Source organism: Hyaena hyaena, unplaced genomic scaffold (genome assembly GCF_003009895.1).
Source record: "Hyaena hyaena isolate Hyena2069 unplaced genomic scaffold, ASM300989v1 scaffold_392, whole genome shotgun sequence".
Classification (NCBI taxonomy): Eukaryota; Metazoa; Chordata; class Mammalia; order Carnivora; family Hyaenidae; genus Hyaena; species Hyaena hyaena.
The window spans coordinates 524,102-593,215 of record NW_024081017.1 but is presented as its reverse complement, the minus strand read 5'-3'; the positions used below and the strand labels follow the sequence as shown (position 1 = coordinate 593,215).

The following is a 69,114-nucleotide window of genomic DNA, read 5'->3' as shown; positions in this document are numbered from 1 at the left end:
TCCAGTGACCTTGAAACTGAAACCTGAAAGACGAGGAGACAGTCATTCAAGGATTTGCAGGGAGGGCATGCCGGGTGGAAGACGAGCAAAGTCTCTGACGTAGGGACGGGGATGGCACCCAGGAGGCCGCTGTGGTTGGAGTTGCGTGGCCCTGCGGGACAGTGGGAGGTGGCTGGATGGGCAGGGGCCAGGCCATTTTGGGCAATGGGGAGCCATGGAAGAATATGGAAGTTGGAGTGCCGGGCTGTACTGGAGTTGTAGATTAGATGGCTCCCCCTGGCTGCGGCGTGGAGAATGACAGTGTGGGGTGGGCCTGCCTGCAGAAGGGAAACCAAAAGAAAGGTGGGGGCACTGGCCTAGGGCAAGTGGCATGGGATCTGTAAGTGACAGTTGAACTGTAAACTGCCTCAGTGGAACTTGGAGGAGGGGCTCTTGGAAGCCGCTGTCTTTCCTCTCTTCTAATCTCCCCTGAACAGTCTGGGTCTATCTCCAAACCCTGTGGCTTGTCCCTCTCATTCCATTTCAGGCCTGGCCATTCCCAGTTCTGAGCCCAGTGATCCCCTACGAGCCTCGGGGAGGAAGTTAGGGCTGCTACGGAGGAGCCAAGCAGGAGACAGGGCCTGTATTTAGCCAGGTCTGGGCGCCAGACAGGGAGGGGAACAGCCAAGGCCTGCGTCTGCCTGGGGCCAGCTCTCCTGTCAGTCCCAACCTCCAGGCCTTGCTTCCTCTTTCTGGAAAGCATGGACCTGCCTTAAAGCTCTGTCTTCAGCAAAGTGGGGGAGGAGTGGGGAAGAGAAGAGGGAGGCGGTGTGAACCTCAGTTTCCCCTTCTCTGACTAGAGGAGCTACCCCTCCTTCTGAGGACCCCCTGAGAGCCTCCTGGGGCTGCGGAAAGTGAGGGTGCAGGCTGCTAGTATCCCCCTCCCCGAGCCCCACCCCCAGGGAAGAAGACTGACTTTTTGGTCAGTCTCCGGGATGTGAGGAGTGAACCCAGTTCTTATTTCTCCAGGAAGCATCCATAAATCTTCCTCTTGGCTGCCAGACCAGAGGGTTGGTGGCCCCATGTGAGGGAGGGGTGAAGGGGGTGGCCATGGGACACACCCTGGGCTTCTCGCCCACCCGCAAGGGTGTTTCCCAGGCCTGCAGGGGCCCATGATTCTCAGTCATGAACCTCAGAAAAGGCCCAGGGGGCCAGGGCAGCCTGGGGGCGTCTGGTTGTCGTGACCCGGCGGTCAGGCCGCGCGGTTCACACTCTCCCCAGAGACATCTCCGCAGCTTTGACCGCCTTCTGAAAGGAGCAGTTGACCAGCGAGGGACGGCTCCCTCGCGCTTCCCTTAGAGCGCCCCCAACCGGGCCAATCAAATGCCGAGGACGGGAGGCTCTGGCCAATTGGCGAATCGCTCAACGCCCTGGGATTGAAAATAAGCCAATCAGGGCGCGGGCTGTTTCTGCCCCCGAAGGTCGGTCCGGTAAGGCCAGGGCCAAGCTCGCTCCCGGCCGGCTTCAGCCTACATCGGGCAGAGGGCATCGGGGCGCCCGGTCCGGCAGGGGAACAAGGGGCCTCTGTGTGGCGATCTGGGCGGGGCGACAGTCTCCGGGGATGCGCACAAGCCCTTCTCTGTTCCCAAACTAGGACGGATGCCCCTTCACCCAGGGGGAGCAGCTGCCTCTGTCAGGCCCGGGGCCAGGATGCCCCTTTGAGGGGGCGTCCGGGGCCTGAGGTGGCCGGGTGACCCCGGAAGCCCCCCATAGTTCCCAGGCTCACTAGGAACCGGCCTAACCAGCCTTTTTCTGGAACGGTACCCCTGGAGCGCACGTGGTCCTTGCGCGGCATGCTTCCAGGGACCTCAGGAGGGCTCTTGCCGCGCCCTCCCCCACCAGCTGAAGGCTGGAGCTTCCTCCTGGCCCCCCTCGTGAAAGACACACTCAGCACCAGCTCCTCTGCGACCCCCCCCACCCCCACCCCCACCCCCGCCGCCCAACCAGCAAGCTGGGAGGAGGCCATGATGTTGGCTTCTTGTCCTCTCTGCCCACGCTTCTTCCCGCCCCCTCCCCCCACGGCTCAGTTTTCCCTGAGAAGGGGGTGACTCAGGCTTTGATGGAAACAAATGCTGGTCCCCCCTCCTCCCCTCAGCCCCCTCCCCGCAGGGCTGCACGCCCCCTCCTCGGCTCACATGACTTGAGGCTGCAGCAGCTGCCTGGTCCTCCCAGCCAGGACCTCCCAGACTGGTCTCCTGTGGCTCCCCCATCCCATCACCCCCTCCTCGCAGCCTTTCCCACACCGGATGTGACTGAGGGGTGAGGACTCCACCCTGTTTGTTCCAGGGCCTCACATCTGGATTTCATCCTGGCTGGGGGGGTGGGGGGGTGCCAGTGCCTTGCCCACCCCGCTGGGACCCTGCGTCCCAGGGCAGTGCTAGATGGTGCCGATGAGAACAGGATGTGGGGAGTCGAGCCTGGCTAGCTCAGTCTACATCTCCTCCTATAAGACTGGATGGAGGGCACCTAAGGGAGCTAATATATCGGCTAATATTTACTGAGTGCTTGCTCTGTGCCAAGGGTGCTTCATGTAGCATTCAACAGGATTTTCCCATAACCCCTAGGAACTGGGCTTTCTTCTCCCCATTGCACAGATGAGGACGTTGAGAGGCCAGACATTCAGTGACTTGCCCAAGGTCCCACAGCATGTCGGGTGGAGTGGGGTTCAACCCTGGATTTGCCATGACCTCTGAGATGCGTAAACCTCAGGGCCGCCCTGGTGTCTCCCCAAGCACCCATGGGGAGCACCCATGGCCTCAAGGCTCAGACCCAGCCTGAAGCCGAGGGCAGTGGGTGGTAATGAGCAGGGGATGGTGCTATCAGCAGCGAGCATCTTGCTGACCCAGGTTGGCAGGCAGCATGAAGCCCCAGGCTCTCGTGTATTCTGGAATACAAGGAGACAGGCCCTCCCGGCCCTGCCCAAGGCTCAGTCTCTGTGTAGGTGAGTAGAGTTCTGGAAGTCCACTTGTATTTGGGGGAGTTTCTGTTCTTTTTTGGAAGACAGCGTAGCCTAGAGGCTATGGAGGCTTTAGAGCAAGTCTCTGCCACGTTGAGACTTACTGGCTTTGAGACTTACAGGAAGTGAATTGGCCTCTCTGGGTTTCCCATTGGTAAATGGAGGGCGCTGGCAGTTCTGACTTCATACGGCCTCTCAGTGAGAAGTGAGGAAGCTGGGGCTCACACCACAGCCAGCCGAAGTCAGAGCCCAGGCAGCAGCCATGAACTGACCTGTCTGTTGGTCTTTTCCCTCTGCAGCTCTGACAGCCCCATGGCCCTGGCCGGCCACTGAGCCCCACCATGGGCAGCCTGTACTCAGAGTACCTAAGCCCCAGCAAGGTCCTGGAACACTATAATTACACCAAGGAGACGTTGGACACTCAGGAGACGACCTCCCGCCAGGTGGCGTCGGCCTTCATCATCATCCTCTGCTTTGCCATCGTGGTGGAGAACCTGCTGGTGCTCATCGCCGTCGCTCGCAACAGCAAGTTCCACTCCGCCATGTACTTGTTCCTGGGCAACCTCGCCGCCTCAGACCTGCTGGCAGGTGTGGCCTTCGTAGCCAACACCTTGCTCTCGGGCCCTGTCACGCTGGGGCTGACCCCTCTGGAGTGGTTTGCCCGGGAGGGCTCCGCCTTCATCACGCTCTCCGCCTCTGTCTTCAGCCTCCTGGCCATTGCCATTGAGCGGCACGTGGCCATCGCCAAGGTCAAGCTCTACGGCAGCGACAAGAGCTGCCGCATGCTGCTGCTTATCGTGGCCTCATGGCTCATCTCCCTCGCTCTCGGAGGCCTGCCCATCCTCGGCTGGAACTGCCTGGGCCACCTCGAGGCCTGTTCCACCGTGCTGCCGCTTTACACTAAGCGCTATGTGCTCTGCGTGGTGACCATCTTCTCTGTCATCTTGCTGGCCATCGTCGCTCTGTACATCCGCATCTACTGCGTGGTCCGCTCCAGCCACGCCGACGTGGCCGGCCCACAGACGCTGGCCCTGCTCAAGACGGTCACCATCGTGCTGGGTGTCTTCATCGTGTGCTGGCTGCCTGCCTTCAGCATCCTGCTCCTGGACTATGCCTGTCCCATCCGGTCCTGCCCAATCCTCTACAAAGCCCACTACTTCTTTGCCTTCGCCACCTTGAACTCACTGCTCAACCCCGTCATCTACACGTGGCGCAGCCGGGACCTACGGCGGGAGGTACTGAGGCCGCTGCAGTGCTGCCGGCGGGCGACGGGGGTTCAAGGGCGGCGGGGCGGGACCCCGGGGCATCGCCTCCTGCCCCTCCGCAGCTCCAGCTCTCTAGAGAGGGGCACACACATGCCCACGTCGCCCACGTTCCTGGAGGGCAACACGATGGTCTGAGTGGGCCACCAGGCCATGACAGAGGGCTCCGTGGAGACACACCGGGTGACCTTGGACAGAGATGTGGGGCTGCCAAGCAGGACGCCCCTACGCCGCAGACCTGGGTGATATTGAAAATACTTCACGCCAGGGGTGGCCGGCTGAGACGGTGGCCAGTCGGACGGCAGAGCTGAAGGGTCAGAGGCTAGTGCAGTAACTGGTGCGAGCCCTTCAGAACTGGATCATGGGGAGGCCTGGGGGACCTGGAAAGGGCCTGGCGACAATAGGCAAGCACTCGGGAGCTCAGGGCAGGAACAACTTACAACCCCTTACAAGGGATTTCACCGTTTCACGACTGACACTCTGCCCTGTACAGGGCTCCCCTCTCTGAATCTAGCCCCTTGTCCCCTCTGGCAACCTTAGGCCACTTTCGCCAGCACTACTGCCCCAAGGGGCCGGAGGCTTCCTCCCTGACTGTCCTCGGCGGCCCTGGCTGACGGTTGCAAAGCCCAAATCCACAGCTTCCCCAAATTTCACCAGCTGCCACTTCGGCCTCTTCCCTTTCCTCTCTCTCTCCATGAGATGCTGGGAAGCCATGGGGTGGAGAGGGGGGCTGGATGCCGTTCTCAGACCTCATCGGCCAATTGCACCTTTTGGGGCACAGAGGAACACCAAGGGCTGGAAAAACTGGTCTGGGGGAGCTGAGGAGGGCTCTGGGCCTCCTGGTGAGAGAGGGTGGAACTTGAGAAGGTTCAAGGGCAGCTGTTTGCACAGGACACCTCCCCCCCCCATAGAAACAACCACCCCAGAGCTACTCCCACCTACGGCCCAGGGGAGGTACCAGATCTCCCCGGGGCAGGGCAGCCTTGAGCCAACGTACCTCCTTTCAAGTTGTATTGTATGGAGGGGCATGGGGGTAGGCATGCCAAGGACATTTGCGGGGTGCTGTCCCTTCACCTGCCCCAGAAGGACTTTCCTAAATTCCATGGATAGATGGAAGGGACATTGCGGTACAAATGTATATTTATGTGTGTTTGTGTGCGCGCGTGTGTGGTATCTGTGACCCACTCTCCCCACCGTGTTCCCCCTGAGTGGATGCTCTTGGCGTCTCCTGTCTGTATTGAAGCTGCCAAAGAGGGGTCTGGCCCCCCGCACAGACCCCTTTGTAATTGCTGGCTCGCCTCCCCGCTTGAGAGCTGGGGTACAGCTCTCCTTGGGGAAGGAAACCTCATGCCTCAAAGGGATTTCTCGTGAATGCAAAGGCTGGGGGAGGGGGTCTTGGGGGGCAAGGAGCCAGTTGGGGGCTTGTCTCCCTTCGTACAGCTCCCCAAATGCCCCCCATGCCCGAGACCCAGGCCCAGGCCAATAAACGGTTCAATCTCTCATTCTGGTGGTGGTTGTCTTTTTAGGGTTAAGGCGGCACCCTGCTAGCACCCCGTGACTGGAGGGGGGATGGGACGGGGAGGGTGGCTGCTACCATGGCTTTCCTATTCTGTGCCCCAACCCTGAACCCCACCCAAGCCAGCATCACAGCTGGTTTCGGAGGAGGAGGAGAAGAAAGGGGTAAATATTGACCTTTGCCTAGGGCATCTGTCTGGTCCCTCCCAGTGATTGATTAGATTTCAGGCCTCTTTGCTTCCCTTCAAAGGTAGCCTGGGGGGGTATGGGGAGGTTCCCCCTACTTCATCGCAAGTACACGTTCCTCCCTGAGAGATGGTCTTGGGGGCACGGGCCCAGATAACCTTCCCGGGCTCACTGTTCCCCAAAGGAATGGGTAACTTTCATCAGGCACTTTCCAAGACGTGAATCCTCAGGAGGTGGGAGTTACTAGGAACTATCGTGGAGATGTGGGCTCAGAGAAGGTAAGTGAGCTGCTCAGGGTCACACAGCTAGTCAGGGCAGTGCCCATCTGGATACGATCCTGCCAGCTCCACCCTGGGCCCCAGAGAGTATCCTCAACCCCCTCTTGGCCACCGAGGGAGTGGGGAGTGTAGGTTGCCAGCCGTACCCAGAACCGAGAGAAACCCAGATGGGACACAGCTGGGAGGTGGCTTCCTAGCTCTCTTCCTAGCTCAGCTCCAGGGTGAGGCTCCCCTCTGCCCAGAGGCCCAGGGCCCAGGGCCCCTTTGAAGATAGGTTTGGAACTTCGATGGGGGAACCCAGTCCCTAAGCTATGGCCCCACCTAGCGCGCACCAGCGCCAGCGCAAACACGGGGGCACCCAGGAGCCGGAGGCTGAGTCTGCACTCCCTCTCAGGATTCCCTTCCTCTAGCAATTCAGAGACAATCTCTGTTTGGAAACCCGAGCCCCAGCTGAAACTGAGAGGAGAAAGAGGCACAGGCCAGGCCAGAGTCCATAGATTCCCCCCCCCACCCCACCCCCCGATATATACGTGCTTTCTCTACCCTCTCCTGGCCTCTGCCCAAACACCACGTCCTCAGGCCTGTCCTGGCCATCATCTCCTCTGTTGAGTCCTCCTGCTTATGTCCTGGGAGGATGAAATAGATCAGTTTATCTGTCTCCCCAGTAAAGTGTGAGCCTTTGAAGATAAGACTGCATCTGTCTTATTACTGTGTCTCTGGAACCTTTTTTTTTTTTTTTTAAGTTTATCTATTTTTGAGAGAGAATGAGCAGAGGAGGGACAGAGAGAGGGACAGAGGATCTGATGCAGGACTCAAAACGCACAAGCTGGGAGATCAGGACCCGAGCCGAAGTCAGAAGGTTAATGGACTGAGCCACCCAGGCGCCCCCGTGTCTCTCACATCTTAAGCAGTTCTTGGCACGTTCCCACTGCCGGGCCTTTGCATCTGCTGTTCCCTCGGGCTAGAATGATCTTCCCCCACATATGCCCGTGACTCCTCCCTGCTCCTTCTGGTCTATCGTAAAACAGCACCCTGGGTGAGGCCTCTGACCGCGCGTACGTTTCTTGTCCTACCTACTTCCCTTGCTACTCTAACATACGACACATTTTGCTTTTTTGTCCTGTTAATTTTCTCCCTCCTCTTTAGGATGCCAGTTTGTGACAGCAGGGGCTTCTATCTGTCTTGTTCACTGCTTGGCCCCAGTGCTCAGAACAGTGGTGAGGACACAGCAGGTGCTCAAGAAATGTTCGTTGGGGGCCTGGGCGGCTCAGTCGGTTGGGCGTCCAACTTCGGCTCAGGTCATGATCTCACGGTTTGTGGGTTCGAGCCCCGCGTCCAGCTCTGTGCTGACAGCTCAGAGCCTGGAGCCTGTTTCGGATTCTGTGTCTCCTCCTCTCTCTCTGCTCCTCCCCCGTTTGTGCTCTGTCTTTGTCTCTGTCTCTCTCTCAAAAATAAATATTAAGGGGCGACTGGGTGGCTCAGTCAGTTGAGCGCCCGACTTCAGCTCAGGTCATGATCTCACGGTTCATGGGTTCGAGCCCTGTGTCGGGCTCTGTGCTGACAGCTAGCTCAGAGCCTGGAGTCTGTCTTTGGATTCTGTGTCTCCCTCTCTCTCTGACCTGCCCCTAGTCATGCTGTCTCTATCTCTCTCTCAAAAATAAATAAAACATTAAAAAATTTATTAAAAATATTTTTAAAAAAAGAAATGTTTGTCAAATGCATTAAAGCCAAAGCAAATGCTGGCCATTTCAGTGAGCGCGAAGTTTATTTTCTGTGAAGAAAATAAAATATGGGAAGCAACGGTTTCAGGTAACCCTGTAGAGCAAACTAGTATTGGCGCCCTGACAAGTGAAAAAGCCTAAGGCACCATAGAGGTCAAGTAATCTGACCAGGGTCACTTGGCATGTGAGTAGAGGGGCAGGGATTTGAACCCACGAAGTCCTTGATTGAAAAATGTAGTCACATCTCATCCTCTTGATCTGAAGTTCTAATTTGCTGATATCTCTCAAATCTTGGAGGCTAGAACAGAACAGACTAACTCACAGGGTTGCAAGATGACTTTCGCCTCCTTTCTCCTTACAGAGGCTGTTGGATGTTATAGAGTATCAGAATGACCTGGAATAACCTGGTAAAATGCAGGTCCTTAATTTAACTTCTAGCACATGTAACTTGGTTAGTGTGGTGCAGGAGCTGAATTTTAACTTTAAAATTTTTTAATTTTTAATTTTTTTATTTTAGAGAGAGAGCATGTATGTGCTCACACGAGCGAGGGAAAGTGAGAGAGAATCTTCAGCAGGCTTCATGCTCAGTGTGGAGTGCAACATGGGGCTCGATCCCATGAATCATGAGATCATGACGTGAGCAGAACTCGGGAATGGGGCACTGGATGCTTAGCTGACTGAGCCACCCAGGCGCCCCTGGAATATTTCTTTTAATTATGATACTAAGATTATTAGGCTCAGGGGCACCTGGGTGGCTCAGTTGGTTAAGCATCCAACTTTGGCTCAGGTCATGATCTCACAGTTCGTGGGTTCAAGCCCTGCGTCGGGCTCTGTGCTGACGGCTTGGAGTTTGGAGCCTGCTTCGGATCCTGTGTCTCCCTCTCTCTTTCTGCCCCTCCCCCGCTAATGCTCTGTCTTCCTCTTTCTCAAAAATAAAACATTAAAAAAAAATTAAAGATTATAGGCTCAGCTGCAAATGACGGAAAACAGAGAATGTTAGTAACTTAAATTGAGAGAAAGAAATTGATTTCTCTCATATAAAAGGATTTGGAAATTGGTCCTGGATAAGGACAGATGCCCACTTATCAGGAGTTCAGTCTCCTCCTATCACCCTCCCTCCCTCTCTCTCTTCATCCATCCATGCAGCCATGAACCTACCTAAATACCTCACTGTGTTTCCTATGAACAAAGGATTCTCTTATATAACCTTAGTAAAGTGATCAAAACCAGGAACCTATAAACGTTGATCAGATTTCACCAGTTGTCCTATTACTGACCTTTAAAGCAGAAGAAAATCCCAGATCACTGTTGCATTCAGTTGTCCTTTCAGTTTCCTTTAAATGGAACCATTTCTGAACCTCTCTTTGTCTTTTGTGACCTTGACATTTTTGAAAAATATAGGTCGATTATCTCATGAGCCGAAGTTGGATGCTTAACTGACTGAGCCACCCAGGTGCACCATCACTGAACATTTTTAAGAATATCAGAGGACATCGCATCATTTTCTTTGTATATACGCCACTTTTCATCTTAGAAGAAAGCAACACTTATTTTTTTTAAACTTAACCGCAATACCATGGTTGTGCTTATCAAAACTATCAATCAGCGCTAAAATTTCCTCGTCTGTCACAGCTTTCCTTTTCTTTCTTCTTTTAATTTGTTTACTTCTGAGAGAGAGAGAGACAGCATGAACAGAGGAGGGTCAGAGAGAGAGGGAGACACAGAATGTGAAACAGGCTCCAGGCTCTGAGCTGGCTGTCAGCGCCCAGCCCGTCGTGGGGCTTGAACCCACGAACCACAAGATCATGACCTGAGCCGAAGTTGGCCGCTTAACCGACTGAGCCACCCAGGTACCCCTCAGCTTTCTTTTTTTTTCCTTTTTTTAAAAATTTTAAAAAATGTTTTATTCATTTCTGAGAGAGAGAGTGAGAGAGGCAGCATGAGCAGGGGAGGGTCAGAGAGAGAGGGAGATACAGAATCTGAAACAGGCTCCAGGCTCTGAGCTGTCAGCACAAAGCCCGATGCGGGACTCGAGCCCTCGAACCATGCGATCATGACCTGAGCTGAAGCCGGATGTTTAACCGACTGAGCCACCCAGGCGCCCCCAGCTTTCTTTTTAAACATTTTACTTGTTTGAATCAGAATCCATACAAGGTCCTCTCATGGCATTTAGGTAATGAATCTCCTAAATACTGTTAACAAGCTTCCTTTGTGAAACTGATTTAACCTTGTTTAACCAGGTTTAACAAAATTTCCTTTTTTCCCTACTTCCTTCCTTCCTTCTTTCCTCTATCCCTCCTTCCATCTTTCCATCTTTCTTTCTCTTCTCCCCCCTCCCTTCTTCAACTCATTTGTTGAAGAAGCCAGATTGTTGGTCCTGGACCCCTGGAGAGTTTCCCGTAGTTTGCTATGGGTTAATGACAGCCCCTTATGTCATTTATTATGTTTCCTTGTCAGATTCAAGATTGGTATGTTGGCTTCCATTCTGATAGGTAGCTGGAAACTTCCATCAGAAGGACATGATGTCTAGCTGTGTGTCTCTTTTGCTGGTAACTAAGGCTGACCAGGGCGTTCAGATGCCATCAGCCTGATCCCACCTTTATAAATTTCCCCATCCAGGGGCACCTGGGTGGCTCAGTTGGTTGAGTTCCCACTCTTTTTTTTTTTTTTAACTTTTTTTTTTTTTTTGAGAGACAGAAAGAGCGAGCATGAGTGGGGAGGGGCAGAGAGAGACAGAGATAGAATCTGAAGCATGCTCCAGGCTCTGAGCTGTCAGCACAGAGCCCGACGCGGGGCTCAAACTCAGAGACCGTGAGATCGTGACCTGAGCCAAAGTCGGATGCGCAACTGACTGAGTCACCCAGGCGCCCGAGTTCCCACTCTTGATGTCCCTCAGGTCGTCATGGTCTTGTGGCCCTGAGATCAAGTCCTGCATCCGGCTCTGCACTGAGTGTGGAGCCTGCTTGAAATGTTCTCCCTCTCTCAAAATAAATACATAAAAACTTAAAAAAAATAAATTCCCCATCCAGCTATTCCTAGTTATTTGGTCACCCATGGACAACTATTGCCTGGATCTGTTGTTTCTGAAGGATCTCTAATCCCCACATTCTGGCTCTTTTCTTCATTTGTCTACAAAGCAATGCACTTTCCCCAAATTCAAACATCTGACGTCACCACCTTTCCCTGAACATCTTGTCTGGAATAGTAAAATCTACCAAAAAAGGGGAAATGAAAGTGGGTGGATGTGTTTCACTTTTAGTGGTAATTGTGGCATAGGTATTAAGGGTGCAAACTATAAAATCAGAAACACCAGATTTGAGGTTTAAATGCAACAATAGACGATCCAAGTGGACTTTGAAATTTTTTTCTTAATGTTTTATTTATTTCTGAGAGAGACAGCGTGAGTAGGGGAGGCTCAGAGAGAGAAGGAGACACAGAATCGGAAGCAGGCTCCAAGCTCTGAGCTAGCTGTCAGCACAGAGCCCGATGAGGGGCTCGAACCCACGAACTGTGAGATCATGACCTGAGCCGAAGTCGAACACCCAACCGACTGAGCTATGCAGGCGCTCCAATCCAAGTAGACTTTGGACCAATCACCTGACAAGCCTCCGCTGGTTTCTTCATTTGTAAAAATGGATATGTTCATACTTCCAACTGCAAATGTAAAATGGTACTGCCACTTTAGAAAACAGTTTGGGGGTGCCTGGGTGCCTCAGTTGGTTAAGTCTCTGGCTTCAGCTCAGGCCATGATCTCACAGTTTGTGAGTTGGAGCCACGAGTCAGGCTCAAAGCTTGGAGCCTGGATTCTGTGTCTCCCTCTCTCGTTGCCCCTCCCTCACTCGCGTTCTGTCTCTTTGTCTCTGTCTCTCTCTCAAAAATAAAATAAGCATTTAAAAAAAAAGAAAGAAACCCAACTTCACAAAATAAAAATTGAGCGTTCTTTTTTATTCCTACCTTCAGAAAGCTTACATTCTAGTAGGGGAGACAGGCTGTAAAAGTAAATATATAATACAATGTTAGAAAGTTTCCGTTATGGAAAAGAATATGCAGGTTCCTTATAAGATTAAAAACAGAATGACCATGTGATCTAACAATCCCAGTTCTGGGTAGATATCCAGTGAACTGAAATCATTATTTTGAAGAGATATCTGCACGCCCATGTTTATTGTAGCATAATTTACAGTAGCCAAGATATGGAAACAACCTAAGTGTTTGTCAAAGGATGAATGAACAAAGAAAATGTGAGATATATACATATGTTTGTGTGTGTATTAAATATGTATTATATATACTTATAATATAAATTACATATCTAATATAGAATTTGAGAAATACATTCACACATACATAATCACAATGGAATATTATTCAGCCATAAGGAAGGGAATCCTGGGGTGCCTGGGTGGCTCAATTGGGCTGGAAGAATCTGATGCCAGTGCCCAGGACTCTGCATTTTTACTCTGTGCTGCTCCTGATATGACCCATCCATGACTTACAATTTTCAAAATGCTTGTTTTGAGGCTGGAAGATATCTCCCGGAGGAAATATGGCTGAGGCAAGGCCACTGCTTTGTCATTTCCACGTGGAAACCGTTCTCATGTAGGGGCGATTCCACACCCTCAGGGGATGTATGACAAAGTCTGGAGACATTTTTGGTTACCCCTCACTTGATGGTGGAGACACTACTGGCGTCCAGTGGGTAGAGGTCAGGGATGTTGCTAATCATCCCGCAATGGGCAGCACAGTCTCCCATAACGAAGGATCATTCGGCTGCAAATTGAGGCACGGCAAGTGCCTTCCCTGGCTCCTTCCACTTGATGAGCTGGTTCAAGACTCCTAGGCGAGAGCTAGGAATGTGAGGAAACTTTTCTTTTTAATCTTTTATTTATTTTTGAGGCAGAGACACACACAGAATCAGAAGCAGGCTCCAGGCCCTGAGCTGTCCGCACAGAGCCCCACGCGGGGCTCGAACTCATGAACTGTGAGATCAAGGACCTGAGCCGAAGTTGGACGCTTAACCAACTGAGCCATCCTGGCGCCCCAGTGTGAGGAAGCTTCTAGAGGCATCCCCAGTGCCCTAATTGGAGACCGTCTGATCACGTCTCTTTGTCAGATGGTTTCAATAGCTTAGTGATTGCCTTTGGAAAGGCAGTTGTGGTTAATTAGTGGTTATTTCCGGGAAGGAGGTGTTTCACGTGACGTCCCTCTGATTTAATGGCCAGGGCAGGCCCAGTTCTCATCCCTGCTCAGTGTGGTGAGGAAGATTTTCTTTGCAGTTCTAGAGCGGACACTGTGTGCTTTCACTTTGTGCGCCAGGAGGTGGGTCATTCCCCAGGGTCTGTCCAGTGTTTTTCTTTAGGGTCCGGTGACTATAATGGGTGGTAGCCATCGGACTCAGGCAGGCCAGAGAAGGCTGCAGTGGGCTGAAGGAGGCAAGGCAGGATTTAAGTGTTTTAGAAGGAAGGAAGGAAGGAAGGAAGGAGGCCTGAGCTTGAAGTGGGTTAGAGAAGTGGGGAGAAGTACTCTAGTGATTTACATAAATAGAATCATGCGTTACCTCCCCCACTATGCCTGGTTTCTCTCACATGTTTTTGAAACTTGTCTGTGTTTTTTCATGGAGTTATAGAGTACTTATTCTCAATACTGAATAGCAGGGTTCTATAAACTATAGTTCACAGGCCAAATCTACCTCCCCCCAGTCTGTTTTCATAGGAACTATATAAGCTAAGAATGGTTCTTACAATTTTTGATTGTTGAGTAGAAAAAGAACAATATTTTGGGACATGTGAAAATAGTAGGAGATTATTCCAATTTCAAAGTGTCCATAAATAAAGTTTTATTGGAACATAGCGGTGCCCACCCAGTTACATAATTGCCTATGGCTGTTCTCACTCTGCAATGGAAGAATTGAGGTGTTGGGACAGAGAATGACCCACCTGTCCTAAAATATTTACTATCTGACCCTTCTCAGAAAAAACTTGTGACCCCTAGGTTTAGTGTTCCATCGTATAATACGTAACTGTTTTATTTTTGTCAGATGTTGATGCAGTCTTCAGGTTTTGGCTAATGTGAATAAAGCTGCTATGGATATGTTTGTACATGTCATTTGGGGGATAGAGGGATTCCTTTCAGGAGTGGAGTTACTGGGTCACAGGGCAGGAGTACATTTAGCTTTACAAGACACTGCAAAATCGTTTTCAAAAGTAGCCATACCATTTTCGACTTCTCCAGTAGAGAGTTCTGGTCTTGCTAACACTTGCAACTTTTTTTTTTTTTTTTAATTTAGTCATCCTGGTATGTGTAAGCTGATATTGCATTGAGGTTTCATTCTGCATTTCCTTGATGACTAATGTTGAGCAACTTTTCATGGGAGTCTTGGCCATTTGGATATCCTCTTTTGTGAAGTGCCTATTCAGCTCTCGTCCACTTAAAGCTCCAGACCATTCTTTTTTTTTATTAATTTGAAGGCATTCTGTGTGTATTGTAGATAGGAGTCCTTAGTCGGTGAACAGAGATCCATGGCTTGTCTTCTAGTGAGATCTTTTGATGAACAACAACAACAAAAAATCATCTTAATCCACCCTAAAATTTTCTTTGGTGATTAGTGTACTTTATATCCTGGTAAACAATTGCCTATCCTCAAGTCCCAAAGATGTTGTATGTTTTAGTTTAAAAACTTTCTTGACGTTGCTTTCCTATTTAGACCTGGAAGTCCTCTGGAATTGAGCTGTGTATGTGGTGTGAGGTAGGGATCAAGCTTTACCCTCTTTCATTTAACCATCCAATGGACCCTGCATCGTTTACTGAAAAGATGAGCCTTTCCTGCTTGCTTTGACAGTTGTTTTAATTTGACATAAATAACCACATGCTCCAGCATTCCAGAAAACCAAAAAACAGCAAGAAACAACAACAACAACAACAATAAAAACACCAAAAAAGAAAAAAACCCAAAACCACAAAACTTCAGAAAAACTCCTTTTCCTGCCCAAAGCTCCTACCCTGCTAGTTAACATTCCTTATCCCCAGGAAGTTAACCATTTCTTGTTTCTTCCCTGAGGTTTAATGTATAAACAAGGAAGTACACCAAATTCTCCCCCCCCTTTTTCACATAAGCCATATCACACCATGCATTCTGTTCTACATATTTTTTTGTTTCCTAGTAGCAATTAAACAGAAAACTCTCCAGTATTGAATGGGAAACTAACCTTTTGTTTTTTGTTACTGTGAGATCTGTCACTGTGTGAATGGAATACAATGTCTTTAGCTCAATTTCACTGATGGAGAACTAGGTTTTTTCCAGTCTTCTGCTACAGACAAAGCTTAATGAATAGCTGTGTTCACTTCTCATTTTGAACACGTGAGTGAATCTTGTGAGAGAAATTCCTGGAATTAGAATAGCTGAATAAAAGGGTGTATACATTTATCATTTTGCGGAATGTTTGCAGACTAAACATTTAATGCTTGGGGGAGGGAGGGAGGGGGGAGAGGCATCACACCCTCACCTTTGCAGGGTTCTATGAGCCCCCCATTTTTTTTTAAAGTTTATTTATTTTGAGAGCGAGCACAAGCAGGGGAGGGGCAGAGAGAGAGAGAAGGAAAGAGAGAATTCCAGGCAGGCTCTGTGCTGAGCCTGACATGGGGCTTGATCTCCAGACCGTGAGATCATGACCTGAGACAAAATCAACAGTTGGACATTCAACTGACTGAGCCACCCCAGTGCTCCCTTTCTTAAAAATATTTATTAATTTTAGAGAGAGCAAGAGCGAGCATGCACACAGTAGTGGGAGAGGAGCAGAGAGGGGGATGGAGGATCCAGAGCAGGCTCTACGTGAACAGCAGGGAGCCTGACTTGGGGCTTGAACTTCTGAGCTGTGAGATCATGATCTGAGCTGAAGTTAGATGCTTAACTAACTAATTCACCCAGGTATACCCCACCACCCCTTTTTAAAGTAATCTTTATGCCCAATGTGGGGCTTGAACTCACCCTGAGATTGAGTAGCATTCTCTACTGGCTGAGCCAGCCAGGTGCCCCTCCATGAGTTTCTATTGTGTGCCAACTATATCCTGGGCACTTTGCTAGGTGTTAGGCATAGAGGGGTATGACTGACCTAAACCATCACCCCCAAAATATGTGATCACCAGATGAGGTAAGGGCTCTAAAAGAGCCATGGTTCTAAGAGCCTACCAGATATCTGTTGGGCTGGGGGAGATCAGGAAAGGCCCCTTGAAGGAGGTGATGGCTGAGCCAGAGTAGAAACAATGGATTAAGGATTTTCCAAGCAGGAGAAGTGGGTGTGTGGAGTGGCAGGGTTTTCCAGGCTAAGAGAACAACAAATGCAGAAACCTTGCAACAATGACCTCTGGTTGTATAACAAAAGCCTCACAGTCTAGTGGCTTAGAACAACATGCATGTATTATCCCTCCCAACCCAACTGTGAGTTGGGAACTGAGCGGCAAAGTGAGTCATTGCAGCTTGAGGTCTCTCTTGTGTTATAGTCAGGTATTGGCTGGGGCTGGAAGAGCCGCTTCCAAAATGGCGCACTCACATGGCTGGCAGACTGGTTCCTCTTGCCCTGTCTCCCTCCTCAGGGTTATTGGCTTCCCCCACAAGAGCAAGGTGGTGCTGCAATGCCTTTTATGACCTAGCCTCCGAGATCCTGCACTTTCAGTTCTATATTCCTTTGGCCCTGGCTTCAAGTGGGTGAGGACCCCCACAAGGGGATGAATACGGAAAAGGCAAAGGATGTTGGGGACCCTCTTGGAGGCTGGCTACCAATGGCCTTAGGTGGGAAAGGGCTGGGAGTGACAAGATGTGGCTCAGCTGGGGTGAGCCAAGGAGCTAGTATAGCAACGCTGATGTGGGTGGGGCTAAGTGCCTGGGGGCTAGGTTGACCCTAAGAGCACAGAGATGGCCATTCAGGTCCATTCAATGGGGTAGGGAGGAGGTGACCTGATCAGACAGATTCTGAGAAGAGTTCTCCCATTGCCATGGGATGCGAGAGCTGAATGTGTGGTGGAAGGCTCAGTGGCAGCCTGGGAAGGAAGCTGGGCAGGCATCCAGGAGAGCAGAGTGGTGAGGATGACCTAGGTTGGGGGTGGTGGCCTCAGAGGGGCAGATGGGCACACAGACTCAAGGGCTGTTGGAAAGACAGACCTGCTGGGCTTGGTGGGAGGCCTCTAGTGATCCCAAACAGAAAGCTGTCTGCCTGGGGGTGCTTGGGTGGCTCAGTTGGTTAAGCGTCCGACTTCAGCTCAGGTCATGATCTCACGGTTCGTGGGTTTGAGCTCCACATCAGGTTCTGTGCTGACAGCTCAGAGCCTGGAGGCTGTTTCAGATTCTGTGTCTCCCTCTCTCTCTGACTCTCCTCTGCTCTCTGTCTCTGTCTCTCTCTCAGAAATAAATAAAAGGTTAAAAAGAAAAATTAAAAAAAGAAAAGAAAAGAAAGCTGTCTGCCTGTTCAAGGGCCCCGCAAGGAGCAAGTGGGTCTGCCCCGCACACTCCCGAATTGGTTTCCCCAGATTGGATTCCTGGCCGCTTGAGCCCAGAGAGAGTGTTCGAGAGCCCTACCCTGTGGGTGTCTTCCTGCCTGGCCCCGGTCTGGGGTGAGTGGCAGAGTGTTCCTTTTGAAACCTGGAGCGATGGTGGCACCGCCTGAAGCTCTTGCTGCCACAAGCGAGAGCTCAGCAGCCGTGACGGATTCCCCAGCGTGTGGGGTGACTCAGCTCTGGCCTTCTGGCTCAGGAGAGGCATGTGGCTCAAGGCATGTGGCGGTCCCTCCAGCAGCCCGGGCGCTTTGGGTTGCCCTGACCTTGGTTGGGCCGACACCTAGCGTCTTGTGGCTTCTGGAGTGTGGCCCTCCAGCTGAAGGCTGGAATGTGGCTCGAAGGCGGGGAGCTCAGGCCTGTTAAGTCTTTCTCTTGAGGTGTTTATAAATGCTCCTCTGGAGGTTGAGAGGCAGAGGTGGAGTGAACGCCAGCGAGAGCTGAACCTCGCTCCTTCTGGAAGTTCCATTTGCTTCTCTCAAGGAATGAGCCCACTTTTAGGTGGGGGAGGGGTCTCCGGGGGTCTAACAGGTCACGCTGGAGGTGCTCAGAGCCCTAAGTGAGGCTTGGGCAAATCCTGATGTCCCTGAGGCCGTACCGGGTCTGTGAGACCAGTTGAATCATCTCTTGGCAGAGGGATTATGAAGAGCATCATCTGAGAGGGGGCCTTCATTAAATGCAGCTGTTCTCCTGTGAACTGAAGTCTCTGAGAAAGACTCGTAGCCTATCTTTCCTCTCTCCCCTGTCCTGTGAGCACCCCGTTTCCTGGGGTGTGTTAGGGGCCCAGGGGCTGGCTTCCGGCCGGATTACATGGCCTGATTCACCTTTTGGTGAGATGATCTTCTAACTACCACACCTTTCTGCTCTTCCTCCTTAATTTATTTCCCCCCAGTGTTGTCCCGGGCCTCCTGGGGGGGGGGGGGCCTGGCACTGCTGGGGGTCAGTTGTTTGCATCCAGGTTCTGGAACTAAAGACTTTTTGGTCCTGCTGCTTACGGAGCCTGTGATCTTGGATAAGCAGCCTCTGAGCCAGACTCCTTTGTGACCAGTATCCCAGGCCATGGGAAATGTGGTCCTGGGGTACCTGGGTGGCTCAGTCAGTTGAGCGTCCGAATTTGGCTCAGGTCATGAACTTCCAGTTCAGGAGTTTGAGCCCCACATCGGGCTCTCTCTGTGTGCTGAGAGCAGAGAGTCTGCTTGGGATCCTCTGTCTCACTCACCCCCCCCGCCCCTCCCCCAATCATTCTCTCTCTCTCTCTCTCTCTCTCAAAATAATGATAAATAAACTTTAAAAGAAAAAGAAAATAATTCCTCTAAAGGCCATAGTATACTGTATAAGTGCTGATTAAATATTACATTAATAGGGGCGCCTGGGTGGCTTAGTCGGTTAAGCGTCCGACTTTCGCTTAGGTCATGATCTCGCGGTTCGTGGGTTCGAGCCCCGCATCGGGCTCTGTGTTGACTGCCAGCTCGGAGTCTGGAGCCTGTTTCAGTCTGTGACTCCCTCTCTCTCTGACCCTCCCCTGCTCATGCTGTCTCTCTCTCTCTCTCCTAGAAATAAAACATTAAAAAATTAAAAAAAAAAAAGATATAATTAATATACCTTAAGATTCACCTATTTAAATTCTTCAGTCTAATGAGTTGGTATATTCTTAGGATTGTGCAATCATCACCATAATCTAATTTCACAATTTGCATTACCCCCTATAAGAAACTCATTAAGCTTTTTTTTGTATTCNTCTCTCTCTCTCTCTCTCTCTCTCTCCTAGAAATAAATAAAACATTTAAAAAAAAAAGAAAAAAATAAATATTAAATTAATAGCTATTAGTTTTAGTCTTATTAATATTTCAGTCCTCCTGGAACCTGCCATGCGTGAGTCACCCATAGCAACCGGAGAGTCTGAGGTCCACGTCTGGCCAGGCCGACCTCTCCCCACCAGCTATTGGGAGAATCTAGTTTACGGGTAACTAGTAAACCTAGTTTATGTGTGTGTTTGCAAATAAATTCACTTGCAAATTCTCTAACACAAAAATGTAAAAATGTACCATTATTTGTACCATAGTTTGTAATTTTGTTCTGGTGCTTTTTCCTTGCTGTGGAAGATACATTTTTATTTCTTGAACCCGGCCCTATATTATTAACGGCTTATTTTTATTGTGGTAAAAAAAAACAGATAGCATTTACCATCTTTTTTTTAATAATATTGTCCTTTTTTTATTATTAATGTTTACTTTTGAGAGAGAGAGCGAGTGGGGAAGGGGCAGAGAGAGGGAGACACAGAATCTGAAGCAGGCTCCGGGCTCTGAGCTGTCAGCACAGAACCCAAACTGGGGCTTGAACCCACAAGGGGTGAGATCATGACCTGATCTGAAGTCGGACGCTTAACCGACTGAGCCACCCAGGGACCCAGGATTTCCTTTTTGAGGCTGAATAATCCATACTATGTACATACCAAACTTTCTTCATCCATACATCTTTCTAAGGGTATTTGGTTACTTTTACCCCTTGGCTACTATGAATAATTATGCAACGAAGATGGGTGTGCAAATATCTCTTCAAGATAATGCTTTCAAGTCCTTTGAATATATACTCAGAAGTGGGACTGCTGGGTCATATGGTAATTCTATATTTTTAAATGTTTATTTTGAGAGAGCGAGCACAAGCAGGGAAGGAGCAGAGAGAGAGAGAGATAGAGAGCACTGTCAGTGCAGAGCCCAATGTAGGGCTCAAACTCCTGAACCCGGAGATCATGACCTGAGTCGAAATCAAGAATTGGACACTTAACTGATTGAACCACCCAGGCACCGCTTCCTCATAATTCTATTTTTAATCTTTTGTGGAACCTCCATTCTTTTCCATGGTGGCTGCACTATTTTACGTCCCCACCAATAGTGCACATGGGTCCTAATTTCTACATTCCTGCCACACTTGTTTTTGTTTATATGTGTATATATATAACATTTTTTATAGTGGTCATTCTGATGGGAATGAAGTGACATATCACTGTGGTTTTGATTTGCATTTCCCTGATCAGTGAAGTTGGGTGTCTTTTCACATGCCTGTTGGCCACTTGTATTTTTAGGGAATGGTTTATTTACATCTTTTGCCCATTAAAAAAAAATGTTTGAGAGCGAGGCAGAGAGAGAATCCCAAGCAGGCTCCATGCTGTGGGTACAGAGCCCGATGTGGGGCTCCATCCTGTGAACCCTGAGATCATGACCAAAACTAAATTCAAGAGCTGGATACTCAACAAACTGAGCCATCTAGGCAGCCTTTGCCCATTTGTTAAATTTTTAAAAATGTTTTTATTTTATTTTTGAGAGAGAGAGCATGAGCAGGGAAGGGGCAGAGAGAGGGAGAGAGAGAGACAGACAGACAGACAGTGGGAGGGAAAAACAGAATCCCAAGCAGGTTCCAGGCTCTGAGCTGTTGGCTTACAGCCTCAAGCAGGGCTTGAACTCACAGACAGTGGGATCATGACCTGAGCTGAAGTTGATGCTTAACGGACTAAGCTTCCCAGGTGTCCCTCCCCTTGCACATTAAACTTTTTGAAAATTTTAATGTTTTTGTTTTTTTTAATTTTTGAGAGAGAGCATGGAGGAGGGGCAGAGAGAGAGGGAGACAGAAGATCTGAAGCAGGCTCCCAGCTGTCAGCGCAGAGTGCAGTGCTGGGCTCTAACCCGTAGACTGAGATCATGACCTGAGCTGAAGTCGGATGCCTAACGTTTTTTTATTAGAGACAGAGAGAGAGAGACAGAGAGAGAGACAGAGAGACAGAGACAGAGAGAGAGGATCTTTAGGCAGGCTCCACACGACCCTAAGATAATGACCTGAGCTGAAATCCAGAGTTGGACGCTCAACCAACTGAGCCACCCAAAGTGCCCCTCTTCTGCCATTTTGAAAATCAGTTTATCTTTCTTGTTGAGTTGTAGAGCTCTTTGTTCTGGATATTAACACCTTAGCAGATACATGGTCTGCAAATGTTTTGCTATTCTGTAGGTTGCCTTTTCACTTTGACTCCCTTATTGTGCATAAATGAAATCTGATGCAGTCTCTTCTATTTCAGCTTTTGTTGCCTGTGCTTTGATGGCCTACCTAATAAATCCTTGCTAAATCCAGTGTTGTGAAGCTGTCCCCTTACCTTTTTGTCCCTCGCCCTTTGCTTCTAAGAGTTTTGTGGTTTCAAGTCTACATTTAGATCTTTAATCCGTTTTGAGTTAATTTTTACATGGTGTAAGGTAAAGATCCAACTTGTTTGCATATTGACATCCAATTTTCCCAAAACCATTCGTTGAAGAGACTATCCCAAACTTCTGGTGCTTTTTTAAACACACAGGCTGTGAAAGTGGCCTGGGCCTCCCCACACTGGGAGATCCTGTTTACTTTGTGCATCCTCCAGATTTTCTGCGATTAGCACCTTCTTGAAAATGAGGAAATGGGAGACTTGGTTCAAATGACCTGTCTAAGGTCGTTATAGTGAGCACATAGATGGAGTTGAGTTCAAGTCCTCAGTTACAATCCCAAGAGCGCACATGTTGAAACCCTGTGGGGATGCTCCCTGTTTTATCCCCAGCATGCTAGGAAGGATGAATGAATGAACCTCTCAAGCAAGGCTCCCAGCAAACAGCGGAGCTTGGACGAGCCCACTGCTCCACATGGGGGTGCGCGCCGGTCTCGCGCATGCGCGGCCCCTCTGCACCACCGGCTCCACTCCGTCTGCCGGCACATGGTACGGCCTCTATCCCTATGGTACGTCCCGCCTTCCCCCACGCCCGGGCCGAGATGGTACGCGCCGCCTCTGCTCGCCGCCCCTCCCCGTTGGTTTCCGCGCGAAAAGCCAGGGCTGCCTCTGCCGCCTTGGTCTCTGCTGCAGTTTCCAAGATGCCTGCCCGCACCGCCCCGGCCCGGGTGCCCACGCTGGCTTCCCGGGCCATCTCACTGCCCGATGATGTCCGTAGGCGGTAGGTGTTGTGGCGGGGGTCCCCGAACTTGGATGGGGGGTGGGGGGGAAGTGGCACGGCGTTGGGGGTGGGGGGGGTTGCTTCCCCTCTAGGTAGCCCTTGGCCGCCGCTGACAGACGGGCGCGCATGCGCGGGACGGCTCGGCGGCGGTTGGCGCGGGCAGGGTGGCACTTCCGGTCGCGCGCACCCCTGGCCGTTTGGCGCCAAAATGGGCCCTTCACAGTTCCCTGGTGACTAGAAACTTGGGGTCCCTTCTGATTTCAAAGTAGAGCGAGCTTTGGGTTCTCCTCGGGGATCGCTTGCTCAGAGGAGCCACGGGCCTGGCCCCTGCCGCCAGCCTGGTCGCGCAGGAAGTGGGCAGCCCGCGGCTTCAGGACACCCCTCGGCCCGGGCACTTCGGCCTCCACTTCCGGTGCCCGGCCCGCTTGGGGGGTCGAGCTGGTCCGGTCCCCGGGGGGGGGGGCGTTTCAGGCCCCCCCCCTTGGCACCCCGCGCAGCGCATCCCGATGGCGGCCTCCAGAGACCGACGTCGCCGCTCGGGGCCCGGGCGCGGCCGGCTCAGGTTTGCGAGCCCCGTCTTCCTTGGGGGGCTTCCTCCGTCTCGCACCGCCAGGGAAGTCGCATTCTGGAAGGAACTCCCGCCGCGCAGCGCAGAAGCGGGGCTCTGGCGGCGCGAAGGCTGCGCTAGCCCTTGCCCAGTAAATCTGTGCCTGTGAGCCGTGGGCGTCAAGGAAGCCTCTCTGGGCACAACCGGCCGCAGTTTCGGGTGTGCATGTGTGTGTCACACATCTGGGCTGCAGTGGCGTGTGTGCGTGTGTCCCACAGCAGTTCCTGTTGGGACTGGCTGGAGCAGTTCTGTGTATGGGGGGAGGGGGGGCAAGTGTACTGGGCGCCCTTCCCCCCCTCCCTTTATGAAGGGCTCCAGTTTCACTCCTGAAAACTTGCCCTCCTTGGAACACGAGTCCCAGAAACCTTGACCAAGCCCGAGCGCTTCAGCCGAGTTTGTGAGCCTCGTTTGGCCATTTCCCGTTTTCCCTGTGCCTGTATCCTATGGCTGCACCGGGCCAGTCTGATGGGCGCTTCTGGAGTCGGAGGTGTGTGTTTACCACTCCCTGATCACAGAGGGGGTGTGTCTTGCTAAAGAATCCTTACCTGTTTTCTGCAGACATAGGACTTAGAACGGAAATAGGATTGTGGAAGCCCCTGGCTTCAAGATGTTAGACCCAACCCAGAGGCATTTGGGCCCAATCTTTACTCTTATGGTGAGAACTCCCATCTTCACTAACTTCTTTGACCCGGGGCAAGTGTCATGAGCAAGCTCTAGCTGTGGACTAGATGAACACGGGCTCGAAACAGATAGTGGATGAAATGAGAATGGATAGTGGATGAAATGTCCCCTCTGCCTAGACATGAAGGCCCACGTGTTCGCATTGTTTTTGGCTACGCTAGCTCTTTTCCCAGTTCTGCCAGTCACTAATTGTATAAGAAACTTCACATTTTCTCATTTAATCTTCAAGAGTACTTAAGAGTGGGTGCTGCAGGAGTTCATCAAGAGGAAGCAAGGATTCCTGGTGATGTCTGCTTTCCTTTCAACTAGGGTATTCTTTTCTTTTCTCTTCTTTTCTTTTCTTTAATGTTTGTTCAGTTTTGAGAGACAGAGCGTGAGTGCGTGAGGGGCAGAGAGAGAGGAAGACATAGAATCTGAAGTAGGCTCCAGACTCTGAGCTGTCAGCACAGAGCCTGATGTGGGGCTTGAACCCATGAACTGCGAAATCATGACCTGAGTCAAAGTTGGAGGCTTATTAACCCACAGAGCCACCCAGGTGCCCCTCAACAAGGGTTTTTTAACAGGCCACTGGCTTAGGGGTTTTCTTGGGCCAGTGCAAGTATTTGGCTGAATTCGAATGCTGTCATGTGAGTTTTACAATCCACCATTCACCCTAGGCTCTATATTACTTTGAACTAGAATTGAATTTCAGTGTATAAAATCCACATGTAAACATGGCGTTCAACACTCCCTTAAAAGATTTGTAAACAGAGGTACAACTTCTTTATGAAAATTAGAAGTATACTTTATAACACAGGAGGTCTTTAAGTACAGTAGAATACTATAGGAACAAAGTTAGGCCTGGTCCTCATGCATTTCTGTCACTTCTGCTAACTTGTGTTTATGTATCAGCTTCTTTTTTTAGAGGGTGAGCATGGAAAGGGCAGAAAGAATTTTAAGCAGGCTCCTCGCTCAGCACGGAGTCCAACGCAGGGCTTGATCTCACAACACTGAGATCATGAACTGAGGTGAAATCAAGAGCCTGACGCTTAACTGATTGAACCACCCAGGTGCCCCATGTCAGTTACTACTACTACTACTACTACTACTACTACTTCTTTTTCTTCTTCTTCTTCTTTTAAATATTTATTTATTTTGGTGGGTGCATGCAGGGTAGGGGCAGAGAGTGAGGGACAGAAGATCCAAAGTAGGCTCTGCACTGACAGCACAGAGCCTGATGTGGGGCTCAAACTCATGAACGCGAGATCATGACCTGAACCCAAATCGGATGCTCAACTGACTGAGCCACCCAGGTGCCCCTCAGCTTTTTTTTTTTTTAAACACGCAGTCCATTAGTAACTATATAGTAATTATATAGTATATATAATACCATTAGTAATTATATAGTAGTATCAGAACTTTAAAAAAAATCTTTTTTAATGTTTTTATTTATTTCTGAGAGAGAGGGAGACACAGAATCTGAAACAGACTTCAGGCTCTGAGCTAGCTGTCAGCACAGAGCCCGACGCGGGGCTCGAACCCACGAACCGTGAGATCATGACCCGAGCCAAAGTCAGATGCTCAACCAACTGAGTCACCCAGGCGCCCCAATATCGGAACTTTCTATGTATGGGTTTTTAAGTCTTTAACTTCTTTTTGAAGTATCATATGCCCCAAATCTAAAAATTTTGCCTCTCAGGACAAGCCACATTCTTCTGCTTATTTTTCTTCTCTGTCGAAGCCACCATTTGTACAGAAAAAGCGAGAAGTCTTTCACTGGTCTTCCTGTTGCCACTCAGGGCTTTTCTATAAGTGGAAACTGTGATCCTCTTAAGAAAGTTGGATCTGATGGTTTCCTCCCCCCGCCCACTGCCCGGTGGCACTGGTCCTGAAGTTCAGAATCCCTGGTCACTTGCGTTACTCATCTGTGCTCTTCTCATAAACCATGTGGACCTTCTAGGTTCTCAGAGCCTGAGACCATGCAGTGCAGCCAGGGTGAGGCTGAGCTCTAGCTCCCCTTCCTGAAGCCGCTGCTGTCTAGTCATCCTTAACACCGTCCTCAGAAAGCCCATCCCTTTTCCCCGTGATAGGAAGGGCATTGAATTCTGTCTGTGTGCCCCACATGCTGCCTTTCCAGACCTGGAGCTGATGGTGATTTGTTCGCCTTATTCGTTGTATCTGTGCCGTGGCCTAGACTCTAAAAGGCATGCATGCCAGACTTTCCCCTTTTATGAAGCCTGGATTTACACGTGGATTGTCGCAACCTCCTTTGCACAACTCTGATTAGGTTTCGTAATTGTGGCAGCTTATTAAACTGCTAGCTATTCTGTGATTAGATGAACCTGGTTTTCAAGTTTTTTTTTCAAAATTTTAATTGTTTATTTTTGAGAGCATGAGCAGAGGAGAGACAGAGAGGGGGAGACAGAAGGATCCGAAGTGGGCTCTGCAGTGACAGCAGCAAGCCTGATGTGAGGCTCAAACTCCCGAAACCAAGAGAGCAGCCAAAGTCGGATACTCAACTGACCGAGCCACCCAGGCACCCCTGGACTTAACCTTTTCCAGCTCTCTGCAGGAGTCTTAGAGGTGCAGGCTACTGGGGTTCAAATTCCTTCCTACCACAGCTGTAGGACTAAGTTGTTTAACCTCCTGGGGCTTGAGCTGTGACATGCTGTTGCGCCGCATGCTCCCCTGGGGCGTTCTGCACACTCACCTGGCTAATGGGTGTAAATGCGGAGGAGTAACACCTGTAAGAAGACCTGTGCTGCTTATCACAAGGTCAGCTGTATATTTCATTTCTGTCGGGAGCATAATTTAGCGACGCAACATGCAGATCTGATACTGAGGCAGCTGCTAGCGTAGCAGGGTGTGGTGTCCGGAGATGATGTAAATTCCTGCTAATCATTCCAACCTTCACCTCTGCTTGGCTGCTTATAGAATGGTTTGGTGGTCTGGACTTGTTGCTGCTGCCATCTTAGCTTTTGTGCCAGGGATCCAGTCCTATTCTGTTTTCTTTTTTTTAGTTTATTTATTTGGAGAGAGGGAGGACAGACAGAGAAAGAGGGGGAGAGAGAGAATCCCAAGGAGGCTCCATGCCAGTAGCACGGAGCCTGATGCAGGGTTTGATCTCCTGAACTATTAGATCATGACCTGAGCTGAAATTAAGACTCGGACGCTTAACCCATTGAGTCACCCAGGCACCCCAGTCCTACCCTTGATCAGACATTCTTCTCTTTTGGTTTATTTTTATAATTTTTTTAATTAAAAAAAATTTTTTTTAACTCTTATTTATTTTTGAGAGACAGAGCATGAATGGGGGAGGAGCAGAGAGAGGGAGACATAGAATCTGAAGCAGGCTCCGGGCTCTGAGCTTGAGCCCAGACTGAGGTCATGACTAAGCCGACTGAGGCACCCAGGCGCCCCGAGGCATTCTTCTCTTAAGGATTGAGGTGGTGGTCTATCCTCTTTCATCTCGGTACCTTGCTTCTTAATCCTTCTATCCTTGGCTTTTGTGATGCTGTTTACTACCAGGGGTGCTCTCAGCTCTTCCCTGATTTCTCCCCCAGTCCCCTTAATCGTTTTTTTTGGTTTTGTTTTTGTTTTCTTTCCTTCATTCCTGGACCTTATCTCTTCTAGGAGTTCTGCTTGTAGCAGTTGGGCCTGTCAGCTGGACGGGACCGCCTCTAGTTTAGATTCCTCTCAGGAGAGCCACTTTTACTTCCTAGCTGCTGCCTAGCCATCTAGAGAGCTACTGTTCACTGCACCATCACTCCTCAAACTCCTGGCCTTTTTACTTTTTCCCTCCCCAAATGTCCTGAATTTCTGATCACGTATTCGTTTTCAGTTGCAGCCATAACCAGTTATCTTAGTGGCTTAAATAACATAAATTTGTGTTAACAGTTCTCTAGGTCTGGAATCTGGTTTGGGTCTCCCTGGGTGCAAAAGTGTCCGCAGGCTGCATTCCTTTCTTGCAGGCTCTAGGGGACAGTCTGTTGCCTCCTCTTTGAGTTGGCAGGATTCAGTTCCTTGGGGTTATAAGACTGAGGTCCTTCTCGGACTGAGGTCCGGCTCTAACCATGCCCAGCTTCTGGAGGTGATGTATCCTTTGGCTCGTGGCCCACTTCCCATACTTAAAGCCAGTTCTTCTGTCACATCTCTCTCTGACCCTTCTGTAGGCACATCTCTCGAAATATAGCTGGGAAGTTTTTCTGCTTTTAAGGATTTAAGTGATTAGTTTAGGCCCACCGGGCTAATCCAGGATAATCTGCCTATCTCAAAGGCTCTAAGCTTAATCACATCCGCAGAGTCCCTTTTGCCAGGTAAGGCAACATACTAACAGGTTCTGGGGGATGAAGGCGTGGACATCTCTTTTGGGAGGGGCCCACTGTCCTGCCTACCACAGATACCGGCTCAGATGGTCCTACCCCGCCTGCCACACAGACACTTAACAAAACTTCATTAATTCTGCCTCTTGCGACTTCTCTGCCGTGGTCTCTATTCCTGCTGCTAAATCCGGTTTCAGACCAGCATTTCTAGTTTTAGGGTCTTAGAGAGCGATTTCACGTCTTATAATCTCTTCGTCTGATCTACATTATGCGTTTTTGCCAGATTAATTTTCCTGAAACATGGCTCTGATGTCTTGGCTTCCTCCTCCCCCCACGGTTCCTTCCGTGGTGTGACTGTGGAACAAAATCAATTTTTTTAGCCTGGTGTTGCTGACCTCTCTCAGACTGGCACCTAGCCTGACTTGTGTGGGTTTCTTGGGTGTACCCTGAGCCAGCTCCCTATTTGGGCAGCTCTCCCTGCCCTGTTTCCCCCTGAGCTCTTGCCACTCCCCTGGGCCAGTCCTGATGCCGTTTTTATGCCCTTGCTCTTCAGAAGTCCTCAGAACTGTATTTGCTTTATTCCTTCGGCTGTTGATACACGTTGTTAAATTTAATTAGTTAATTAATTTATGAGCGTGCTCATGCAGACGGGAGGGACAGGGAAAGAGGGAGAGAGAGAATCTCAAGCAGGTTCCACGCTGTCAGTGCGGAGCCCGACGTGGGGCTTGATCTCCTGAACTGTAAGATCATAACCTGAGCTGAAATCAGTAGCCAGATGCTTAACTGACTGAGCCACCCAGGGACCCAGATATGTTTTTATTTCCCTCCTAGGACTGCTGTGTGAGGGAGGCAACTAGAAATGAATCATGGGATCTTGGGCTGGAAGGGACCTAAAGTTTTATCTGCTGTTCTGAGTATTCTGTCTGGTCCTGAATGTAAAGCAGATGTAAGGTGGGGTCATTGGTTTTACCAGGGAAGGGATGGACTCTGGTGACAGTCTGGGTGTCAGGAGAGGTGCAGCGACCAGCCTCCTCCCTGCCCCACTTCTGGCTCCTCAGTACCTGCCCTGAGCGCTGACCTTCCTCTCTGGGGCCAGGCAGGTTAAACCCAGGCTTCACAGGGCATGATGTTTTAGGTATTCTGAAGATTTTTTGGTTTCTCTCTGCCAAGCTAAACAATCTCCGTTCATAGGAGGGGCCAACAGAATTTAGACCCATAGGTCTGTCTCGTGCCCAGAGGTAGGAGTTGTCAGTATTGCTGGAAAGGCAGCTGAGCATTGCCCTTAACGCCTGAGGTGACTTCAGGATCAAGGGGCTATGTGTTGCCCTAGATTTGTGAGTAGGGTGACTGGCAAGTCTGATGTCCCATTCCTGCCATGGGATGTGTACCTCTGGCTGTGCATACAGAGCTGTGTAGTTTTGTTATCTGGCTCTCCCAGGACCTGAGTTACTTTGAAGGTAGAATGACTTGGCCTGGAAGGGGTTACATATAAGGAGTGTGTGTGTGTGTGTGTGTGTGTGTGTGTGTGTGTGTGTGTAATATGTAGTGTATACTATCACCGTGTCTGCAGCTGGTTTTGTCTATAGAAAGACCTATCCTGACCCACCCAGCTCAGGAGGTCCCTGCCCAGCAGTCCCTGTGTCCATTTACCCAACTTGTTGCCTGGAACAGGCCGTGACATGCAATAGGGACCCACAGATGTGTTGGGGATCAAAGCTAGAGGCAGGGTCCACATGCATTTGGAGCAGCCACTGTGTGGCCTTAGTCCAGCAGAGCCTGTTGCTTGCATTCCTGCTTTTGCTGCTCACACTTGCCCTTTGGAAAAACCAGCCTGGGAGAGCCTTCTTCTTGCCCTTTCAGCTGGCGATCCATAACAGGGTACGCCGTCTGTATGGGCGCGGGGGGGAGGGTTCAGAGATGAAGGCCCGGTCCCTACACAGGGCACTTCCTCTCCAGTGATAGATGCCAACTATCTGGTTGGGCCTGTCCTCCTCCCACTGACTACACGTGGCACCCGGGCTGGGAACCACAGCTTGTCTACCCCTCTCCCTTTCCTCGGCGTCTTCCGCTCTTGTTCCTTTCCTCCTGGCCCCCCGCCCCACCCCTCAAAAAAAGGCAAGACGCTAATCTTCAATAATCAAATCAGGCTGTGCTTTTCCAGCCAAACTCCTGACCATTGTGCACTCCTGAGGGATTAGGTACAGACACTCCAGAGGAGGAGATGTTTAGTGAGGTGCCAGCCACGTCTTCTCACTCCATCTGTTGCCCCTGAGTGTAGGCACCCCTGCTGCCCCAGATGCCTTTACTTCCCCGTTGCTCCCTTTCCTCATTAGAATGCTGCCTTCCCTTGGGGCGCCTGGGTGGCTTAGTCGGTTAAGCGTCCGACTTTCGCTTAGGTCATGATCTCGCGGTTCGTGGGTTCGTGCCCCGCGTCGGGCTCTGTGCTGACTGCCAGCTCAGAGCCTGGAGCCTGTTTCAGTCTGTGACTCCCTCTCTCTCTGACCCTCCCCTGCTCATGCTGTCTCTCTCTCTCCTAGAAAAAAAAAAAAAAAAAAAAAAGAATGCTGCCTTCCCCCCAGCTCCTGCGCTCTCCCAGCTCCTTTGGAAATAGCACCGTTCTGTTCTCGAGCTCCTCTAGCCTCTCACCATCAGAGAAACTAACTGTACCCTACAGAGGGGGACCTCCTTCAGGTTGTAGATGTCTTGATGACTTTGTAGGCATTCTGACAGGACTTCCGGACCTCGAGGGTAGGAGGAAACCACTATATATTTTTTTCCCCTAACACTCATCGTGTCCAGGTTATTTCCAAAGTTCTTTAAAACTATGGTATTAAATCTCAAAGTGAACAAAGTTGCTTAACAGCCTTTCTTTCTCCCGTTTTCTTCCCGCAGGCTCAAAGATTTGGAAAGAGATAGCCTCACGGAAAAGGTAATCCCCCCATAAATTTTATTACCAAATGTGATTATTTGACAGATACTTTGTGGCTTGTAAGGATTTTTTTTAATGTTTGTTTTTGAGAGTGAGAGCGAGAGAGTGTGCTTGCGCAAAAGAATGCAAATGGGGGAGGGACAGAGAGACAGAGACAGAGAATCTAAAGTGAGCGCTAGGCTCTGAGTGGTCAGTGCAGAGCCTGATGCGGGGCTTGAACTCCTGAACCAGGAGATCACGACCTGAGCCAAAGTTGGACTCTCACCTGACTTTACTACCCAGGTGCCCCTGTGGCTCATAAAATGCTTAAGGTGAAGTTGGCTTTCAACTTACAGTTTCGAGGATAAGCTAGATATTCTTCTTAATGTGCTGTGTTAATGTGCTGCTAATTTGGTTGACTTTTGGTAATTCGTTGACAAGCTTCTCGGTTTAGGTTCCGCACCATCAATTCCGAATTGTAACTTGTCCTGGTCCTGCTTGTCAAAAGTGCACTTTTTCCTAAAACACTGTTCTAGGTCTGTGTCCCACCTCTAACCTTTCGTCCCATATGCTAAGATCACGTACCATCACAAACACGTCTCGTGAATATTCAGGTTTTTTAGGCTGAATAGGCCTTGCCTGCCATTCGGTTATTTTGTGACTAGGCGGCTTAGTCATCTGTGTGTTAGGCTGTTAGTTAATAACTTGGGAGTTTGAGGACCTCTAAACCTATATCCTTCCCTTAGGAATGTGTGAAGGAGAAATTGAATCTCTTGCATGAATTTCTGCAGACAGAAATAAAGAATCAGTTATGTGACTTGGAAACCAAATTGCATAAAGAAGAATTATCAGAGGTAAGTCCGATCTCGGCATCCTGGCTTCTAGAAAACGTCCCCTCTGGTGTTAACTCCCGTGTGACCAGGGAGGCAGAACCCTCCCCAGCCTCCATGTTACCCGGTAGTTATAAAGGAAATGCGTGTTTCCTTATTCTCTTATTGCCACATGTTTGCATTCACTGCTACTTAAATTATCCTTTCCTGCTGTAGGAGGGCTACCTGGCTAAAGTCAAATCCCTTTTAAATAAAGATTTATCCTTGGAGAACGGAGCTCATGCTCTCGGTCGGGAAGTGAATGGATGTCTAGAAAACGGGAGCCAGACAAGTGGTGAGGACCGCAGAGTGGGAATGGCAGAGGAAAACAAATCCCCCAAACCCGTTTCCAAACTTTACACGCCCAGAAGAAGCAAATCCGACGGAGAGACAAAGTGTAAGACCACTTGAGCCCTTTCATCTTGGTGGAGACTGGCTGTCCCCTTACATGGTACCAGTTGGAGCCGTAGGCCCCCCGGGGCGGTACTTCCTGGTTTGTTCCTTGTCTATACTTCTCACCAGCTTAGATGTATACGCTGTACTCCTTCAGAGTGTTTTTCTTTAACCAAGTATAGAGCATTAGATCCCGAAGCGTAGCTAAATTTTTGATGTATATAAGGTATTACTACTTATTATTTCCAAGTTCTATGCCTCTTGAAACTAAATGTATAGACTCCTTCCCAATTTGCAGTCAAAGTAACTCTTCTGGAATTTTTAAAACTCAAAGAGCGTGGGACTTGAGTGCAGGTTGGGTTCTTGGCCGCTTTATCTTTTGATGATCTGAGAGGTTGTTTCCTTGTCTGGTTCAGGGTTTGGTCCCTCCAATAAGAGCTCCAGTAACATGGCTCAGCAGACTGGCAGGTGCTAATTGCTACCTTTTACCGAGACTGTTCCTGGTTAGAACAAGAGAAGGGCACTTAATCTTCAGAACCTGATTCTCTGTGCTATCTTGGTAATGCCAAAGAACTGCACCTATTCTGTGAACCTTTTTATTCATAGTGGCTTTTTTTTGTTTCTTTTTTTTCTTTAAACAGCTGAAGTTTCATCTAGCCCCAGGATTACAAGGCAAACTACCAGGCAGACCACCATCCTGTCTCATTTCTCAAGGGGGTCAGTATATAATGAATCGACCGCCACCTTTTCTTGGGGCCAGCTGTTTGTGGTAAAACAGGAATGGAATTAGGGTATAATTTAGCAATTTTTTTTAAAGTTTCTTTATTTAGGGAGAGTGGGAGAGGGGCAGAGTGAGAGAAGGGGGGAGAGAGTCCCAAGCAGGTTCCTTGCTGTCAGCGCAGAGCCTGACGTGAGGCTTGATGAGATCATGACCTGCGCCAAAGTCAAGAGTTGTACACTTAGCTGACTGAGCCACCCAGGCGGCCCTCCCTTAGCCGTTCTGACCTCCACACTGCACAGGTTTTCATCCTGCAGTTTTTCTCATTAAATATTCACAAAGAGCATTTCTCAAGACCTCCTGTATTCTTACTCCTATAGGAGCCTTCGAAGACACACAAAACTAGCCAGGACCATAAAATGAACCCCAAGTACCTGTCCCCAGTGTCCATAGTTACCGGCTGGCCATCTTTTCATCTGTACCCCTGTAAACTCTCCCCCAACTGGATTGCTTTGGAACCCATCTCAGATCTGTCCCTTGAATTTTTTCTTTTTTTTAATGTTTATTTATTTTTGAGAGAGACTGAGTGTGAGTCGGGGAGGAGCAGGGAGAAAGGGAGACACAGAATGTGAAGCAGGCTCCAGGCCCTGAGCTGTCAGCACAGAGCCCGATGCCAGGGCTTGAACTCACGAATGGTGAGATCATGACCTGTGCTGAAGTCGGATGCTTAAGTGACTGAGCCCCCCAGGCACCCCCTCAGATATGTCATTTGAAACCCATCTCAGAAATGTAGATCTCTAGATGGTAAAATCTTTTTTAACCTTTTGTTTGTATTTTGCTAGAGTTACTAACGTTTAGGAAATAGTCTTTTTAAAAAGATGAAACATAACTCTTAATATTTTCATACTTTATAAAGCATAGTAATTCCTCAGTATCAAGTGTGTAACCAGAGTTGGTATTTTTTCCACGTGTGGCAAATTGTGTTGATTTGTTTTTAAGTCCTTCAGATTATAGATTCCTTCCCTTTTTTTCCTTTTTTCTTGCCATTTATTTGAAGAAATTAGTTCGTTTGTCCAATGGAGTTTCTAGGTCTCGCTGACTGCATCCTAGTGGTGGTTGATGTGTTCCATGTCTTGTTTCTTGTAAGCTGGTAGGTAGGTTTAAAAGTTTGATCCTGGGGCGCCTGGGTGGCTTAGTCGGTTGAGCGTCCGGCTTTTGCTTGGGTCATGATCTCGCGGTTTGTGGGTTCGAGCCCCGCGTCGGGCTCTGTGCTGACTGTCAGCTCGGAGCCTGGAGCCTGTTTCACAGTCTGTGTCTCCCTCTCTCTCTGACCCTCCCCTGTTCACGCTGTCTCTCTCTCTCTCCTAGAAATAAATAAAAATATTTAAAAATAAATAAATAAATAAAAGTTTGATCCAGTTCCAGCTCTGTCATTTTTGAGGCTTCTTCAGAGATGGTGCCGTCTTTCCTTCAGAGGCATGTGATGTCTCTTCTGTGACGCCTGCAGCTGTTGATCAGTGTCTAGCTCCATGATCTCTTAGGTTTGCAAAGTGGTGCTCTTCCAACCCGTCACTCAAGTGTTAAAGCCTCTTTCAGTATCCTGGCAGTGAGAGCATTTCCTTGGAGGGAAGAAGGCACCCATGCCCTGAGTCTCTCTTAAAGAGGCCACCTTTGGTAGGGAGGAACACAGCTCTTCTCATGCCTCTTGGAGGTCTAGGGTCTGGCCAAGCTAACAGTTGGCTTTCCTGTTTGTGTCAGGCCTTCCAAACGGAAACCCGAGGAAGAGCGTGAAAAAGCGAAATCGGATGATCATGTTGAGGAAGAAAAAGACCAGGTAGGAATGACATTTTCAAGTTTCTTCACTCTGCCTTCTTCTGGTATTTTGCTGATAGTCCTGACTTTACACTTGACCTATCTAAATGGACTTGAAGTGACTGAGGAGGTGTTAGGACCTGTCCCTGGACCTGGGCAGTATGAAGTATGTCACAGTTTGGCCCGAGGCCTCCACAGGCCCCTGCTGCTTGCGAGGCAGCCCCGTAACTTTAGAGTCTGTTACTTCCTCGGTCTACCTTCCTCCTTCTCTGGCTGATAAGATTGGCCATCAACTGCGACATTTTATTCTTTTAATATTTATTTTTAGAGTTCATTTATTTTGAGAGAGACGGAGAGGAGAAAGAGAATCCCCATCAGGTTCCATGCTCTCCACGCAGAGGACAAACCCAGGAACTGTGAGATCATGACCTGAGCTGAAACCAAGAGTCAGATGCTCAACCGACTGAGCAACCCAGGCGCCTCTGTTTATTTTTTTTAAAGCTTTTTAAAAAATGTTTATTTTTTTTTAAAGTTTGTTTTGAGAGAGAGAGAAAGAGCAGGGCTGGGGTATAGAGAGAGAATCCCAAGCAGTCTCTGCACTGCCAGCACAGAGCCTGACCTGGGGCCCAGTCTCACAAACCACAAGACCATGACCCCAGCCGAAATCAAGAGTCGGACACCCAACCCACTGAGCCACCTAGGTGCTACTTATTTTATTTTATTTTATTTTATTTATTTATTTTTTAATATTTTTATTTATTTCTAGGAGAGAGAGAGACAGCATGAGCAGGGGAGGGTCAGAGAGAGAGGGAGACACAGAACAGACTCTGAAATAGGCTCCAGGCTCTGAGCTGGTAGTCAGCACAGAGCCCGACGCGGGGCTCGAACCCACGAACCGCGAGATCATGACCTAAGCGAAAGTCGGACGCTTAACCGACTAAGCCACCCAGGCGCCCCTAGGTGCTACTTATTTTAGTTTATTTATTTTTGAGAGAGACAGAAAGTGTGAGTGGGGTAGGGGCAGAGAGAAAGAGAAACCTAAGCAGGATCTTGCTGCCAGCTGTGGAGCCTGACACAGGGCTTGAACTCATGAACTGTGAGATCATGACCTAAGCTGAAACCAAGAGCCAGATGCTTAACCAGTTGAGCCACTCAGGTGCCCCTAATGTTCATTTTTGAGAGGGAGGGGGAGGGGGAGGGTAGAGAGAATCCCGAGCAGGCTCTGCACCTTCAGCATAGAGCCAGATACAGATTTGAACTCACAAATGATGAGATCATGACCTGGAGCCAAGCTGAAGAGTCGGATGCTTGACTGACTGCGTCATCCAGGTGCCCCCAAAGCTTTGTTTATTTATTTATTATTTTTTTATTTATTGCTTGCTTGCTTTTTTAGAGAGACTGAGAGCAGGGAGGTGCTATCAGCGCAGAGCCCAGTGTGGAACTTGATCTGACAAACTGTGAGATTATGACCTGAGTCAAATTCCAGAGTTGGACGCTTAACCGACTGAGCCGCCTGGGTGCTTCCAGTTGTGACATGTTGAAAGCATTTGTTTCTGCTGTCCTTAGCTGACTTCTAACTTGTCTAACAGCAGAGCATTACAGTTGCTATATGTAGTGTAATAATGCTACTTAGACCTTGTAGGTTAGAAAACCGGGCTTACTGAGATCTTTGATCCAGAAAATGTGAATCTGTGATGGTACTTTTCCTTGTGACTTGAAGCCAAACCTAGATAATACCAGATGTCACACATCAATTTTCTTTTTGATTTTGCTGCAGGATTAGCTATGGAAGTTGAAGGGAAGTCTGTAGGTTTACGTGTGGGTAGTAAATGCTGTCCTGCTACTGATAGAGCAAACTGCAGATGCTCTTCTTTAATACTGGGTTCTCAACCACAGTACTATTGACTTCTGGAGCCAGATAATGCTTGGCTGTGGAGGGGGCAGGCGGTCCTGTGGCTTATAGAATGTAGCAGCGTCCTGACCTCTACTCACTACATACCAGTAGTAATCCCCGTCTCCCCTCTCAGGTGTCACCACCAAAATCCTCATCAGACACTTCCGGGTTGGGAGGAGGGGTAGAATTACTCGGGCTAAGCAGCACTGGACTAAGCGGTCTCAGGGGTCACTGGGCTACTACTGTCCTTGAGGCAGGCCTGACAACCTGTGTAAGACCCACACAGTCTGGTTTTAGAAATTAGTTGTTACCATCCATGACCTTTATTCAGATATCTGTAGTTAAGTTTAGATTACCTGGTTTTAAGTGGGAAACTGAGGCACAGAGGGACCCACTTGTTCAGATCAGTGGCCAAGTCTCTTGTCTCTTAGGAAAAAGCATTACGGACAAAAGGAGGCTGGCTCTTGTAACATCGGTAGCTCTCGAGGCTGGCTCTTGTAACATCGGTAGCTCTCCTCCCCGTGCACCTATTGTTGAGTGGTTTCCTGCACCCTAACCTTTTAGAGGCTTGTGTAGCCGCCTCATCTGGCTTTTTCAAGAAACCTACCATTACACTGGCAGCGTGTGTGAGGCCTGGGTGGCTTTGTTCGTGGAGGCTTGTAAAAACACTGTTCCGATATGCTAGAGTAAGACTTCGTATATTCAGCCAGCAGTGTCACGTGGTGTTGGTCACATAAGTCCTCATACAGAGACCATCCTTTTTAGCCAATTGAAAGTTTCGAGAATTTACTATGTTTTAAAGATGGGTATTACGTGCATTTAGTAAAACTTCTAAATAGTACAAAAGGATGTTTGGTGCCCAGATCTCCCTTTCTCCTGAGCTTCCATAGCGGGGAAGAGGCAAGGACTCCTCAGTTTCCTCTCTATTGTTTGAAAGAGAGCGAGAAAGAGACTGAGCGTAAAATCTACCATTAGAGTTCTCTAGAGAAACGAGAGGTCTATCTGTAGAAGATTAATTTTAAGTAACTGGGTCCTGTGGTAAAGCCGGAAAGGCTGAAGCATGCAGGACACGCCAGTAGGCTGGAGACTCAGGGAAGAGCTGACGTAGCTCCAGTCTGAAGGTCACCTGGAGGCAGCATTTTCCACCTATACACCTACATGTGCTACAGTTTCGTGTATGTGTTGCCTATAATAGAATACAACTGGGTTCTGTGTAACTCCCCCAGATTTCTCCAGTGGGAACATCTAGAACTGTAACACAACAGCAAAACCAGGAGAGTGGCAATCGCTGTACAATCCCGACTTTATTCAGATTTTACCAGGTTTCACGTGTCTGTGTATGTACTCGTGCATATGGATTCTTGTAACCTCACCTCAAACAGGATACAGACCTCTTTCATCACGGCAATATATTTATCCCTCTTAAGTACACGTAGATACCCTGGAGACCGCACATGGTGTGAAATGGTACACTGGGGCACTCATCCGGGAGGAGCTAGTGTCCAGCTTGACTGTCATCCTCGCTTCCTGATGGGAATCCCAAATGTCTGTTTTGGTTTTTTTCTAATACTAAAGCATTCCTGTCAGGAGGTGGAGGATCTCTGATTCTTTTACAGAGCGTCACTGAAAAGCTCTGGTACACGGACGTGTGCCGGGCCAACCCCCGGGCCTCTCCTTCGTTTGCGGGTGGTGGGACATCACTACCAGACCGATGCTTGCCTAGACCTTTTCCCCCAAACCCAGCACCCCTCCCCCATTTTTAACTGTGCCAAATGTATTTAATACTGTCACCCATGCTTATCATGTTGATCTTCTTTGAAATGAATATTCTTGTCTTCCTCCCTTCTCTCCACGCAGGAGGAAAAAAGGCGGAGAGTTACATCCAGAGAACAGTAAGAACGATTAATATGCCTGTTCTGTACAATGTGCAATCTTCATTACCAAAACAACTTTTCTGAAAAGTTGTAAAGAGCTTTATTGTGAGTTGCCATGGCGACCATAGATGGCTTAAGAATGCTGAATATGGGGTCAGATTATTAGCCTTTAATTCATGTAGAATTCTCGTTGCAAAGAATGAATTGGGGGCAACCGGCCGTTGTCAGAACCAGATTTAAAGGTCCGGTTAAATATTAAAGTAGCCCGTGTCTTTCAGGGCATCTGAGATGAAGATTGCTCTTTGGGGTAGGAAGAGGAGGACCTTATGAGAACTGCTGGCAGGGGAGGGGTCGGGGAAAGTCACCCGTGGGGTGTGTGTTACTTTGCTTGACAGAGTTGCTAGACCGCTCCCTGCAGAAGAACCGGAGAGAGTAGGACCTGGAGCACACATGGAAGAAGAGGAGGAAAAAGATGAAAAAGTAAAGCCTGGTCACATCCAAGTTTGTCCATTGTACTTTACTCGGAGTCCCTGTTTGGTTTCAGGAAGGGGGTCACCGGGAGGGGGGCACGTGTAGGAACTAAAGGACTTTCATGATCAAAATGACCTTGACTTTAGCCAGAATGCTTTCCAGACTCCTTTTTCTGTGGTTCTCTACCCGGAAGGGGGGTTGTGTGGCTGTGGTGATAAGGTCACTGGCATTAGCCATGGGGGCAGCCGGACCTTTTGCTGTTTCATCAGTGACAGAACTTCCGTCTGTGCCCCTGCGCATCTGCCTCCCTCGCTTACCAAGTCTTTGTGGGAATCTGATTTTCAGACACATGTGGTGCTGAAATTCTATAGCATCATCCAGATAGAAAGTGCTTTTTTAAAAAAATTTTTTTAAGTTTATTTTGAGAGTGAGCAAGCATATGATCAGGGGAGGGGCAGAGAGAGAATCCTAAGTACGTTCCATGCTGACAGCCAGAGCCTGATGTGGGGCTTGATCCTCCGCATCTGTGAGATCCTGACCTGAGCTGAAATCAAGAATCAGCTGCTCAACCGACTAAGTCACCCAGGTGCCCCTAAAGTTGTATTCTTCACTGCAATCAGACCATATCTCCCCAGGTCTTCCCCAAACCTCCAGCATCTCTGTAAAATCTGAATTCAAGGTTCTGTGAAAGACAAATGTGCCACCTGAACCCCCTCAAGGAGAGGATAGAGGGAATGGGGTTGGATACTGGAAGCTTCACCATTAGACAGTATTTTCCTGTGTGACAAAGGGCTAACATTGGGCAGCAACAGGTGATGGAACCTTACTGGGCCCTGTTTTGTGTCCTGTTAAGGCATCAGTTAGAAGTTTCTCACTGGGACACCTGGGTGGCTCAGTCGGTTGAGTGTCCAACTCTTGATTTCGGCTCAGGTCATGATCTCGTGGTTCATGAGACTGAGCCCCGAATTGGGCTCTGTGGAGATCATGGAGTCTGTTTAAGATTCTCTCCCTCTCCCTCTGCCCCTCCCCTGCATGCATGCACCTGCCCCCCTCCCCTCTCTCTCTTTCTCAGAATATCTAGAGGTTTTTTACAAACTTTGAACAGAGTATAAAGGATGGATGTCTGTTATTGCTCTAGTTGGGGATCAACTAAGCATATGACCATTCCTGAACCATTTGGTATTTAGAGCTAGCCTTTCATGATCACCTCTCCTACCCTGATGCTAGTTAGGCAGCAGTTATAGTTCAGCTCCTTTGGGAACAGGCAGCTCTCGTGGGCTTGCTCACCGTGAACCCTCCAAAGGCGCGTAGGGCAGGGTTGAAATTCCTTGCCTGTGGTCACACTCCCAGCACTTCTTCCTGCAGTAGATCGGTCTGCAGTGTTGTTCTGCTCATAACATCACTAACCCTTGTGGTCTTTTTACAAAATGTGGAGTTTGAGGCTGAATTCAACTCGGGGACCTTTCCCAGAAAGGTGTGTTTAGCTCTTTAAACTCGGTTCAAAATGATCGCCATAAGTGTTTGAGGTGGAGCACTTGTTGAGAGCGGGCCAGCCTGCTTCATGCTTCTACAGATTCCTGGTTCTGCTAGCCAGGAGGTTGTCCACACTCTCTCCTGACCGGTGATCGAGGGGTTTGGGGGCAGAGCACTTAGGTTCCAGAACTGTTAGATCCTGCAACTTCCTGCTTACTTACCCCACAAAAAAACAAAAAACAAAACCTTGCTGTCTTGAAGGTAGATGGTCTTTACTCCCACCATCTAGACTATAGGATCCGTTTAGGTATTATTCCCATAGAACACTTCAATAGAAAGATCAGGGCTAAATGGGGGGAAATTAACTAGTTTCTTTTTTACCCCCCCCCCCTTAGGAGGAAAAGAGACTCAGAAGTCAAACCAAAGAACCGTAAGTATAGTTAACATGCCTTTGTGTACTTCCCAGTGTGAAACTTAATTGCTAAAATAAGTGTTTTGGTAAAAATAATGGGTTAGGCAGAGCATTCGGTGTGTGTGTAACTTATACGTGTGTGCGTGGTTCCACTTGGGGAAGGTCAGGGCACCGGAGTGAAGGCTGAGCTCAGCTGATCTTGACCCAAGGCCCTTCCTCAGTGGTGGTCATTTCAGCAAGCAGTGTGTCAGGTGGGGGAAAGAGCATCGGATGAGCTGCTGTGTGCCCCATGCGTTGAAGATGGTGGGTGATTACGGCTGCTGGAGCTCAGTGACTTAAGACCACGTTTACTGAGCTGACAAGTCTGCCTCCTGGTGTCTGTCCACTGATCTTGGCCAGGCTTGGTGGAGATGGTGGGGACGATGTGGCCAGCCTGGGCGTGGTTTCGTGGCAGTGGCAGAGAACGAGGGCAGAGGTGGAGAGTGCTGCGAGCCTCTGTTGACACCCGGTTGGCTGAAGGAAATGTTGAGACTGGCCTGTGCCTAGGGGTGGGCAGAGCACCCAAACGGAGCGGCAGGGCCCATGGTGCCGATCCTGTGTGGGTGGTCAGCCATCCATGGTCGCTGATGCGGGTCACATATCAGACCAGCTCTTGTGAACCTACACGGTATCTACCTCTGGGCCAGACACTTGCTTTCTGCCGCTGTGGGCAGAGTCCCCTTTGGGTTACAGGAAATCGGTGGAGCCCTATCTGTGTGTGTATGGCAGGGGGGTTTGTTTGTTTTAAGCAGCTGTTCATTTAAGCTATTTGTTTCATTTCTATGAAGTGTTGATGGCATTCTGAAGATCGTAAGTTCTGAAGTAATAAATGGCTTTCAGGCTTCCTGTAGGGAAGACCTGCCTTTCAGCGGGGAAAGCAAACCATGCCCTGGGCCCAAGGAGGGGACCCCATCCAGGCTCTGGGGAGGGGCCTCTAAGCCACCACTGGGGTGTTTGCAGAGGCGTCAGCCTCCCTGAGCTGACCTGGGTGGATGTGTCCGGTTTTGTGTGACAGAACACCTAAACCGAAGCCCAAGGAGGAGCTGGACAGAGAAGGAAGAACGGGAGCGCAGGCCGAAACGGATGAAGGAGACGAGAGGGTAAAGACTTTTTAAGATTTCTTTTTAAGAATCTTTGTTTCTTAAATTCCACTTTTCTTCTGTTCTCATTTGGTCAGGACACATGGTGTGGGGCAGGGCTCTGGGTTCAAATCCAGCCCTACCCATGGGGCGACTCTGGGAAAGTTCCTTAATCCCCCTCGTGGGGGTTGGTGGTTGTCCCATGCCCGTGAGCGTTCAGCGGTCTGCTTCTCTAACGGTGGACTGGGCCTCTGTGCACCTTGACGAAAGTGTGCGCGTCCAGCTGCTCTTGATCCTCCCCTCGGACGCACCAGCCACCGCTGTGCTCCCCTGCGTGCCTCCTGGGTTCCGAGTCTAGATCTCCCCATCCTGCCAGCCTCCCCCACTCAGCTAAGTGAACACATTTAAACTCTGAAGCCTTACATGTGGAGTGGGGCTGGGCCTTCGTACAAGTCCAGGAGGGCAAGGTCACCCGCAGGGCGGCCCGGCTGCTGAACTCCGCGGGAGGGGGCATCATGCACGGGGCCGCGGCACGGGACTCCCCGGCTCTGAGCTGTGTGGTCCCTGCCTAAGAGAAGCCTAACTGGGATAATCCCAGTATTGTCTCTGGCTTTTTGTCTGTCGAGATTTAAATTTATTTATTTATTTTTAATGTTCTGTTTCTTTTCTGAGAGAGAGACAGTGTGAGCAGGGGAGGGTCAGAGAGAGAGGAAGATACAGAATCTGAAGCGGGCTCCAGGCTCTGAGCTAGCTGTCCGCACAGAGCCCGATGTAGGACTCGAACCCACGAACCGTGAGATCATGGCCTGAGCCAAAGTCAGACACTTGACAGACAGGGGCACCTGGGTGGCTCAGTCAGTTGAGATTTAGATGGTGGAGCCCAAGGTCACGGACTTGCTGGGTCACATACTTCCTTACTTCCAACCCGAATGGCAGCAGACATCCATTCTCATTCCGTGGCGCCACTTTTGGTGTCGCCGCCAGCATGCGCTGCCGCTTTACAGTGTTTTCCCTTTTCTGGCTAGATGTTGGTTATCTTGCTGTTGGCCCTTGACAGAAATCCCTCCTGGGCCCCTCAGAGGGATCTGAGTGATGGTGTCGGGCTGCCTGTTCTCTGCAGACAGAAACCGGCGGGAGCTCTTGCCTCGTGCTAGAAAGAGATGGAAGGATCAAACATTTGAGCCTTTGTAATATTGTTGGCTCTCCAATTTTAATAAACCCACTAACAAACGTATTCATCTATGAATGTAGGCTCAATAAATTTATCAAAAAGGTAGCTCAGAAGACACTAGATTGTTTATATATAACAAGGAGTTGGTGACGGAGTTGGGAATTTTTATTTCGTAATTTCCATTCTAGATTGCTATGTTTTGTTCTTGCTTTTTCCTGCTGCCCTGATGCCTATCTGTATGATATCTTCACCTCTGACCAGATGACAGATGGAACTATAGGCATTTTGGTCAACATAAACTACATGGGTATAATATTCCCTTTTACACTGAACTTTCCTGGGACAGAGTTGGCACATGATGACTTAAATCTGGTCTTCTGCCCATTTTTATAATTTTTTTTGGAACAGAGTCATGGCTTTTCACTTCTGTATTTCCTCTGGTTGCTTTTATGCTATACTGGTGGAATTGAGTATTTGTGACATAGACCACGAGCCTTACAAAATCTGAAAATGTTTTCTGGCTCTTTCTAGAAATGATCTGCCAAGCCCTGGCCAACTCTTGCTCATAGGGGGTTAGGGAATGGAGTTAAAAACGCGAAGTCTCCTCTCTGCCCCATAGACCTGCCTGGATCTTTCCTCTTTTCCAGTTTCACAGTGCTACGATCATTGACTGGTACTTTCAGTTTGGTCTTGCTCTTTTCTCAGAAACTAACTTTTCCCCTCTTCTTTCTCCACCCCTGCTTCACCCTCGCAGGATGAAAGGAGACCCAGAAGTCAACCCAAAGACCTGTAAGTGGTTGAAACGCTTGTGCTGTGCTTTGTATAATTTTTGTTACTGAAATTACCGTTCTAGAGATCGGTGCTGATGTAGAGGTTTACGGGGAGGTGCTGATGCGATCGGAAAACTGGATCCGTTCTGGCAGTGTTGGATAAGAAATTAAGCTGGGCCTCCTCCCTGCCCCTTTCCCTCTGCCACTTGGGTGCCTGTCCCATCCCTGCACATCTCTTGGGTCTCTTCCCTTACGGCACTTCTCGCTTGGCCCACTTCGGACAGGTCTCGGGGGCGGGGGGGGGGGGTCTGCCTCTGGAGTTACAGCCACTTATCAGTGGTCCTTTTAGAGCCACCGTGACAAGGGGCCTTCTTTTTTTTTAATATATATATATTTTTTATATTTTTATTTATTTCTAAGAGAGAGAGAGAGAGAGAGGGAGAGACAGCGTGAGCAGGGGAGGGCCAGAGAGAGAGGGAGTCACAGACTGAAACAGGCTCCAGGCTCTGAGCTGGCAGTCAGCACAGAGCCCGACGCGGGGCTCGAACCCACGAACCGCGAGATCATGACCTAAGCGAAAGTCGGACGCTTAACTGACTATGCCACCCAGGCGCCCCACAAGGGGCCTTCTTTATTGGATGGGAAGAAAGGATCTATTGCCCAGATACATTCTGAATATTCTGTTTTTCAGTAGGGACGCGTTAGTTTTTGTTTTCGATGTGAGTTGGCAACAGGGTTATTCTGAGCAAAGATTTGGCATATGTTTGTTTGCCTAATAGAGCTGCCAAACGGAGACCTGAGGAAAAAGAACCTGAAAGAGTAAAACCACAAGTTTCTGAAGAAAAAGATGAGGATGAAAAGGTAAGCTCTTGTTTTTTTAATCCTGTGTTTCTTACATCCCAAAATGATTTTTTTTTTTTTTTTTAAAGTAAGCTTTGTATTCTGGAGACATTCAAGCATCCCCCGAAGTAGGCCGCATAGAGCCGCAACCCCTCCTCGTGTTCTCCTCGGCCTGCGGCAGCTCTCCACTTATGTCCAAGTGTTTGTGTCAGTCCCTCCCTGTTCTCCCAGCCTCCCTCACCAGGGGTGACATTACTGAGACACTTATAGAAGAACTTCCTGCAAAAGGACTCTCTTAAATATCCCCACAAGACCATCGTTAACACAATGTCAAGGTCTAATCTGTTCAGATTTCCCTGCCTAGAAAAAAGAAACAATGGGAACTCTTTGAATTGGACCCAAACAAGGGCTGTACAGTGAATTTGGTTTGTATTTGTCCTGTCGTCTCTAGAGTTTTGCTCCCTCCTCTTCCCTGGAATTTATGAAGGGAACTGGCTTACCCGTAGAGTTTCTGGGTCCTGGTGTTCTGTTGTGTGTATCCCTCTTGAGTGAAACCTCTCTCTCCAGCCCTGTCTCCTACGGACTGATGGTTAGGTCTGGGGGCTCGATCAGATGTGGCTCCAGTGGCCTCTGAGGGGGTGACAGGTGCTTCCTGTGACGTCACACTGGAGGCACTGTTGTTTGTTTATGGTGTTAAGATTGATTTATCCCTTATAAAGCCCCTCTCTGCTTTTCACCTCATTTTTAAAAAATTAAAAAGAAATTTTTTTTTTAAATTTATTTCTGAAAGAGAGAGAGTGAGAGTGTGAGCAGGGGAGGGTCAGAGAGAGGGAGATACAGCTCCAAGCTCTGAGTGAGCTGTCAGCACAGAGACCGACGCGGGGCTCGAACCCACAAACCGTGAGATCATGACCTGAGCCGAAGTCGGACGCTCAACCGACTGAGCCCCCCAGGCGCCCCTTTCACCCCATGTTTTTAACAGCCATTGCTTACATCTGTCACTGGGAGCTGCAAAGTGGTGATAGTCCACAGTTCTCTCACTGCTTCGTTCACCCAGAATAACTCCAGAAAAAAGTGTCCCCCTTTATTTTAATGGTAGCCCTCGCAGACTAATCCAGTACCGCCCTCTGGGTGGTTTAAACAACAGACGTTTATTTTTCCACAGTTCTGGAGACTGAGTCCAAGATCAGAGTGCCGTCAGGGTTAGTTCCTGGTGAGGCCTTTCTTCCTGGCTTGCCGACGGCTGCCTTCTCGCTGCGTCTCCCAGGCTCTGCCCCGTGCGAGTGCAGAGGGAGAGGCACCAGGCTCCCTCCTCTCCCCCTTCTGAAGAGGACACCAGCCCTGTTGGATTAGGGCCCAGCCTTAGAACCTCAGTCCCCTCCTTAAAAGCCTCCTCTTCATATACAGCTGCATTCGGGCGCAGGGCTTCAACATGAACTTTAGAGGGACTTAATTCAGTCCATAGACCCCTCATCAGTTGTTCACTTGCCTTGAGGTGCTGCTGCGGGTACAGGAAAGCTCAGCTGCTTTTTTTTTTTTTTTTTTTTTTTTTGATGTTTTATTTATTTCTAGGAGAGAGAGAGAGAGAGACAGCGTGAGCAGGGGAGGGTCAGAGAGAGAGGGAGTCACAGACTGAAACAGGCTCCAGGCTCTGAGCTGGCAGTCAGCACAGAGCCCGACGCGGGGCTCGAACCCACGAACCGCGAGATCATGACCTAAGCGAAAGTCGGACGCTTAACCGACTAAGCCACCCAGGTGCCCCTGCTTTTTTTTTTTTTTAATGGTCTTTATTAGGAGTCTTTTAAGGAAGTCTTTGGTTATAAGAATTTTGAATAGAAGACTCTAGACCTCACTGGTCCTTTGACTCTCTTCCTCTCTGCCTTTGACTAGGCTTTGTGATAACGGTGTGTAAAAAATCCTGGAGCACTGTCCAGCTGTAAAATACTTTTGCACCTTCTTTTGTTCTCTCCATGTAGGAAGAGAAGAGACGCAAAACTACATCCAAAGAACCGTAAGCACTTATTTTTTCTTGGTACAAAGTGATTCATATTAAGATTCTTTCTAGAGAAAAAGATAAAGGAGTTTTAGTGAATTGCTAGAGCAGCCTTAGCTTAGCTCTGTTATCTGATGGAGTCTGTGAGCTCAGGACCAAAACACTCCCAATTCTGCGTGAGACTGGTCCCCTCTGTGTGGTAGAGAGACTGAGGACCTGGCACCTCATTCCCCAAGGTAGCAGCCGGTGCTCACCTGTGTCAGTAGATTAGGTGTAATTTGGGTAGATTCTTACGTGTTCTGATAGGGTTTAAAAACAACAACTATCTTTTGCTTTATTCTCAGAACGGAGAAAAAAATGGCTCGAACCAAAACCATGGTGTCCTCCAAGGTAAACCCACAAGTGGGAATAAAGCCGGGTCTGCGGCGCCAGAGGGGGTGCCCAGAGCTGGCCCTCAGTGCTGTTTGTGTTCGTGCCCCCAGCCCAGTCCTCTGCGGTGCACTCAGTGCGGACAGTACCTGGACGATGCCGAACTGAAGTACGAGCAGCATCCCCCCGACGCAGTAAGTTCCGGCTCTGCTTCCGGCCTCCTCTTTTCTGCCTCCGCCTCTGCCTCACGGCCTCTGTCTCTCAGGTGGATGAGCCACAGCTGTTGACAAATGAGAGACTCTCCATCTTCGATGCCAACGAGTCTGGCTTTGAGAGTTATGAAGCCCTTCCCCAACACAAACTGACCTGCTTCAGGTAAGGAATCCCCTTCTGCTCCATTGTAATAGAGCACTTCCCTGAAGTTCTTGATATCCTAGCACCTGACCTGTAACCTTTCTCGAGGTTCCACCTCCTGGGTCAGAGCCCCAAAGATGGTAGAGTGTAGTAGATCTCTGCTGTGTGGTTTGTGAAAATCGTACATGTCTAATCTTCAGTCTATGCGCATCCTAAAGCTCCTTCATTCAGATGAGGGCCTCCACATGCCAGGTGCTGACCTAGGTGTGTTGTGGGTAGAACAGTGTGGGTCCCTGGTTTCCTGGGGGCAGAAGCTAAGGTCTGCGTGTTGGATGGTAGTAGCTGTGGCACACGCAAAAAGCATGGTGAGCAGAGAGGGGCTGGGAGAGTGAGGGTGTTTGGAATGGAAGGGAAGTGACTTGAGCAGAACCCTTTGTGGCATAGAGCATAAGCCGAGGCAACAGCAGGGAAGAGCACCCCAGGTGGAGGGAACAGCAGATGCAGACTCAGAGGTGGGCTCCTGTCGGCTGTGGAGGACTCGGTGATGAGGCTGGTGTGGCTGGAGTTGCGGGAGCAGAGGGGCGGGGAGGAGGTTAGATCCCGCAGGGCTGTGAGGGCTGTGGTGGCAGCCCTCGAGTTTTTGGGGTGAAGGTCCTGGTGTCTGGACTGCGCCTTTGGCAAGGCCCAAGCAAGCCTGTGAGGACGCGGTGTCCGTGTCCTGCACCTTCTGTTCCATTCTGCTCCCCGCTGGGGCTGCAGTTACTCTGAGGCTTCACTTCATTCCTTCATGGGACATGGCTTGGCTCCTGGACCAGCCCCACTGTTCCTTTCCGGCTTTGGCAGGTGCTTTTTCCCCTCCCCGAGGAGAATGGCGGGGGTGGATCGCCCCTACTGCACCTGTTGTGGGCTTCGGTGGGCCTCCCTCTCCTATCACCCCCGCCCCACGGCAGGTTGCGGGTTCTCTTGCCCTGAGAGGAGACCCCCAGCGCGTCTCTTCTGCAGCACGTTTCATACTCCCTGTGGCTGGTGGTTGGCTGTATCCCCTTCTCGAGCACGATCCGGATCCTGATCTGTGTCAGGATGCTGTCCCTCTACCAGTGATCTCCGGGGCCTGGCCCGACCTCTGCCTGGTGGCACAAGCGAAGTCTGCTGTGTCGCTGCGGCTGGTGCTCATCCCCTCGTTGCCTCCCTGTTGTGTGTCTCGGGAGAGAGAAGCTGTCCTCGGGAGAGGGGCAGCAGCTGGGGCCCGGGCTGTTGCAGTCAGCAGTGTCTGGGCCCGGGGGGACCTGGACTCCCTCCTTGAGAGCGGGTCTGCTGTAGACTTCTTCCTCAGGGTGGCGTGGCGGCACGAAGGACACACTTCGCAGGGGTGATGTCATTGGAGCCGGGCTGTCGGAGTTATTTAGGGACTCTGCTCACCTCCGGTACTTGGGCTGAAAGTGGCAGGTGGAAACCAGACTTGGGCAGCGTCCATTCTATGAACTAGTGGGTCCTGCCTCTGCCTAGAACTTAGAACTTCTCCCTCTTGTCCCCTCTACTGACCGGGCCCACGGATGGCTTGTTGGGCTGGGCACTGTATCCTCCTCTTCTGCAAGTCCTCGGTATCCTCCCCTCCCTGACTGTGTCCATCTTTCCCACTGGACTCCAGTCCCAAGGGCAGAGCCATGACCCGTGTCTATCTACCATGCCTGGCACATAGTAGGAGATTCAGTTCAGGGTGTTGATGTTTGCATTTCTGAAGCTCCACACGGTTTCAGGATGAGGATTTCTGGCTTCCAAGGGCCTAGGCTGTGGGAGTTGGGGGGAGGGGGGGGCTGTGCTCTTGAGACCTGAAGAATCTGCGTGGCCTGCCTGGGCCTTTGTGCCATGGATGCCACCTCTGGCCTGGGGGGTGGTCTTTGAGGCCGATACCAGCAGTTCCATAAGTGGAAAGTCCCCCTCCCCCCAACACACACATACACACCCTGATTTCATGTTCTTCTGAGGTTTGACATTCGGGTGGAAGGACTGTGGGTGCCCTCAAGCTCCAGACTTAACCCTCCGAGTGCAGGACAGGTCTGTCCTTGCCATATTTTTACACCTGTTTCCATGCTGTTATGTAGTAGGTTTTCCTGCGCTTCTTATTAAGGTGAACTTCCTATAACATTAAGCACATATGAAACATGGAATAAGTAAATGCAGAGAAAGCAGAGTGGGGATTACCAGGGGCAGGGATGGACTAGGAAGTACTGACTGTTTAATGGAGAGGAGGTTTTCTGTGGGGACAGTGAAAACCGTTTCGGAGCTAGATCAAGGTGACGGCCACAACTGTAAGCAGCATGTGTCTGAGAAGCCAGTGTTTGTCCGTCAGCGGTGTGCTGAGGGAAGATGCAGTGCGTTGTTCCCTTGCGAGGTTTCCGGTCACCCCACCGCAAGACTCCCTGAGCCCTTGGTGTCACCTTTGTAGACGCCTGGGTCTGCAGACATCAAGGTCCTCTTGATGCGTAGGTGGGAGAATCGGGGAGACAGTGGGTGAGGGCACTGTGCCCATCAAGTGTTCTGACTGCCGGGAAGGTAAGAATCTAGGACTTGGCGTGTGGTCCTGTCACCTTGGGTCTGAACTTGACTGTGCTCCTGCCTGCCTTCACTGGTCGCTGGTAATAACCGCTCTCTGTCGCCTGTCTAGCGTGTACTGTAAGCGTGGTCACCTGTGCCCGATCGACACTGGTCTCATTGAGAAGAATGTTGAGCTCTTCTTTTCCGGTTCAGCAAAACCAATATATGACGATGACCCGTCTCTTGAAGGTAAATGGAACATTCCAGGTTATGTTTGGGACAGAGATCTTAAAGCTTACCTGCAAAGCACTATTCAGCTGGCACTACTGTCCCTTAAAGTTAGGGCTTGAGACTGTGCTGTGAACGGGTATTAGCAGACTCGCTCTGGTGGCTCTGAGGACCCCCCGGTTTGGCTGACAAGAGAAGTCACCCAGGGGACACTCAGAGTGCCACTAGCCCTTCTGGGGTTTGATAGGAGTCCTAGCTCTTAGTTCATTTCTTTTCAGGAAACTTTCTTTTTCCTAGGTGGGGTCAATGGCAAGAATCTCGGCCCCATTAATGAATGGTGGATCACTGGCTTTGATGGAGGTGAAAAGGCGCTCATTGGCTTCAGCACCTGTAAGTGTGTGGCCAGTTGTGGACTGTGATGGGATCTGAGAGGGGCCTTTGTTCCTACCCTCCCCTGGGCTGGGCTGGGCAGGACGGTTCAGGCTCACGTGAACAGCATGTGGCTGACTTGTGACCATGTGGGCACCGTGTCATTAGGATGGTAGACACCGTTAGGAAACCATTAGGATGACTTTTTTGTAGGAGTTAACAGCTGGCCCTCCAGTTAGAAGAGCAAGTCCTGTTCTTACAGCTCAAACCCAGACCGAATTCCAAAAACAAGAGAGGAGTCGAAATAAGGCCACTTGCCCAGTCTCCCATTCTGTCTCCTTTCTTCCTTTTTTTTTCTTTTTCTTTAATCTCTACACAGCAACATGGGGCTGAAACTCCTGACTCTGAGATCACAAGTCATGTCCTCCACCCGTGGAGCCAGACAGGCATCCCTCTAGCTGTCTTTAAGATTTTATTTAAGTAATCTTGTACCCAGTGTGAGGCTCGAACTCAAAACCCTGAGATCAGGAGTCCCATGTTCCACTGACTGAGCTGGCCAGGCGCCCCCGTTCCCTAGCGGTCCTGGGCCACTTCTGAAGGGGCTAACTCTGAATGTACTTTGCGTCTTGATGACTTGTGCGGATGGAAGGATGGAATGACTTTCAGACCTGTTCGTAGGCTTCATAGACTCCTCCCTGCCCTCTGGCCATCATAGCTGCCATCAGATTCAGACCACTTTCTCAACTTGTGGTTTACTTCAGCTTTTGCCGAGTACATTCTGATGGATCCCAACCCAGAGTACGCGCCGCTGTTCAGTGTGATGCAGGAGAAGATCTACATAAGCAAGATCGTGGTTGAGTTCCTGCAGAGCAACCCAGACTCCACCTATGAAGACCTGATCAACAAGATTGAGGTGAGCGGCTCCGGGTCTTCGTAACCTGGGATCCGTGCCCATTTACGTGGAGCACAGATGTTGCTGGAAAACTCCTGTCTAAAATCCGAAACTGTTTTTCAGTGTGATTAGAACAGTTTTGCTGAAGCCTAACTAAGAGAAACTTCTGATCTTTTTCTTAAAGACCACTGTTCCTCCTTCTGTGCTCAACCTGAATCGATTCACAGAGGATTCTCTCCTCCGGCACGCCCAGTTTGTGGTAGAGCAAGTAGAGAGTTACGACGAGGCCGGGGACAGTGACGAGCAGCCCATCTTTCTGACCCCCTGCATGAGGGACCTGATCAAGTTGGCTGGGGTCACCCTGGGAAAAAGGTAAGGACGCAGCAGGCATAAAACGGGAGACCAGAGACCAGAGAAGGTAGAGTGTCCTGGGCGCTCCTCCCCAGCCCGCTAACACGATGGAAACCTCTGTCCCAGGCGAGCTGAAAGACGTCAGACCATCGGGCATTCTGCCAAAGAGAAGGACAAAGGCCCCACTAAAGCCACCACTACCAAGCTGGTCTACCAGATCTTTGACACTTTCTTCGCAGAGCAAATCGAAAAGGATGACCGAGAAGACAAGGAGAACGCTTTCAAACGCCGACGGTGTGGTGTCTGTGAGGTAACCGCACCTGGGCCGGGCTCCCCACGCCATCTGAAGAACTCCTTTCTCCTGGCTGAGAGACCCCCCGCTCAAACGTGACCCTAAAATGGCCACTGGGAGAAAGTTATCGGGGGGGGGGGGGGGGGGGGGGGGGACGGTTGCCTGCCTCGCGCGATTGACTGACAGCTGTGGGAAGAGGCGTGCTTGGGCACTGTGCTCTTAACCCACCGGCGCTAACTAGGAAGCCTGGCCTCCTGGGGGGCGTTTGCTCTGCCTGCATGGCACTGTGTGTAGAGGCGTTGCTGTGAGTGCAGGGGGAGGGAGTACCCCACGGAGGTGCTGCCCTCTCCGAGGGGGAGGACATCCCCCCAGGCCTGTCTCATCTCATGGTGTGACTTTCCCAGGACAGTGGGGACTCTGTCCAAGACGGACTGGAGGGCTTTTAAAAGCCCTCTCTCCATGTGGAGTTTTTCAAATTTACTTGACTCAGTATTGGGATTAATTTCTCCAGTCACCTTGAGAGGAGATATTTTGGCATCTACTACAGGCATATCTTGTCTCACTGCACTTCACAGATACTGTGTTTTTTTTGTTGTGTTTTTCATTTCTTTAAACAAACTGAAGGTCTGTGGCAACCCTGTGGCAAGTGAATTGATGCCATTTTTCCAACAACTTTTGCTCACTTTGAGACTCTCTATTGTGTCTTAGTAATAATTGCAGTATTTCAAACCTACTTAATCTGTGACCAGTGATTATAGCTTGCTGAAAGTTCAGATGATGTTTAGCATGTTTTTAGGAATTTTTTTTTTTTTTTTTTTTTTTAAGTAGGCTCCACACGCAGGGCTTGAACTCATGACCCTGAGCTCAAGACCTGAGCCAATATCAAGAAGCAGATGCTTAACTGAGTAAGCTACTCAGGCGCCCCATCAATAAAGAATTTGTAAATTAAAGAATATACCTTTTTTTAAGACTTAATGCTATTTAATAACACATTTAATAACTTAGTAGACTATAGTATGGTATAAATGTGACTTTTACGTGTACTGGAAAGCCGAGAAATTAATTTGACTAGCTTTGTTGGAACTGCGCCTGAAGTATACGGTATTTGAGTGGCTTTGGACAAAAATGGAAATGCAGAAATACCGCAGCTGCCTTCAGAACCTGTTCACACTGGGCTGGACTCAGTTTTTCCTTTTGTTAACAGGAATTCACATGCTCTCCCCATTCTTTGGTTTTAGTTTCTCACCTAGCACACGTGCATGCACTGTCCAGACCCTCCTAAGTGTGCACAACTGTTGCTTGCACCTGTTACGTGTTGGCACAGGTAGATCTAGTGGATGTTTTCCGATTATTCCACAGGATTACATTCTGTGAATATCCCACCTTCTTCCTCTGTTCTAAATAATGCTGTGGTGACGTCCCTTCTTGGGACTGTCACTACATAGAAGCAGAATTTCTAGGTGTGGGTTTTATGCTTAACTTTGGTCTAGAAAAGTTTCCAAAGTGGTAGTGCCACCTGTGAGCATGGTGAGTTCTCAGTTCTTCGCACTTGTCTTTTTTTTTTTTTTAAACGTTTATTTATTTTTGAGAGACAGAGCATGAGCAGGAGAGGGGCAGAGAGAGAGGGAGACACAGAATCCTGAGCAGGCTCCAGGCTCTGAGCTGTCAGCACAGAGCCTGATACGGGGCTCGAACCCACAAACCATGAGATCATGACCTGAGCCAAAGTCAGAGGCTTAACTGACTGAGCCACCCAGGCGCCCCTGTGTGTCCTACTTCTTAACCCACACTAACCTGGAGGGTACAAATGGGATCTTGTTCTGAATTTCTTTTTCCTACTTCCCTAATGTGGCCAAACACAATTTTTTAAAATGGTAATTCACCCAAAACAAACAAAACTGGCTACCAGTAGTTACTAATGGCCATTTCCTTGACTTCTTAAATACTTTTTCAGGTTTGTCAACAGCCCGAATGTGGAAAGTGTAAAGCCTGTAAAGATATGGTTAAGTTTGGTGGCAGTGGACGGAGCAAACAGGCTTGCCAAGAGAGGAGGTAGGTTTGGCCGACGCTGCTCCCCCAGCAGAGGAAGATGAGCTTTGTACGGTTGGGACTTGTGGGGAAGGCAGTACTCCTTCGTCTGGCCTGGGCACCCAGCCTGTCCCTGTTACCTGACCAAAATGACCCGAGTCTGTTTTACTTCTCAAAGGGGACTTGCCTATAACCACTGACTCTATAGGTGTCCCAACATGGCCATGAAGGAGGCCGATGATGATGAAGAAGTTGACGACAATATTCCAGAGATGCCATCCCCCAAAAAAATGCACCAAGGCAAGAAAAAGAAACAGAACAAGAATCGGATCTCTTGGGTTGGGGACGCTGTCAAGGTAATCCTGGAGAAGACCTAGCCTCCTGCTGCGCCTCTGAGCAACAAGTCGTGCCCGGTGTTAAGCAGCCTGAGCCCTGAGCGGAGAGACCTGCTCATTTGCCCGTGAAGAGCAGGGCCAGCAAGAGGCTCGTGTGCCCACAGACTTCATTTTCCTATCCTTCCAAAATGGGCAGTTGACACCGTCCAGGGAGGTGTTGGGCAGGCTCCCCTTCGAAGCTTGTTCTCTGAAGGGAGCCATCGCTGCCCCGCCCACCCCGGCCTGGGAGCACGTGCTCTGTGGCGCTCGCATGTGGCCTCCCCGTCGCTCTGCGATTGTCCATCTAAGGCACGGCTCCTTTGCCCAAACCGGAGAGTGAATACTCTCATGATGCTGTTTCCTTGATGTCGGGAAGCCAAAGATGTGGTCTGTAGCGTGAGGGCTGCCCTGCCTGGGTGTGGCTGAGCCCCTCGCACAGGAGGGCAGGCGCCTGTTGTGTCCACTGAGGGGAGGGGCTGGAGGGAGGTAGGGGCCTTGGAGGCTTAGAGGAGGCAGCACATCTGAGTTGAGACCCAGAAGGTTGGTAAGGAACCAGCCTCACAGAGATCTGGGGGGTAGTCAGGGCAGAGGCCCTCAGGGAAACATGCTTTCCTTGTGGAAGAAGCAGGTCCTTGTGGCTGACGGAGCTGGGGGCAGGATGTGGCCTTAGGATCACTGGGAGGGGTTGGCACCCACACTGTTCAAAGTCAGATGCAGGAACCTGACCTGCTACTGGCGCAGAAGGGCGGAGCTGACGAGGAGGGAATATGAGTGCTCTTCGATGCAGGTTTCTAGCCAAGGGAGTGAAGGAAGGTTTTCTGTAGTAGTCAGGGCGGTAGAGCTCAGGGCTTAACAAAACTGTCAGGAATAAGGCTTTTATACAAAAGAAGAGGAATCGGAGGGTCAGGCCTTGCATAGACCTTTAAACGCATCGTCACCCTAATGAAGCTCTCATTTTCAGATTGATGGGAAGAAGAGTTACTTTAAGAAGGTTTGCATCGACTCAGAAACGCTGGAAGTGGGGGACTGTGTCTCTGTTATTCCAGATGACTCCTCCAAACCGCTGTATTTAGCCAGGTTCGGACCTTTTCCTTTGCATGACTTCAGCCCCCGCTGTCTCCTGAGCCCCTAGGGGATGCCTGTGTGTGAATAGCAGCAGCGCCCTTGTGCCCTGCGCTAAACACACAGCAAGTACAAGTTCTCCTAAGTAGACTCGGCCCAGGTTTGCCAGTCAGGTTAGTAACTTTCTTCTGACTCCAGAGTCACTGCGCTGTGGGAGGACAGCAGCAACGGGCAGATGTTTCACGCCCACTGGTTCTGCGCCGGGACTGACACGGTCCTTGGAGCCACGTCGGACCCCTTGGAGCTGTTCCTGGTAGACGAATGTGAGGACATGCAGCTTTCATACATTCACAGCAAGGTGAAGGTTGTCTATAAAGCTCCGTCAGAGAACTGGGCCATGGAGGTGAGTGCCCGGCTCCCCTTGGCGTGCCCGTCCCCTCCCTGCGTGGGCTCATGGCTGACACCAGCTCCTTGTCCTCAAAGGGAGGCATGGACCCTGAGGCTCTGATGGGGGAGGACGATGGAAAGACCTACTTCTACCAGCTGTGGTATGATCAGGACTACGCAAGATTCGAGTCCCCTCCGAAAACCCAGCCAACGGAGGACAACAAGTACAAGTGAGTGCCGGGCCCCGGGCCCCTCCGTGGGGCCCCCGCCGTGGTGCTCCAGGGCCCTGAGCTTGTCTGCCTCACTCTTGCCTTCCATGTGCTTCTGTCTGGTGGGGTTTCTTTCCCCTGCTGATCAGAGCCCAGCCTGACCTGGTTGCAGTTGCGTTAGGTGTGTGGACAGTGTGAGCGCGGAGTTGCCTTCATGAGTAGCTCTCTTGTCCGGGAGCAGAGTGTGGCTTTCCGTCTTCAGTCCATGTGTGCGCCTCCGTGTTGTGTTACGTATCTTGTGTGTTTCCTTCTGTTTCTTGTTTTCTTTTGTGAGTGGTATCTTTGATTCCATTTCATTCTAGTTGATAAGTGACTGCTTTTAGGGAGGCTTGGTTGTCTTTGTCTTTTTTTTTTTTTTTTAACGTTTGTTTGGAGAGAGAGCAAGTGGGGTAGAGGCCGAGAGAGTGAATCCCAAACAGGTTCCATGCTGTCAGCGCAGAGCCTGACGTGGGGCTCGGTCCTATGAATTGGGAGACCATGACCTGAGCCGATACCAAGAGTCAAATCCCCCAGGGGCGTCTGGGTGGCTCAGTTGGTTAAGCATCCGACTTCAGCTCAGGTCATGATCTCTTGGTTTGCATTCGAGCCCCGCATCAGGTTCTGACCGCTCAGAGCCTGGAGCCTGCTTCAGATTCTGTGTCTCCCTCTCTCTGCTCTTCCCCCACTCATACTCTCGCTCTTGCTCAAAAATAAATTAATGTTGAGGAAAAAAAGAGTCGAAGCCCCCCCAGGTTCCCCAGGAGGCTTGGTATTTTAAATTCTCTTTAGATGTTCAGCACCCTGTGCCTGACTTGCTTTCACAGTGGCACCGGCGCCCCTAGAGCAGCAGCTCGGCCGGTGGGGTGAGGCTGGGAGGGCTGGCTTCCATGCCTCGGGGGTTTCTCCGGTCAGCCTGGTGCTGCCCCTTCACTTGATCTCTAGCTCTCCTTTAAGGACTTATTAATCAGAAATGTTGACTTTAACCAACTAGCTTTTCAGACTTTGGAGGGAAGAGTAGGACCCCTCTGCCATGGAGCTGGGCCCGAACCACTCTCTGCGTTTGCTTGTGGTGTGTTCTTTTCCGTATCCCACATTCTGTTTGTCCTGGGGTTTTTATATCAAATTCTCAAGTGAAGTTGGCTTGTCATTTTCTCATGTCTGATCTCTGGTCTTTGGTCCCAAATAAGTGTTTTCAGAGTGTGAACATAAACTACAGAAAAGCCAGTTTCTTTAAATGTCTGCAAACATTCTCTACTGGTCACCAGAGCCTCTGGTTCAAGGCGCTTGCCTCCGCTGCAGCCACTACCACCCAGCTTAGCGCCTCTCGTTTCTGTCCTTCGTCCCTTCAGGTTCTGTGTAAGCTGTGCCCGGCTGGCTGAAATGAGGCAAAAAGAGATTCCCAGGGTCATGGAACAGCTGGAGGACCTGGACACCCGCGTTCTCTACAGCTCGGCCACGAAGAACGGCATCCAGTATCGAGTGGGTGACGGCGTGTACCTCCTCCCCGAGGCCTTCACGTTCAAGTGAGTGCCCCTTAGCCCCAGGTCAGGGCCATGAGCGCTGGGCCGGTGCAGGGTTGGCTTTGCGGTGTTTCCCCCACCCTGTACCCCCAGGACTGGCGGCTGCCTGGGTATGTTCCTTAGTATCTGTGGCCACCTGCGATATCCTGCCCTGCAGGGTAGAGGGACTGTAGCGAGTCTGAAAGAAGTCAGAGAATGTGCTGGCCGAGCGAGTGCTAGTGTCTGGCGGGCAGAGACCATCTCTTGTCGGTTTGTCTTCACGTGGCAGGAGTATCTCAGCTGCCAGGCTCTTAGGATGGAGTAAGTTAAAAGGAAAGCACTTTAGCACAGTGCCCGGCCTAAAGTAAAGATTGAATGATGTGAGCTGCAATCCCATTTGCCAAGAAGTAGCAAGACCTCTTTGCATATCAGCGGATTGGGGCTCTTCAGGGAGAAATGTGCAGAATTTCCACATCAATCCATTCTTCTTTCTAAGAACTAGCACGTGGTCGAATTCCAACCAGTGTTTTCCAAACTTCTCAGTTTCCCGACTTGCAGTTCCTAAAGTCCCAGTTCCCAGCCTCCGTTCAGTTATTATGAATTAGAGCATGGAGGGCAGGGTCCTCTCAGCCCCGTGCAGCTGGTGCCCATACCCCCTTGAGCCCCCGCTGTCCTTGCTGCCGAGGGGAGAACGGCCGTGATGCTGTCTGCTGTCTGCCCAGGTGCTGCCCGCACCGCACACGCGTCCACACAGGTGCGCAGAGCTACCTTCAGGGCCCGTGGGACTGAGGGGACCTGGTGGGAAACCACAGCGGCTGCTTTCCTGAGCAGCAGCCTTCAAGCCTGCAGCCAAATCTGATGACCAGCTCTACCTCCGTAGTCAGGCTAGGTTCAGCTCCCCCAGACTGCAGGTCTCCACCCCATGCTCTTTTTTTTTTTTTTTAATGTTTTTTATTTATTTCTAGGAGAGAGAGAGAGACAGTGTGAGCAGGGGAGGGTAAGAGAGAGAGGGAGACACAGAATCTGAAACAGGCTCCAGGCTCTGAGCTGGCAGTCAGCACAGAGCCCGACGCGGGGCTCGAACCCACGAACTGCGAGATCATGACCTAAGCGAAAGTCAGACACTTAACCGACTAAGCCACCCAGGCGCCCCTCCACCCCATGCTCTTTCCAGCTTTCCCTCGAGCTCAGCACCCCCGCCGGGAGTGCATAGGCCGTGCCTTGGTAACAGTCCCACAGCTGCACAAGTGTCCTTCCTGCCTGGGCTGTGTCCCTTGTGGTTCAGCAGGGCACTTGGCCTGTCAGGTCACTCGGGGACTTGAGCTGGTGGAACCATTGCCTTCGGAGGGCGGCCGCGTGCTGGAGGACGGTTCACCGTTCCCGCCCAGCACTGCTGTGCGTGCCTTCTCGTGCCTTCTCACACTTGCTGGGCAGAATGAGGCACATGCAGGAAGTGCTGTCTGCCCCGGGAGCTGGGGGCTGGGCCTATTCAGACAGCGGCTGTGCTACCGTGGCCGGCAGCGCACGGATGGAGAACGCTCGCTTTACGCTGTGGGTGAGGCTTCATCTTTCTCTGTGAATCTCCGGGCCCGTAGCTGCACTAGTTTATGAGGTGTTCGAATTTAGGTAGTACTTGTTACTGGCCAGTCCTGCTGAGGGGATTCCTTTTTGTGGTTTTGTGTTCAGTTACGCATAACGTTGGCTTCTCTGCAGCATCAAGCTGTCCAGTCCCGTGAAACGCCCGCGGAAGGAGCCTGTGGACGAGGACCTGTACCCAGAGCACTACCGGAAATACTCCGACTACATCAAGGGCAGCAACCTGGACGCCCCCGAGCCGTACCGGATCGGCCGGATCAGAGAAATCTTCTGCACCAAGAAGAGCAACGGCAGGCCCAATGAGACCGACATCAAGATCCGAATCAACAAATTCTACAGGTCAGTGAAGGCCTCTGCTCTTCCAGGACGGCAGCAGACTCTTCTAGAAGTCTGGAATGGGGTTGTAACCGCACACATGGTGGTGTTTTAAGACGGCAGTAGAGGTAGCTGTTTTTCCAAGTGTTTCTAATTATTGGGTGGGTGCTGACGGGGATTGTAGTTCTATTTCATAGCCTTGCTTCGGACCTTTGTTGTGAAGCTGCAGCGTTCTCTCCCCCAAAGAAATCCTGAAGCATAAGTCAAGAGTGTGACAGAATCAGCAGTGGGGTGTCCTGGGCTCTGCCTAAGATGCCCCAGAGAACCTCGAGCTCTATTCACGATCGTTTCAGTTCGGTCCCCTCCCCCCAGATGCCCCACTCCCCCCTACTGTCTTCCTATTTTCCCAGGTACCTCTTCCTGTTCCGGGGCTTTCTCTCGGTCTATACTTTTCCTAAGGTCTTGGCTTCACTCTTTTTTTTTTGGGACCCGAGGAACTCCTGTTGATCAGGAGCTGACCTGAAACTAATGGAGATGGGTATAAGGTTGCTTCATTTCTTAACTAATATGTATCAGAGATTTTATAAAGTCTTTGTAACAAACATTTGTACCTGTAGAAAAGAAACCAGTCTGGCTGGTATAGGCAAGAGGAGGAAGCTCTAGATCCTTAACGGGCAGTGGGCAGCTGCTGCTCTTGACCCAGGGCTGGACTGTTAGGGCTGCAGTCGCGGGTGTGAAGAACAAGCAGGCCATTTGCTGAGTTCATGGCAAGGAGTCCCACTCTGCTGGCGGTGCCGCCTGAGGGGAATAGGAACCAGTCCCCTTAACTGGGGGGTTGTGGGCTTTACCCATCGGTTTTCTGAGCACCCCCAGAAACGCGGTGCTAATCGTCAATTAACAACAAAAGAGAATCGCTAACGAAGAGTTTTAATGTTCAGGCCAGAGAATACACACAAGTCTACACCTGCAAGTTACCACGCGGACATCAACCTGCTGTACTGGAGTGACGAGGAGGTGGTGGTGGACTTCAAGGCGGTGCAGGGCCGCTGTACCGTGGAGTACGGGGAGGACCTGCCGGGCGGCCTCCAGGACTTCTCCGCGGGCGGCCCGGACCGCTTCTACTTCCTTGAGGTGGGACTCTGGGCTTCTTGGAGGGAGAGGCTTCAGGTCACAGCCACAGCCCCTATGAAAGAGTTGACTCACCCAGAGTATGAATTGATGGCATTCAAGTTCTCTAACTTAACACTTTTGGCTTTAAAAAAAGGGACGGCGCCTTGGTGGCTCAGTCAGCTGAGCGTCCAACTCTTGATTTTGGCTCAGGTCATGATCCCAGGGTTGCAGGATCAAGCTGTGCATTGGGCTCAGCACTGAGCATGGGGCCTGCTTTCCCTCTACCCCTCTCCCCTGCTTGTGGGTGTGCACACCCTCTCTCTAAAATAAAAAGACTATGTAACGTATAATATAAACACTGGCACATCCTTCTGCGTCTGCGGTTTATTTGGAGACTATTAGGTGGCCTCCACTAGCCCTACCCATACTTTTAGTGTGAGTTTAGTGTGAGAAGGGTGCCCCTTTCCTTGACGGACTCCGCCCTGCCCCAGTCCCTTCACCCAGGCATCTGCGGCCAGGTGAGGTCTGTACACCTGGGCAGTGGCCCTGGTGATGGAGAAAGGATCTGGGAGTCTGTCAGTGAAGCTGGTACGTGCCTGGGTTTCCCAGGCGCCGCCACGGTGGATGGCCTCCTATATCACTTTTTCTGATTTTTAGAATGAGCAGTCCAGGTGCCTTGAATAGCAGGAATTCCGATGCTGGCCACATAAACTATTTATATTCTAGAACTTATTTCCATTTCCAGTGTAATAAAATCAGAGTATTTTCATTGATGGCTAGTCACTTATGGCCAAATTTAGGGCGAAATTAAGTGGATCTTTATCAGATTAACTTAAATTGTGTTTGTTAGGGGCCAGTGTGTTCCCTGCCAGACTGTTGTGGTTCCTTCCTCCTCAGGCCTATAATGCCAAGAACAAAAGCTTTGAAGATCCTCCTAACCATGCCCGTAGCCCTGGAAATAAAGGGAAAGGAAAGGGTAAAGGTGAGTCCTTATCCACAGGCTTCTTTGCAAGTCTGCCTTACATAATTCAGGGTACTGATGAGTCATTTGGTATGAAAATGCCTCTGATATTACCTCATCCTTTGCTGTTAATTCAGAATGAGGGTTTAGGGACAGCAGGTTAGGGCTCGAACTTGACTTGTGTCTCCTCCAGGGAAGGGCAGGGCAAAGTCTCAGACGTGCGAACCAAGTGAACCAGAGGCCGAGATTCAGCTGCCCAAGCTGCGGACCCTGGACGTGTTTTCTGGCTGTGGGGGATTGTCGGAAGGATTCCACCAAGCAGGTAAATGCCACGGGGTTTTCTCTGCAGACCTAGTAAAACCGGATCAGGCAGCTTCTGCCTGGAAGGCCTCCTCTGGCCCCGGTCCCGGTTCTGCCTCGAGCGTGATTCAAGTGGTTTCTGAGCATGTATCTGTCCTCGTATCTGCCAGGCATCTCGGAGACACTGTGGGCCATTGAGATGTGGGACCCTGCGGCCCAGGCGTTCCGGCTGAACAATCCCGGCTCCACGGTGTTCACGGAGGACTGCAACGTGCTGCTGAAGCTGGTCATGGCCGGGGAGATGACCAACTCTCGCGGCCAAAAGCTGCCTCAGAAGGGAGACGTGGAGATGCTGTGCGGGGGGCCGCCTTGCCAAGGGTTTAGTGGCATGAACCGCTTCAACTCTCGTACTTACTCCAAGTTCAAGAACTCCTTGGTGGTTTCCTTTCTCAGGTAAATGAATAGAGGCCCCTGTGCCCATGGCTGCCCGGGGGGGCGTGTCGGGGGTAAGCAGCAGCTGGTTCGGCCAGTGTACCCGCCGAAGGCCTTGTGGGGAGGTGAGGCGCCCAGCCTTTTCCTCCAGGGAATTCGTAGCTGGTTTCTTGCTGGGGACACTTGGAGAGCCAGCAGTACAGCTTCCCAGCAAGCAAATAGCAAGGATTTGGGGATTGCCTCGGGTGGGGGGTTATTCCTGTTTGCTTGGTGCGCGCGGATGACCCTCGTAGTCTCTCCCACCTCCCACAGCTACTGTGACTACTACCGGCCCCGCTACTTCCTTTTGGAGAACGTCCGGAATTTCGTTTCCTTCAAACGCTCCATGGTCCTGAAGCTCACTCTCCGCTGCCTTGTCCGAATGGGCTATCAGTGCACCTTCGGCGTGTTGCAGGTAGGCTCTCCTGGGGAAGGGGGCAGAGGCGGGCGGACAGCTGTGGACAGGAGAGGGCCTCGGTGGTCCCTGCACTGCGGCAGACGGTCTCTACCTGAAGGCAGAGTTGAAAGGGACAGGCCTGTAGTGCAGTGACCTGTGGTGGCAGTGCGGGTAGGGGAGATGGCGGGTGGGCTGTGAAGCTCGCAGCATCCGGGTCTGGGGAGCACAGAGCTGGTGTGCCGGTGAGGCCACCGCCTCTTCCCAGGGGTCCCACCCTCTGTGCCTGAGCAGGGCCACGTGTTTCCAGCCCCTTCCTCTTGAGAGGGAGGCGTGGCGGGCAGCTGCGAGGCTCTAGGAGTGGTTCGATCCCCGCGGCGGGCGGGGGGGTGGGGGGGAGGTGAGAATGGCAGAAGCGTGCACAGACCACACCGTCACGGGGTAGCAGCAGCCTCTCCTGGGTGAGCGTACGCGGGTACAGACCTCGAGAGAAGATGGAAGACCGCGCTCCGGGTAGCTGCTGGGCGCTCTGTCTGCAGGGACGGAGATCTGGGTGACCAGACGGAACTAGGCTTGATCTGAAAAGCAGCTACTCTGTGCACCCGTTCAGTAACTAATAGCACAACTAAAGCTGAAACAACGCTCAAACACGAAGTCTGGCCGGAAGGCAGGAGGGCGTGTCTGCGTGAGCGAGCGCTGGGCTGCCCGCACCGGGCCCAGCCTCCACGGTCTTGCGCTCACCACCCAAATCTTGTCGGCAGCTCTTGTGACCACTTCCTGCTTGGCAGGCGGCAGGGCTCCGTGGCCTCTCTGCCCGCTCTTCTCTCCCGAGTGGTGAGACGACGGGCTTCCTTGTGGGGTTCTGAAAAGAGCTGGCTGGACTTGCCAGCAGCGTTTACTCCGTCTTCTCCAGGGGCTACTGACCATCGTATGGGATCTTTTGTTTCATCTGGTCCCTCTCACTTGTTAAGAGTAATCCTGCCGAGGGCACCTGGGTGGCTCAGTCAGTTGAGCGTCCGACATCGGCTCAGGTCATGGTCTCATGGTTCATGAGTTCTAGCCATGTGTTGGGCTCTCTGCTGTCAGCTTGGAGCCTGGAGCCTGGTTCAGGTCCCCTGTTCCCCTCTCTGTCTACTCCTCCCCCCAAAAAATCAACATTAAAAAGAGTAAATCTGCAGAGTTAACAAGGGGCTGGATGGGGGTGCCCACTTGACCGTGTGTGCCTGGCCCTTCCCCCAGGCCGGTCAGTACGGCGTGGCCCAGACGCGGAGGCGGGCCATCATCCTGGCTGCGGCCCCCGGAGAGCAGCTTCCCCTGTTCCCAGAGCCACTGCACGTGTTTGCGCCCCGGGCCTGCCAGCTGAGCGTCGTGGTGGATGACAAGAAGTTTGTCAGCAACATAACCAGGTGGGAGCCCGCTCTCCCCTCAGTGTCGTGGTGCTTGTTTCCTGGGCGGCGTGGCGGCAGCGGGTCCCTCGAGGGTCCTGAGCGGAGGAGAACGTTCCAGAGCGGACGGCGTGTGGTGCTTGACCTGCACACGAGTGCTTCACCACATCTGCTCCACTCTGACCGTGTGAGTGCCGCACACAGGCCGGGGCCTGGCTGCCGCCGAGAGCAGGGCCCACACTGCAGCTGTCCTCGTAGACCGGCTCTCAGAACATGCCGCCCGTGCAACCTGGGATGACCCTTTAACTTGGGAGCTAGTCAGGACGCGGCACCTGTAACGTGAGGGACAGTAGCGCCTGGGTCCCCAGAGGCATCAGCCGCGTGCTGTGCTGTTGCAGGTTGAGCTCGGGCCCGTTCCGAACCATCACCGTGCGGGACACGATGTCCGACCTCCCCGAGGTGCGGAACGGAGCTGCGGCGCAGGAGATCCTGTACAACGGGGAGCCGCAGTCCTGGCTCCAGAGGCAGCTCCGGGGCTCCCAGTACCAGCCCATCCTCAGGGACCACATCTGTAAGGTAAGGTGGCGGCGGCGCCGTCGGACCGGTGCCTCGTGAGCAGGGACGGGTGGTTGGAGCCCAGGCAGGGCTCGGGGCGGGGAGCAGCTTCTGCCCAGGCCCCTTCCAGCTCCTGCTCGGCTCCCGGCCCTCAGCCCAAGCCGCCGCCTCCTCCTCTTCCTGATTCTCTTCTCGCCACCACCGCCCGGGCCCCCGTGGCGGCAGCACGGTCCCAGGGAGCGTCCGCCGCTCCTGGAGTAGGTGTCCGGCCCCCGCCCCCTCTGACGGACCTCGTCTCCTGCTGTCCCTGTTCCGTGTGGTTCTCCTCTGATCTTGCAGGGCTCAGCCCACATGTCTCTCCTCCGAGAAGCCCTCCCAGCTTGCGCCAAGCTGTCTTTTCACCCATTTCCCCCCGTTCTGTGCCACGTCCCTCCTCGGGTATCTCCACGGCACGTGCGGCCCACAGGTCATCAGGCGGGGCTGCTCTCGGGGTCCCCCGTAGGACACTAGCCCCTCCTTGGTGGTTCCTGGTCACCGCGCTATTCCAGTGCCTGGATGGTGGCGCCAGGCCTGCCATGGGCGCTGAGACCTCCCTGAATGATGTGACAGCGGGGGGCCTGCTGCGCCTTTTCAGGACATGAGCGCGCTGGTGGCCGCCCGCATGCGACACATCCCTCTGGCCCCGGGCTCCGACTGGCGCGACCTGCCGAACATCGAGGTGCGGCTGTCCGACGGCACGATGGCCAGGAAGCTGCGGTACACGTACCACGACAAGAAGAACGGCTGCAGCAGCACCGGGGCCCTCCGCGGGGTCTGCTCCTGTGTGGAAGGTGGGCCCTGCCGGTGCCGCGGGGGGGCGGGGGGCGCTTCCCGGGGTTTCCCTCGCAGCCCCCCAGCTCCTCGGATTCTGACCCCCTGCAGCGGTCCAGGGGGGCTGGGAAGGAGCACTGTTGCCGGAGGCCCCCTAGGAGGGGGTCCTGGGGGCGCTGGCGGCCCTGAGGCCCTGGGCAGGGCACAGACCCGCCCGGATGTCCCTGCTGAAGTCGCTGCTGAGAGCACCTAAGCGATAAAAGCTTTGTCTGGGGACAGGGCCTGCGGGCTGCTCTGTCCCTCCTGCTCTGTAACCACAGCCTCATCGCAGCCCTCTCTTCCAGCGGGCAAAGCCTGTGACTCGGCGGCCAGGCAGTTCAACACCCTCATCCCCTGGTGCCTGCCGCACACCGGCAACCGGCACAACCACTGGGCCGGCCTCTACGGACGGCTCGAGTGGGACGGCTTCTTCAGCACGACCGTCACCAACCCCGAGCCCATGGGCAAGCAGGTAGGTCTGCGGCCCACGGTGGTGCCCGGGGGGGGGGTTGCTCTCCTCCCCCCCAGCCTCTGCTGACAGACCGGCTCAGCCGCGATGCGGCTTCCCCCCTCCTGCCCTGAGGCAGGCGGGCCTGGGCCCTGAATGACGTGACGTTCCCATGTCCCCTCCCCCCCCCCAGGGCCGCGTCCTCCACCCCGAGCAGCACCGCGTGGTGAGCGTGCGGGAGTGCGCCCGCTCCCAGGGCTTCCCGGACACCTACCGGCTGTTTGGCAACATCCTGGACAAGCACCGGCAGGTGAGCAGAGGGGCGCGAGGCCGGCTCTTCCTCTGTCCCCACGCGAGGCGCCGTGGAGCCCCTCCTCAGCGCGGCCCTGACGGGACAGAGGCCCCTCTGCCCAGGGCGGAGGTGTTCCGGTGGGAAGCCGGGCTCACAGGGTCACTTCTGAGGGGACGTGGAGCACCCGGCATTTGTTGGCCATTGGCCTCCGTGCTTCAGGAGGGGCAGACCCCAGCGCCGGGGCCCGGAGTGCTCCCGGGTCAGCCCGTGGTTGGTTAAGCACGTCGGTTGCCCTTCACAGCTCTGAGGCAGGTTTAGCCCGCAGGAAAGTTCCAGGGCAGTGAACTTCAGCGAAGGAGCAGACGAGATGTGCCCAGGGCGGGGATGAACCAGCAGTTCCTCACTGATACTCTGGGTGTTACGTCTGCTTAAACGCGCCTCCGTCTGCAGAGCGCCTGCTTGTGGCTCGCACAGCGGCAGCGCTGGGGGCTCTAGCCATACCCCCTCTGTTCTCTGGAAACAACCCCTCTTAGCTGGAGTCAGAGCATGGTGACCCCAGGGCTGGATCTGGGGTTTTCTAAAGCCCATTAAAGGTCCATTTTCTGTGGGTGGGTCAGGACACAGGGTTCTGGGTGACGAGGTGGCCAGTTGGAGGGTCCCAGAGCCGTCATGGTGGCCCGGCTCTGGAGGCCCACGTGAGCAGGGCTCACGTCCCCGCCCTCCGTCCCCCCTGCAGGTGGGGAACGCCGTGCCGCCGCCTCTGGCCAAAGCCATTGGCTTGGAGATCAAGCGCTGTATGTTGGCCAAAGCTCGAGAGAGTGCCTCAGGTACAGTGGGTGCCCCTGGTGTGCGTTCGGGGCTCGGGGCCCTTTCCTCGGGCCTGCGGCCGGGCTCAGATGCTGACGCAGGCCGGGAACGTAGGGGACACCTGTGGGCAGTGCCGTCTCCCTGCTGTTAGCTCAGAGCTGCTGCAGGTCTTACTTGAGGGCCATTGAGATCGACACCTAGCTGTTCACCTAGTTCTTGATCTTTCTTTTTTTTTTTACGTGTATTTATCTTGAGACAGTGAGAGGGGAGAGGGTGAGAGACCATCGTAAGCAGTCCGCTGTCAGCACAGATCCTGACACGCGGCTGGAACCTATGAACCGTGAGACCATGACCTGAGCCGAAGTCAAGAGTTGGCTGCTTAAGGGGCGCCTGGGTGGCTTAGTCGGTTAAGCGTCCGACTTTCGCTTAGGTCATGATCTCGCGGTTCATGGGTTCGAGCCCCGCGTCGGGCTCTGTGCTGACTGCCAGCTCGGAGCCTGGAGCCTGTTTCAGAGTCTGTGACTCCCTCTCTCTCTGACCCTCCCCTCCTCACGCTGTCTCTCTCTCTCCTAGAAATAAATAAAACATAAAAAAAAAAAAATAGAGTTGGCTGCTTAACCGACCAAGCCCCCCCAGGGGCCCCTGGTTCTGTTTGTGACACTTGCCTATTGCTTAGTGCGGTGCTGCATGTGTGCTCTGTGGTGACTTTACCTTTTATTTCTCTTCAGTGAAAATCAAGGAGGAAGAAACTACCAAGGACTAGTTTTGCCTTCCCGTCACCCTTCTTTCTGGCACCAGGGATCCCCAACATGCACTGATGTTGTATTTTTAACATGTCAAAATCTGTCAGTTCAAATGTGTTGTACACGGTGTTTGTGGCCTTGGCTGACATGAAGCTGTTCTGTGAGGTTTGCTTATCAACTAATGACTTAGTGGTCAAACTGTGCAGTACTGTGTGCATTCTGGATTTTAAAAGTTTTTTATCATGCGTTATATCAAATCTACCACTGTATGAGTGGGAATTAAGACTTTATGTAGTTTTTATATGTTGTAATATTTCTTCAAATAAATCTCTCCTATAAATCACTCCGGCTGGTGGCTTGTGATTTATGAGGGGCTTCTGGCTGACGCTTAGCTGAGTCCACATGAGAATGAGCTCAGAGCTGCAGGGGACCCCACAGAAGTATTTATCTGAAGTTCGATCCTTCCGCATGTGCTGTGCCTGTGTTTGGGGCTGGGGGTTACCCTGCTTCAGTTCTGGCCAATGAGGCCCAAGTGCAGCTTGCTTAGTGTGGCTTCCAGGAAAGCCTTTTAGAGGAACAGCCTTCTGTGCTGGGCTCTGTGCTGACAGCTCAGAGCCTGGAGCCTGTTTCAGATTCTGTGTCTCCCTCCCTCTCTGCCCCTCCACTATTCATGCTCAGTTTCTCTCTGTCTCAGTAATAAATAAACATCAAAAAAAGAAAATTAAAAAGAAATAAAGGAACAGCCTTAGCTGGCCTTCCCCATTGTAGCCCTTCTTTGCTCTAGATGGACTGTGATGCCTGGTGGTGCAGCAGCCATCTTGGGACCATGAGGTTAGAAGCTCCATGGCCTGGCTGGTGGGGTAAGAGGAGAGGAGTCCCTCGGAGCCCTGGCCTGCCCCCCCACCACACCCCAGACAGACCCTTCATGTAAGAGTCTGTTAGGTTGGCTTTTTCTGTCCTTTAAGCCTAATTCACTCCTCCTGGATTCTAAAACCATCAGACCTTCTCTGTGGTTTGTCTTTGGGAAAAACCTGGTGTAAAATGCCCACAAAGCAGAAGCAGACAAAGAAGTGTCCGTCACCAGCACACACGACACAGAGGACCAGCGTTAGGGTGTTAAGTAAACACCTGTCC

The 69,114-nt window shown here is 51.1% G+C and overlaps 2 protein-coding genes across 5 annotated transcripts in view; both read left to right on the top strand.

Annotated features, from left to right (window-relative positions):
• The window catches only part of S1PR2 (sphingosine-1-phosphate receptor 2), a 7,310-nt gene extending 1,551 nt beyond the window's left edge, over nt 1-5,759 (top strand). The window contains exons 1-2 of one of the 2 annotated variants that reach the window (XM_039251029.1): nt 2,089-2,980; nt 3,295-5,759. In XM_039251029.1, coding sequence (XP_039106960.1) covers nt 3,337-4,395 — 1,059 coding nt within the window. In that variant the 5' untranslated portion in view covers nt 2,089-2,980; nt 3,295-3,336 and the 3' untranslated portion in view covers nt 4,396-5,759. Of the gene's footprint in view, nt 1-2,088; nt 2,981-3,294 lie in introns of those variants that run through there. The other variant, XM_039251028.1, reaches the window with a different exon arrangement.
• A 16,567-nt stretch (nt 5,760-22,326) lies between these two features.
• On the top strand, nt 22,327-68,323 carry DNMT1 (DNA methyltransferase 1). Of its 3 annotated transcripts, none has more exons than XM_039250951.1 (40): nt 22,327-22,461; nt 30,943-30,979; nt 31,705-31,812; nt 32,005-32,224; nt 32,862-32,937; nt 34,697-34,772; nt 38,502-38,536; nt 38,914-38,998; nt 40,858-40,892; nt 41,929-42,013; nt 43,918-43,952; nt 44,713-44,794; nt 46,750-46,784; nt 47,111-47,156; nt 47,249-47,329; nt 47,401-47,510; nt 50,155-50,273; nt 50,550-50,642; nt 51,383-51,534; nt 51,698-51,885; nt 51,991-52,174; nt 54,111-54,208; nt 54,393-54,540; nt 55,520-55,635; nt 55,819-56,023; nt 56,104-56,237; nt 57,605-57,778; nt 59,468-59,689; nt 60,604-60,796; nt 61,673-61,757; nt 61,930-62,058; nt 62,207-62,489; nt 62,781-62,922; nt 64,141-64,307; nt 64,685-64,862; nt 65,476-65,671; nt 65,996-66,162; nt 66,332-66,448; nt 67,167-67,257; nt 67,966-68,323. In XM_039250951.1, exons 1-40 carry the CDS (start codon nt 22,382-22,384, stop codon nt 67,998-68,000), a joined length of 4,842 nt encoding a protein of 1,613 aa, XP_039106882.1. In that variant the 5' UTR covers nt 22,327-22,381; the 3' UTR covers nt 68,001-68,323. The 3 variants fall into 3 exon arrangements, with proteins under 3 accessions (XP_039106882.1, XP_039106883.1, XP_039106884.1); XM_039250952.1 differs by lacking the exon at nt 22,327-22,461 and adding an exon at nt 22,966-23,023; XM_039250953.1 differs by lacking the exon at nt 22,327-22,461 and adding an exon at nt 23,486-23,555.
• Nucleotides 68,324-69,114: the final 791 nt, after the last annotated feature.

What these genes read in the sequence shown, in the direction of transcription:
- DNMT1 (XM_039250951.1), top strand. Translation starts at nt 22,382, where the DNA reads ATGCCTGCCCGCACCGCCCCGGCCCGGGTGCCCACGCTGGCTTCCCGG. An exon ending in AAAAAGATGAGGATGAAAAG is followed by an intron (nt 44,795 to 46,749) that starts GTAAGCTCTTGT and finishes CTCTCCATGTAG; the next exon opens with GAAGAGAAGAGACGCAAAAC. An exon ending in TCAGGGACCACATCTGTAAG is followed by an intron (nt 64,863 to 65,475) that starts GTAAGGTGGCGG and finishes GCGCCTTTTCAG; the next exon opens with GACATGAGCGCGCTGGTGGC.